We start from the raw sequence: 70,431 nt of genomic DNA, 5'->3' as shown, positions 1-70,431 counted from the left end.
TCTGTGCACACCTCCTTCTCTGTGCACACCTCCTTTCTCTGTGCACACCTCCTTTCTCTGTGCACACTTCCGTCCTCTGTGCACACCTCAGTCCTCTGTGCACATCTCCTTCTCTGTGCACACCTCCTTTCTCTGTGCACACTTCCGTCCTCTGTGCACATCTCTGTCCTCTTTGCACACCTCCTTTCTCTGTGCACACCTGTCCTCTGTGCACACCTCCTTCTCTGTGCACACCTCCTTTCTCTGTGCACACCTCCTTTATCTGTGCACACCTGTCCTCTGTGCATACCTCTGTCCTCTGGGCACACCTCCTTTCTCTGTGCACACCTCCTTTCTCTGCGCACACTTCCTTTCTCTGTGCACACTTCCTTTCTCTGTGCACACCTCCTTTCTCTGTGCACACCTCCGTCCTCTGTGCACACCTCCGTCCTCTGTGCACACCTCCTTTCTCTGTGCACATCTCTGTCCTCTGTGCACACCTCCTTTCTCTGTGCACACCTCCTTTCTCTGTGCACACCTCCTTTCTCTGTGCACACCTCCTTTCTCTGTGCACACCTCCTTTCTCTGCGCACACTTCCTTTCTCTGTGCACACTTCCTTTCTCTGTGCACACCTCCTTTCTCTGTGCACACTTCCTTTCTCTGTGCACACCTCCTTTCTCTGTGCACACTTCCTTTCTCTGTGCACACCTCCTTTCTCTGTGCACACCTCAGTCCTCTGTGCACACCTCCTTTCTCTGCACACACCTCCGTCCTCTGTGCACACCTCTGTCCTCTGGGCACACCTCCTTTCTCTGTGCACACCTCCTTTCTCTGTGCACATCTCTGTCCTCTGTGCACACCTCCTTTCTCTGTGCACACTTCCGTCCTCTGTGCACACCTCAGTCCTCTGTGCACACCTCCTTCTCTGTGCACACCTCCTTTCTCTGTGCACACCTCCTTTCTCTGTGCACACTTCCGTCCTCTGTGCACATCTCTGTCCTCTTTGCACACCTCCTTTCTCTGTGCACACCTGTCCTCTGTGCACACCTCCTTCTCTGTGCACACCTCCTTTCTCTGTGCACACCTCCTTTCTCTGTGCACACCTCCGTCCTCTGTGCACACCTCCATCCTCTGCACCCCTCCCTGAGCCGCAGCCATGCTGAGGTCACCAGGAGGGCACACAGGTGCTGGGCCTGCGACTCCGCCTCTGGCCGCTGTGGGCCGGGACATGGGGGGGGGGGATTGTGGGGGTCACTGCGCCCTGTTCTATAAAATAGAGGTGGTGAAATGTCCCTCATGGATGATTGCAAGCATTCAATGAGGATACAGTTAAATAGCCCAGCCCCATGCACATGATTCCGTGCCTGAGCATCCACCTATGAGCCAGGCGGTCAATGATGGATTCCCGGTAGGGGCACAGGCCCAGGCTGAGGGCTCAATCCCCAGTGCGGGGGGTGCAGGAGGCAGCCGATCAATGATTCCCCCTCATCATTGATGATTCCGCCTCTATCTCCCTCTCCCTTTGGGTCTGACATGAATAAAAGCACATTTAAAAGTAAATGAATAAATAAAAGTCACTCAGCCCAGGCCTGAGGCAGTGGAGTTGGCTCGTGTGCTGAGCAGCAGGTACCGCCCTCACCCCTCTCCCTCCCCGGGCGGATGTGTCTCCTCCTTCAGGAGGAAGATCTGCGGTCGTGTGTCTGAAACGTGGTCAGAGCGGGAACCACTGCCCGAGGTGAGCATGTGCTCCCCGCCGTGGCCGACCACAGGAGCAGGCCTGCCCTCCAGCGGTCTTGTCCGCCTCCCGCCGGCACTTGCTGTCCACTCACAGACCGTGTGCACCTCACTCCTCGTCTCTGTGGCTCGCTCTCTCCACTCCCCACCCCGACTGGCTCCGCGGGACTCCTGGGGTAGGGGCACAACTCCCTCGAACCACAGGAAAGTCCCCCCACGCAAGGAGCCCTGTGTCTGACAAGGAATCGAGACCTGACGACGCTCCATGTGTGAGAGCCCCGAGAGCATGTCCCCAGGTCCCAGTCCCCGCCTCACCTGCCCCAGGGAGCGACTCCCAGCCTCCCAGCGACCTGCCCCGCGGCCTCACAGTCTCTGAGGACTCCGTCTCAGCTCCGAACGGAGGGCCCACGTCTCGCCGAGTCATACTTCACCCTCCCGGCCTGACCAGGGGCCTGGCACGTGGTAAACAGGACCTCAAACTCGGCACGTCCCAGGCCCAGTAGACGTCTCACCCTCTGCACCCAGGCCCAATGGGAGACGGACGTCTCACCCTCCGACCCTCCGCACGGCCAGGCCCAGTGGGAGACGGACGTCTCACCCTCCGCACGGCCCAGGCCCAGTGGGAGAGGGACGTCTCACCCTCCGCACGGCCAGGCCCAATGGGAGACGGACGTCTCACCCTCCGCAGGGCCCAGGCCCAGTGGGAGACAGACGTGCTCACGTAGCCACATCGGGCCCCGGTGCCAGGGAAGAAGAGCGTTGTGTCCTGCAGCTCACGCCACTGGGAGGGGAACGGTGGTCTGGGTTACAGGTGGGCGGCTGATGTGCAGTTCTGTGCTGAGCAGACCACCCCCAGCACTGACTGTCTCCAGTGAGCACCGAACTTTACAGCCACAAGGACCGAGTCCCTTTCTGAGGAAGTAATCCCGTTAACACACAGGGCAAGGCCCTGTGCCCAGGCTGCCACCTGTAGGACCCAGGACCTTGACTCTCCCACAAACCTTTTTTAAAAATATATCTATTAGAGGCCAGGTGCACGGAATTCTTGCGCTGTGGGGGAGGTCCCCTCAGCCGGCCTACGCCCTCTGAGTCTGGGAGCCCTTGGGGATGTCCAAATGATGGCTTACGCCTGCTCCCCGTGGGCCTCAGCCAGCAGTTGGACAGGCTTAGCACTGCCATTGAGGCGGAAAGACTCCCACCACCGCTGGATTCACCAGCACTGAGCCCGGCTTCTGGCTGAGCAGCGCTCCCCTGTGGGAGTGCACTGACCACCAGGGGGCAGCTCCTGCATTGAGAGTCTGCCTCCTAGTGGTCAGTGCGTGTCAAGTGAAGAGTTGTTTGGTTGATTTGCATATTAGCCTTTTATTATATAAGATTGTTTTCAAAGAGAAAAGGAGAGGGAGAGAGAGAGATAGAAACATCAATGATGAGAGAGAATCATTGATCAGCTATCTCCTACATGCCCCACACTGGGAACTGAGCCTGCAACCCAGGCTTGTACCCTGACCGGAAATCAAACTTCGACCCCCTGGTTCAACCACTGAGCAATACCAGCCAGGCCCCACAAATATTTATCAACAAACTGTTCGGACTCCAAGAACATCTGTCCCATCAGTAGCCCCTGGTATAGCCACTCTCCTATTCAAGGGGCCAACCATTTCCTACTTACAAACGGGCTCGTGGCCTGTCCCCCGTCAGCCAGAGCCGTTCCCAGCGCACTCCCAGCCTCCTCGGTCCCCCCGGCCCCTCCTGCTCTCTGCGGGCCATTGAGCTCCCGCCAGCGTCCTCCGCTCCCGCTGCCCCCCAGGGACCCGCCTGAGCCGGCAGGTGCCTCTCCTGAAGGCGCGTGAGCTCCTCTCTGCTGCAGCTCTTCCACAAATGTCAGTGCAGAACGGGTTCCGGAGGAACCATGGCGGGGGCGAAAGGTAAACCCTAAGAAGGAAGGGCGGTGTGGAAGCTGAGAGTGTTTTCCGGGGGTTGGGGGAGGTCAGGAAGAAGCCAGGAAGATGGAGCAGGGAGCAAGAATAGGGCTGGGAACCTATTTGCCTCAAGCACCTGTCGCAAAAGAAGGCAGACGTCACGGAAAGGTAGATTTCCCATTAATAGTTCCTATTATTAGATAGACAAACAACATTTTCAATTATTAGGTGGATAAATATTCAGAAAATGTTTTTTAATAAATGGATTGGCATGAGCTATTGGAGGATCAGGAGCCTTCACGTGTGTAAGTGGTTCAGAAGAGACTGAATTAAAGCACGGCCCAGTGGCCCAGTGGGTGAGCGTCCACCTATGAGCCAGGAGGTCAGGGTTCGATTCCAGTCTGGGCACATGTGCGGTGTGGCTCGATCCCCAGTGTGGGGCATGCAGGAGGCAGCCAATCCATGATTCTCTCTCATTAGTGATGTTTCTATTCCCCTCTCCCTCTCCCTTCCCCTCTGAGATCAATTAATACGTGTGAAGAATAGACTGAATTGAAATTTCAAAGAAAGTCATACATTCGGTCTGATCCCCGCTCGCCTTCCTTCTGATTCTGCAGCGGAGATGTCGGTATAACAGAGAGCTGCGCCTGGGAGGCAGCGAGCGCCGGCTGGCTGGCTGGCTGGTGGGTAGGAAGTTGCTATTTGTCCCATGTTTACTTTGTCCTTTTGTTTAGAACGCAGCCAAGCACGTCGGTCTCACCTCTGGGTTCCAGGAGGCGCGTGTGAGCAGGCCCATAGCCACCGCTGTGCTCCTTCCAGGGGCCAGACCCTCTGCCCTCAGCAGGTCAGGCGTGGTATATGTTACCTATCGCACATGGTATTCTATGTGTAGAAAACATCCCCCACATACAAGCGCATGCATGTGTGACACAGCAATACAGGCCAGCCTGCCGCGCCTGTGAAGTCCGAGAACCTGAGGCACGGCGGGCGGCCCTGGGCACACAGCCCATGTCTGTGGCGGTCCCTCCTGGAAGCAGCGCCCACGCCTGTGTCTTATCGGCAGCATTGCATTCCTGGCGCAGGACACCGCTCCTCGCCCAATCCCTCCTCCCGGTCGCCATGCCATTTGCCTTCTGCAATAAGCTTTATGGCGGGAGTGGAGCGGCCCCCCAGGGAGGAGAGCGAAACGCCCATTTCAAAGCGCAGGTCTGGGCCCCAGCTTTCCCGGGCCACGGCCGAGCCCGCCCTGCTCAATGCACAGCCTCCCTGTTACCCTGTTCTCATTTTTATTTATTTTTAATACACTTTTATTGATTTCAGAGAGGAAGGGAGGGGAAGAGAAACATCCATGATGAGAATCATGGATGGGCTGCCTCCTGCATGCCCCACACTGGGGATCGAGACACAACTTGGGCCTGTGCCCCAACCGGGAATCGAACCCTGAGCTCCTGGTTCACAGGTGATGCTCAATCCCTGAGCCACACCAACCAGGCTACAACAGAGACGGAGAGCTGAGCCCGCCCCCAGCACCACAGGAGGCCGCGGACCACAGGGAGGCCATGCAAGAAAGCTGCTGGGATCCCCCATGAGCACCTGAGAAGCGGCGTCTCGGTGGGTCTAAGGCAGCCTCAGGGCAGGGCTCCGGAAGCCTGCGTGGGACTAGCCCACGGAAAACAGGATGACCACAGGAGTAAGCCACTGCCTGGACCACGGCGGGGCAGGGCTGTGGCCACCCTGGCCGGGCGGGTCCCTGGCTCAGGAGGCCCAGGAGAGGTGCGCCCAGGAGTTCAGGCTGCAACGCCCCGCTCGGAGCCCAAGGTGGCCCCTCAGAAGAACGGGGCTCGGGGTGGTCTGTGGTGTCAGTTCTAGAAGGGCTGCTGCTTTTGCTGCTGACCCCAAGGAACGGGGAGATTGGGAGGTGACCGGGCACTTGGCCCCAGCCCGCTGATGCGAATTCACTGGCCAGTGGCCATGTGGCTCTGCATGCCTGCCCTCTAATCATTCAAATAAGGAAGGGAAATGGACTCAAACCACTGGTTCATCGGTAAGATAAAGCAAAAAGTAGAGAAAGAATTAAACCTAGCACTTACCTGATTGAGGGAATGCCACTCCCCTTAGTTGGGGTAGGTGACACTTATTCCCAAACATAATTTATCACGTCATAACTTAGCAACCGATAATTTAAAGAGATTCTGAATGTAAATGAAACAAGTGAAAATGCAAAGGAAAGGTTGCTAAAAATTCACTGTTTTTCCTTTTTAACATGTTCAACTCTTTTTTCAAGCACATAGCAAAGTTAGTTTGGCAATTGGTAATTTTTTTAAAATATATTTTTATTTGTTTCAGAGAGGAAAGGAGAGAGAGAGGGGTGGGGATAGAAACATCAGTGATGAGAGAGAATCATGGATCAGCTGCCTCCTACACGCCCCCTACTGGGGATGGAGCCCACAACCTAGGCCTGTGCCCTGACCAGGAATCGAACTGTGACCTCCTGGTTCATAGGTTGATGTTCAACCACTGAGCCACGTTGTCCTGACTGGTAAAGTATTTTGATAAAAATGATGATTGTAGAGATCCACAAATGAACAGGAAACAATAAGCAAACACACATTCTAGTAGAAATAGCACTTTTTGAAGTTGAGCTATATAACAAAAACGTTATCTGTTCTTAACACTCAAACACATAAAGGGATGTTTCTGCTCATGTCGCCTGTTACAGGCTGGTCTATGTATGATTAGCAACATTTTGAATTGAAGATAGATTTGTGTGTATTGACACTACTTTGCATGTATGTGGTACAGGAAATATCAAATTAATGAAACAAATTAGTTTCCATTCATATCAACAAAATCGATGCACGTGTGCCATATTCTACCTGGTTCCAGTGGTTTGTTCAGGGAGAGGCTTCTTTCCCCCTATTTCTGCTGGAGGGAAGGAGCGCCTAGCCACAGGGCCACGCCCACTCGCCAAGGGGTGCTCAAGTCTGAATTTCTCCCCTTCATTCCCCACACACACTCGGGCCATTTTTTATCAAATATTACTTTACATAAACTAGGCTATCCACTTCTACTCCATGCCAATATCAGGCTTTGTTAATCACTATAGCTCTTGGTTTATATTACTAGAATAATTCTTAATTTTTTTTTAAACTTCACCCAAGGATATTTTTTCATTGATTTTTAGAGAGTGTGAGGGAGGGAGAGATACAGAGAAACATCGATGTGAGAGGGACCTGCAGCCCAGGTATGCCCCCTTGACTGGAACTGAACCTGGGACCCTTCAGTCTGTGGGTAGTCGTTCTATCCACTGAGCCAGGGTGAATCATATATATATATATATATATATATATATATATATATATATATATATATATATATATATATATAGTTTCCACTGCAGACGGGGGCAGCCCTCCTGTCAGGTGTCTCTGGCTGGACTGCAGAGAAAGCTGGTCTGGGCACAGACACCCCGATGCAGAGATCAGAGACAACACAGGAGGGGCGCCCGCCGACGGGTGGCATTGCTGCCTGTCCCAGAGTCTCTGCTCTGCGTTTGATCGGTGTCTGTGCAGTGGAGGCCACATGTGCTTCGCGTGTCTGTGTGTGGAAAATCCTTGCAGTGTCAATGGCAACGTGTGTCTGCACCAACGTGTGTCTCCGTGATCGACAGCCGCAGCGCGTCCGCAAAAGCCCGAGGGTTTTCCAGGATGCGTGGGGCATCACGTCGGTGCATCTTGTTGATAAAAAACAGTCATTTTACTCAAAAATAAACACATGCTCAAGTAAAGGTCAACTTGATTTTATTGCCGGATCCAAACGCCTGGTCAGAATTGCAGATCAATGATAAAACAACAGCTTGATTTCAGAAGGAATGAATTGAGCGTGAAGACTAGAAAGACCAGTGGTATGCCCGGCTGGCATGGCTCAGAGGTTGAGCTTAGACCTATGAACCAGGAGGTAAAAGTCAGATTTCCAGTCAGGGCACAGGCCCAGATTTTGGGCTCCATCCCCAGTGTGGGGCATGCAGGAGGCAGCCGACCAGTGATTCTCTCTCATCATTGATGTTTCTATCTATCTATCATCTGTCTATCTATCTATCTATCTATCTATCTATCTATCATCTATCTATCTATTTATCTATCTATCTATATCGTCCTTCCTCTTTGAAATCAATAAAATATATATTAATAAAAAGCCCAGTTGGTATGACAGGTTTCTGTCCCACCCTCGGAGGTGGACTGGGAGGTTAAAAGCAGTTGGTTCTTGTTCTGTTTCCGAGGGAGGAAGTATATTTCTCACAGGATATACAGTTCGCTTCCTGCTGGAACAGATGAAGTGGGCCCCACGGCACAGCGTCTCTAAGTCACACAGATCTGTGACCCCCTCCTGTCAGAAAGTAATCCCCTCCTCCCAGCGAGACGCCCCAATCCCTGCTCACGGGGCACAGACACCAGGAAGTCACGGGTGTGGGACTGGTTAAGCCCCATGAAGTGCTCCGGTTTAGTTGTCTGAGGTGGCATTAAAGAGAACACAGCGTGAAGAGCAGAGAACAACTGAAATCATAGTCTGCCCCCTGATAAGAAATGGCCAATTTTAAAGAAAAGAACGAGCATTTTTAAAGAGAATTGCTTACATTTTGCTTAAAGTTAACATATCTGTCCCTTAAACAAGCACATTGACCTGTTTTCAATGGAACCAAGAAAGATCCTATCCTATCCTAATTAGCAAATAGGAAATATGCTAATTGACCATCACACCCTCATAAAGATGGTGGTACCCACAGCCAATAAGGAGAGAGTATGCTAATTAACTGTCACACCCTCAAAGAAGGCAGCACCCACAGCCAGAAGGGCAGCACCTAGTCCCCCAGTCCTCTTAGCCCCCCAGCTGCCCAGGGCCAGCCCAAGGTGCAGGCAAGCCTCAGATGGCAACTGCACTGCGGGCAGTGGCAGCAGCAGAGGTGTGATTGGGGCCTTGTCTTCCCCTGATCGATGAGTCACCTCCCACCCCTGAGGGTTCCTGGACTGTGAGGGGGGAAGGCTGGACTGAGAGAACCCCCTCCCGTGCATGAATTTTCATGCACTGGAAATAACTGTATGGATTTATGGGAAATAACTGTATGGATTTATGGGAAATAACTATGGATTTATGGGAAATAACTATGGATTTATGGGAAATAACTATGGATTTAGATTGGAAGTGTTGTCTGCTCAGCGTGAGCAAGGGCACCAGGAGACCCGTGCCCGCCCAGCGAGGTTCCTCCAGTTTCCACTTGTCCACGGGGTCTGTTCTCTGCTCAGTCACTAGAACTCAAAATGCCCGGCTACTAGGAGGGAGGCTATTTGGGCAACTGAGAGCTAAAATCCCTCAGATTCCAGAGCAGACAGGCACCAACCAGGCTGGCTTTGAACCTGAAAACCCCACAGAAAGGAAGCAAAAGCGAGAAGGAGGGCGGGAGGCCACCCTGACCCCTCCAGACGGTCCCCAGGCTTGCCAGGCGCCATTATTACAGGTTTCTCCAATTCTGCTTTTAAACTCAGAAGCTGTCCTGAGCTTATTGTCTGCAGAAAAGAGTTAGACTGAAGTCATCTTGGGAAGTGCTACATCGTCCAGTTCATGGAGGGTCACACTCCCATTAGCAGCCCCTCAGCCTCAGGTACGCACCCTGCTCGAAGCATTTAGTTAATCGGTTTTCACAATGTGATCGGGTAGTTTCCTTAGTTTGCAGTCGGGAAAGCTGAGACTCGCGATGCTGGTGACCGAGTATTAACACTAAGGAGCCTCGGAAGCGACTGTGCCCCCTGCAGGGTGATACCGGGGTGCCTCCTGGCGATGGCAGGCGGTGGGCTGGGAGTCTCAGGGCTCATCGGGCTCCAATGATGCTGCGGCAATCCTGGAACCGGGGTCGCTCCGTGGCTCCACTCAGTGTCTGACAGACTCGCCTCACACGTGTTACTTGGAAGGTCTTGCAAGGTTCATGCTTTGTGTCCAGCGCAGTCCTCTGCAGACTGAAACAGGACAGGGCCCATGGGCGGGGCCGTGGGCGGGGCTCAGGTTGTTTGTGAATATCATTGGCTAGAAATCACCCCCACTTGCTGTGACTCCAGGGTCCTTGGGGAGATAAACCTGTGCCCATGGGACCTCAGCCCTCAGCAGGTGAAGTGACACTGCAGACACCGTCTCGGGTTGGCTTCAGCCTCCGTGGGCGGGGCCTGCAGGGCAGTGACCCCCTCAAGAAAGGCCCTCCACAGCCATGCGAGGCCCTCTCTACCTCCACCTCCACCTCCACCTCCACCACCTCCACCTCCCACCTCCACCTCCACCTCCACCACCACCTCCCATCTCCACCACCACCACCTCCACCTCCACCTCCATCTCTACCTCCACCACCTCCACCACCACCTCCCATCTCTACCACCACCACCTCCACCTCCACCACCACCTCCCATCTCTACCACCACCACCTCCACCTCCACCACCACCTCCCATCTCTACCACCACCACCTCCACCTCCACCACCACCTCCCATCTCCACCACCACCACCTCCACCTCCACCTCCATCTCTACCTCCACCACCTCCACCACCACCTCCCATCTCCACCACCACCACCTCCACCTCCACCTCCATCTCTATCTCCACCACCTCCACCACCACCTCCCATCTCTACCACCACCACCTCCACCTCCACCACCACCTCCCATCTCTACCACCACCACCTCCACCTCCACCTCCATCTCTACCTCCACCACCACTACCTCTACCTCCACCTTCACCTCCACCTCCACCTCCACCTCCACCTCCACCTTCATCTCTACCTCCACCACCTCCACCTCCATCTCCACCTGAAACTGCCATCTCCACCTACACCACCTCAACCACCACCACCTCCACCTCCATCTCCACCTCCACCTCCACCACCACCACCTCCACCTCCACCACCTCCTATCTCCACCACCACTATCTCCACCTCCACCTCCATCTCTACCTCCACCACCTCCACCTCCAGCTCCACCACCACCTCCACCTCCACCTCCACCTCCATCTCTACCTCCACCACCTCCACCTCCACCACCTTCACCACTACCTCCACCACCACCTCCATCTCCACCTTCCATCTCCACCACCACCACCTCCACCTCCACCTCCATCTCTACCTCCACCACCTCCATCTCTACCTCCACTTTCACCTCCACCACCTCCACCTCCACCTCCACCTCCATCTCTACCTCCACCACCTCCACCTCCACCACCTCCACCACCACCACCTCCACCTCCACCTCCACCACCACCACCTCCACCTCCATCTCTACCTCCACCTGCAACTGCCATCTCCACCTCCATCTCCACCTCCACCTCCACCACCTCCACCTCCACCTCCACCTGCCATTTCTACCTACACCTGCCATCTCCACCTGCACCTGCCATTTCCACCTCCATTTCCAACTCCACCTCCATCTCCACCTCCACCTCCACCACCTCCACCTCCACCTGCCATTTCTACCTACACCTACCATCTCCACCTGCACCTTCCATTTCCACCTCCATCTCCATCTCCACCTCCACGTATAACTCCACCTCCACCACCTCCACCTCCACCTGCCATTTCTACCTACACCTACCATCTCAGCCTGCACCTTCCATTTCCACCTCCATCTCCATCTCCATCTCCACCTCCACGTATAACTCCACCTCCACATATACCTCCACCTCCACCTGCCATCTCCACCTCCACCTCCACCTCAATCTCCACCCAGGGCTGCTCACCGGAGCTTCCTGGTGAGCCAGGCAGTGCCAGAGCCAGGTGGATGGGGCCGGGGTTCTCAGCAGACACGCCCGCAGGGTGCAGTTCCTCCCAGCGCCTCGGGGTTCCACTGCTGACCCTCTCACTGCCTTTGCAGGGGGGAAAGAGCCGGGGCTTGAGCGAGTGAATGCCAGTGACTTCCGAAGGGGCAGTGCACACAGGCCTCCTCCCTCACAGGCCTCCCTCCCTCACAGGCCTCCTCCCTCACAGAGCACTGGTTGGAGATCTTGGTGATGTCAGCTTCGTGCACGAACATACCCCAGCACCTGACCAGCTGCAAAAGAGCTCAGGTCCAACCCGGCTGCTGGAGGGGTCCCCCCAGCACCTTGCAAGCCTTGCCTCGGGCCCTCTCTGAGGCCTGAATCCCTGGGGGCAGACATGCAGGCACCGGAAAAGACTCGAGAATGTCCTCACACCTTGGAATGACCTTCAGAGTCTGGTGGCTGCCGCGTGAGGCCGTTCATTTTAAAGCAGTGATTCTGTTTTAAAGGAGGGCATAAAGGGCAGAGAGAGGGCACGGAAGGGCGTTAAGGGCAGAGAGGGTATGGGAGAGTGTAAAGGGCAGAGAGAGGGCACAAGAGGGCATAAAGGACAGAGCCGATGGCATGGGGGGGGGGCGTAAAGAGCAGAGAGAGGGCACAGGAGGGCGTAGAGGGCAGAGAGAGGGCACAGGAGGGCGTAAAGGGCATAGAGAGGGCACGGGAGGGCGTAAAGGGCAGAGAGAGGGCATGGGAGGGCGTAGAGGGCAGAGAGAGGGCACGGGAGAGTGTAAAGAGCAGAGAGAGGGCACGGGAGGGTGTAAAGGGCAGAGAGAGGGCACGGGAGAGTGTAAAGGGCAGAGAGAGGGCATGGGAGGGCGTAGAGGGCAGAGAGAGGGCACGGGAGGGCGTAAAGGGCAGAGAGAGGGCACGGGAGGGTGTAAAGGGCAGAGAGAGGGCACGGGAGGGTGTAAAGGGCAGAGAGAGGGCACGGGAGGGCGTAGAGGGCAGAGAGAGGGCACAGGAGGGTGTAAAGGGCAGAGAGAGGGCTCGGGAGGGCATAGAGGGCAGAGAGAGGGCACGGGAGGGTGTAAAGGGCAGAGAGAGGGCACGGGAGGGCATAGAGGGCAGAGAGAGGGCACGGGAGGGTGTAAAGGACAGAGAGAGGGCACGGGAGGGCGTAGAGGGCAGAGAGAGGGCACGGGAGGGCGTAGAGGGCAGAGAGAGGGCACGGGAGGGTGTAAAGGGCAGAGAGAGGGCACGGGAGGGTGTAAAGGGCAGAGAGAGGGCACGGGAGGGTGTAAAGAGCAGAGAGAGGGCACGGGAGGGCGTAAAGGGCACAGAGAGGGCACGGGAGGGTTTAAAGGGCAGAGAGAGGGCACGGGAGGGTGTAAAGGGCAGAGAGAGGGCACGGGAGGGTTAAAGGGCAGAGAGAGGGCACGGGAGGGCGTAGAGGGCAGAGAGAGGGCACGGGAGGGCGTAGAGGGCAGAGCCGAGCCCTGGCGTCTGACTGGTGCCCAGTAGCATCTCAGGAGATGAGGTGGTTACACATCACAGCCTCCTCCCCACCAGCACCGCCAGGTCGGCGTGGGCGAAGCTGCCACAGCAGAAGCGGGGTTGGGGGGGGGGAGAGGAAGGAGACAGCCCCCAGAGCCCAGTGCTGCCCGGGGGCCTTAGTCAGGAGCCGCCCTCCCGGGGGCAGGGGGAGCGTGGCTCAGGCCCTCACACACAGGAATGGTTCGAGAAAAGAAAGAGTGAGGAGCAGGTGACAAGTGACGGGCTAGAGCTCACCGCCCCCTCGGGAGGGGTCAGGAGGGGCATCAGCCACCACGGAGAGCTCACCCGGAGAAGAAGGGTCAGAAAAAGTTAAACCGAGGCACGCGGTGGAGGCCAGTGACCCGGGAGCCACGCTTCTGCCCAACACACCAGCTCATGGCGACCCTAAAGCACTGGCACGTCCTCAGACAGAAGCTGCCCAAGGCCCCTTTGGCGAGGAAGTGACATCAGAAGGAAATGGAGGCCTCAGCCAGGGCACCGAAGAGGGAAAGCCAAGTCCCTTCCTCACCTCGTGAGGGGGGAGCCAGCGCTGCGACCCCGTGACCCCGAGGCCTTGGACACTGGCCACAGCCACGGCCCTCCTCCTGCCTGACCAGCCACGGCCACAGCCCTCCTGCTGCCTGACCGGCCACGGCCACAGCCACGGCCCTCCTCATGCCTGACCAGCCACAGCCACAGCCACGGCCACGGCCCTCCTCCTGCCTGACCAGCCACAGCCCTCCTCCTGACTGACAGCCATGGTGCAGTGTGGCTTTCTGGGTAGATCATACCAACGTTCCACAAGCACACACACAAGCATGCTCCTGAAAGCATTTTCATAACGGTGAGTGGGAAAGACACAACACAGTGCACACACGTCATCAGACACACGCAGTGGCTCAGGCAGCCCTGACGGATTCGGTGGGGCCAGCGCTGGGGCCACAGCCTCAGCCATGTGCAGAGCGAGTGCAGAGCGTGTGCAGAGCGTATGCACTGCATGCTGGTGGGAAAGTGAGACAGACAGGATATTATGTGCGCGCACTGCTGTGAGCTACATGGATGAGGAAGGGGCGGACCCTTCAATATGAGGAGAACACGTGTTCTGACCCTACGGCCTTGTTCTGGCAGCTCTGGGGTTTGGTTCTGTTGTCTTCTTTCTCCGGCTGCTGGCTGTTCGTCCCGGCCTCCCCCCCGGCCCCTGCCTCACTCACGCTGAGGGGCGCACCCACTGCCAAGGGCGCACCCACCGCCGAGGGCGCCCACAGCTTCAGAGGACAAACTGCCGGTGTGGCTCAGTGGATGGAGCGTTGGCCTGCGGACTGAAGGGCCCGGGTTTGAGTCTGGGTCAGGGCACGATCCCAGTGTGAGGCGTGCAGGAGGCAGCCGATCAATGACGCCCTCTCATCACCGATGTTTCCATCTCTCTCCCTCTCCCTCTCCCTTCCTCGCTGACATCAATTCAAACATATTTTTTAAAAGAGACATGAACTCCCCACCTCCCAGCAAAGGGAGAGGCCCGAGAACCACAGAGGATGAGAAGCAGAGAGAAGGGAAGCAGGACAGAGGAGCCGGAGAGCTGACACGTGGGGGGGGGGCGACATGACCTCCCAGCCCCCCCCCCCCCCTGCAGGGACCCGAGGCCCCAGGTCTCCCCTCTGCCTCAGGGGAGCTCTCCCATCGCTCCCACGGGACAGAGGGCAAAGCCCTGAGAATTCTGGAGGCGCCAGCACCGCGGGTAAAGCCACGTTACTCACATTGTAATCTCCGCGCTGCCACCTCCCGGGGTGGGTCCTCCCCCCAGGCCTGGCTGAGAGCCGCCGCCCCCTCCTCACAGTGTGTGACACCAGCACGAGGGAAATGCCTTTGGATGGATTAATAAAACGACAGCTGGTCCTGAAATGCTGACTACATGTCTCAAATAGGTTATTGCTCATTCATGCTAATCTGACATAGAAAACAGCGCTGGCTGGTGTGGCTCTGTGGACAGAGTGCTGCCCTCGGATTGAAGGGTCCTGGGTTCGAGTCCAGTCCAGGGCACACGCCTCGGTGGCAGGCTCCATCCCGGCCCAGGCCACGTGTGGGAGGCAACCAATCCGTGTCTCTCACGTGGATGCCTCTCCTACTCCGTCTCTCAGTAAATACATACATACATACATACATACATCCTTAAAATTATGATTAAAAAATGAAAACACATTTCCCGAGAAACCAAAGTCACCCACACCCTTTCCCGCCCCCTCAGGCCCGGTGAGTCCTCAGCCCAGGGCAGCCTCCCCTGGCTCAGGCCAGACCCCAGAGCTGCAGGTGCGGCTGGAGAGTGCAGTTTGGACCTAACTGCCTGAAGCAATGAAGCCGACTGGACAACCAGCACAGCTCCCTCCCTCTGGCCATACGTGAGCACGACGGCATGTTCTCCTACTCCGGCAGGACCCTACAAGGTCCTAAAACTCACAGAAGGCTGGGATTCGGAGGGAGCTTTGAGTTTATCTGAGCCAATATTTCTTTTTAATTTAAACTCTTTATTCTTTAAAGTATTCCCTATGTCTCCTTTTCCCCCACTGGCCTCTCCCCAGCCACTCCCAGCCCCAGCTCAGGCCCTCACCCCTGCTGTGTCCATGGGTGTGCTCAGATGCATGCACCCAAGCCCGTTGGTGGATCCCTTACACCTCCCGCCCCCACCCACCCCTCCCCCTGCCTTCCAGCCGATGTCTGATAGTCTGTTCGGAGCTTCTGTGACTCTGGATCTGTTTCTGTTCATTAGATTCCACAAATGAGTGAGACCACCTGATATTTATCTTTCTCCAACTGGTTTATTTCGCTTCGCATGATGCTCTCCAGATCCATCTGTGCTGTTGGTAGGGCCGATATTTTGTTAAAATGTATTTTTTTTTTTTGTCGATTTCATGAAGGAAGGGAGAGGGAGAAATAGAAACATCAATGATGAGAGAGAGTGGCTCTTTAATCGGCTGCCTCCTGCACACCCCACACTGGGGATCAAGCCCAAAACTCAGGCCTGTGCCTGGCCAGGAATCAGACCATGATCTCCTGATTCATAGGCTGATGCTCAACCACTGAGTCCCACCAGTCGGTCTAAGTGAATATCTTTATTCTGAAGATAAGGTTGAGGTTCAATGTACTAAACGGCGTACCCCGATTTCTGTTAGACTTACATCTGTGCACAGGCTCTGACGTCTCCAGCACCTGTTTCTGCTACGGACTCAGCTCTCAGCGGGCTTGTGCACTAAAGTGTAGATAATCTTGTCCCTCCCAGCTTAGCAAAAAACAAGACTGTTAGTTGACAAATAACGTAAGATGGAAACCAGCTGGAGAACATCTGCCACCCCAATTATGTCTTTAGCCCGTCCCCACCCCCCACCCCCCGACAGATCGTGATGGCACTGAAATACAATGGCTGAGGGAGCCTGAGCCCATGGCGGGCCACCCGCTGGGGGAGGGTGCCCAGGCCTGGAGCAGACCGCGCCCCGGACATCACGGCAGAGAGCACAGCCGAGGAACAAACCCTGTCCCTTTCATTCTCCACACTTCTCTCACCGTCTATGGTAATAAAAGTGTAAGGTGCTAATTGGACCGGACAACCTTCCAGACGAAGCCGGGTCTGGAGGGAAGCCCGGGTCCCCAGAGCCTGCCGGGGCCAAAGGGAAGGCTGGCCCCGGGTGCCAGAGGGAAGCTGGTGCCGGCAGCGGGGGAAGGAAGGCCTGCTCTTGCACAAATTTCATGCATCGGGCCTCTAGTTCGATATAATAAAAGGCTAATATGCAAATTGTGCCCTTGACTGGAAGTCTGACCATGAGCAGGATTGGCTGGCCAACAGCCCACGGCCCCTCCCCCTGGCTGGCCTGACCTGATTGGCCCCGAGTGACCCCACCTGTACACAAATTCATGCCCCAGGCCTCCAGTAAAATACAAACATCTGCAGTAAGAGTTGCTTTTTCCCCTTTCTGCCTTCCCCCTTGTTCTCAACCAGTCTTAAAGTGTTTTATGTTCTGAAGAAAAGCAGTTTACTAAGTTTCTTCATTTTGTCCTAATCTCTAATTTATCTCAGCCTGACTTGATTGCCTGCAGTAGTGGCTTCCTCACACTTTGGAAAAAGGAGACAAGCAAACCTCTATGTCACCACCAGATGGCACCAAAGACTCACTCATAGCTCCAGCTGCCCAGCCTCAGCCTCAGCCTCAGCCACCAGGCTCTGGGGGAAAGTGCTTGTTCCGATTCTCAGCGCAGCCAGGAAGCCATCACCTCAGTGGCGTGTTCCTTGCAGAATCAAACCCTCGGTGCTTAAGTGATGTGTAACCATAGGCAACGACACCTTTAAAATATGTACAAATCACTCAAGGTCATACTCATGCCCTTGCCACCTGCACGCCCCCTACTGGGGACTGAGCACACAACCCCCCGGGCATGTGCCCTGCCTGGGAACCATGGAACTGTGACCTCCTGGTGCATGGGGCAATGCTCAACCACTGAGCCACACAGGTCGGGCAGGATGGGATAAACACATCCTATATAATAAAAGCCCAATATGCTAAGTGTCCAGTTGGCCATTCAACCAATCAAAGCATAATATGCTAATGACATGCTAAGTTTGCTCAACAACTCGCTATGATGTACACTGACCACCAGGGGGCAGATGCTCTGACCCATAGGTTAGCTTGTTGCTGGGGTTCAGCCCATCGGGACTGAGAGAGATGGGCTGGACACGCCCTGGAGCCCTCCCACATCCCTCCCTGACCCCGATCATGCACCAGTGGGGTCCCTCAGCCTGGCTTTCACCCTCTTGCAATCTGGGCTGAGGGACCCCCTACTCAAGTGCAAAAATTCTGTGCACCGGGGCCTGTAGTCAACAATAAAACCAGATTTTTGTTTTAATCCTACCCAAGGGTATCTCCCATGGATCTTAGAGAAAGGGACATGTCAGTTGTGTACCCAGCAGGGCTGTTCCCAGCACCGTGAGGCCCGCGGGAACCAAGCATTGCCAATACCACCTCGGACGTCCACGCTGGCTCGGTGCCCTCTGCCCCCGGGGGCAGGGCTGTTCCCCACCGGCTGGGCTGTGGTCCACCCCAGCCCGTCTCTGAACGACCTGAGGGCTCACTCCAATGTCGGCGTGTCGTGTGCCTACAGCTAAACCCACACCCGGTTCTGGCGTTTTCCACCGGCCCCAGCACAGCCAGCGGGACGGGTGCTCGCTGTGTGGGGACCCGGGTTTGGGGTGTCCACGGCTCCTTCTCCCTCACATGGTGTGAAGACATCGTCCGTCAGCCGGTGAGGTCTCTTCTGCCCGGCCCCGCAGGCCCCTTCCTGCACTCAGCCCCCCGCCTCCTGCTGTGCTGACAGCCGAGTCTCCCTCTGCGCTAACCTGGATGTCCCCTGTGCGGCTGCCGTACTCACACGTGATCAGCTGTGTCTTCATTCACAGCATCAGCCCTGTCTGTCCTCTCGTCAACCCGGGGCCTGTCCTCAGCATGCCCACCTGCCCTGCCCTCAGCACACCCACCTGCCCTGCCCTCAGCACGCCCACCTGCCCTGCCCTCAGCACGCCCACCTGCCCTGCCCTGCCCTCAGCACGCCCACCTGCCCTGCCCTCAGCACACCCACCTGCCCTGCCCTCAGCACGCCCACCTGCCCTGCCCTCAGCACGCCCACCTGCCCTGCCCTCAGCACCGCCCACCTGCCCTGCCCTGCCCTCAGCACGCCCACCTGCCCTGCCCTGCCCTCAGCACGCCCACCTGCCCTACCCTCAGCATGCCCACCTGCCCTGCCCTCAGCACACCCACCTGCCCTGCCCTCAGCATGCCCACCTGCCCTGCCCTCAGCATGCCCACCTGCCCTGCCCTGCCCTTAGCATGCCCACCTGCCCTGCCCTGCCCTTAGCATGCCCACCTGCCCTACCCTCAGCACGCCCACCTGCCCTGCCCTTAGCACGCCCACCTGCCCTGCCCTCAGCATGCCCACCTGCCCTGCCCTCAGCACCACCCACCTGCCCTGCCCTCAGCACACCCACCTGCCCTGCCCTCAGCACGCCCACCTGCCCTGCCCTGCCCTCAGCACCACCCACCTGCCCTGCCCTCAGCATGCCCACCTGCCCTGCCCTCAGCACACCCACCTGCCCTGCCCTCAGCATGCCCACCTGCCCTGCCCTCAGCACACCCACCTGCCCTGCCCTCAGCATGCCCACCTGCCCTGCCCTCAGCATGCCCACCTGCCCTGCCCTGCCCTTAGCATGCCCACCTGCCCTACCCTCAGCACGCCCACCTGCCCTGCCCTTAGCACGCCCACCTGCCCTGCCCTCAGCATGCCCACCTGCCCTGCCCTCAGCACCGCCCACCTGCCCTGCCCTGCCCTCAGCATGCCCACCTGCCCTGCCCTCAGCACGCCCACCTGCCCTGCCCTGCCCTCAGCATGCCCACCTGCCCTGCCCTCAGCACGCCCACCTGCCCTGCCCTGCCCTCAGCACGCCCACCTGCCTTGCCCTCAGCACCGCCTGCATAACACACAGCCTGAGGAGAGGGACGGCCTCAGGATGGGGGTTTCTGTGCTGCGGGCAGTGCTGTGTGGGGGGCGGGGGCGGGGGTGGGGGTGGAGGAGGTGGGTGGAGAGGCACACCTACTTCCTGGGGGGGGGGGATGCCCAGGGAGCAGCCAGGGGCGGGGGAAGGGGATGTGGCAGGCGGACAGCTGCCCTCTGAGCACAGGGCTGAGGGGACCGTCTCCTGCACCATTTCGCTGTTACAGGAGCAGAAGCAGAGGGTGCAGGGGGCTCAGGGAGGCGAGGTTCAGACACAGGCACCCGCTGACCAGCGGCCGTGAGCACAGGCCCCAGGTCACAGCCAGGCTCCAGCTCCTGCCGGTGACCACGGACGTCAAGCACGTCAATCCCAAAGGCTGCACAGGCCACATACACGGGGCATGCGGCCCACGCCACACGTTTGACGTGCTCAGCGTACATCGTGGCTCCTCCACGGAGAAACCCAGCATCTGGCAAGTTTCTGGCAGGCCCAGGCCAGCCTGCTGTCCGGTGGACACGCCCAGCAGCCCGGCCCAGCAGCCTGTGGCCCAGAGGATAATCCCTCTTCAGTTCCCTCCAGATGTGGGTGTCAAACAAGGCACCCGCTGCTCATACACGCGAGGCCCACAGCACCCCCTCCTCCGGTGACCCCAGGCCGCTCTCTGCCCCGGAGTCTGACTAGCGGTCAGACCGGCCTGGGGCCACTCGCGCGGCAGGGGCCCGGGCAGGCAGGACTGTGGGGTCTGAGCACAGCACGGCCTCGGCAGGAGCAGACGAAGGGCCGGGGTGCCCGCCTGCCCCCCACCGCGCCACCCTGCCTGGGCAGAGGGGCAGGCAGGTGTCTCCCCACACTGGTCTGGAGGTCCAGCACCGAGGGGCCGGCCTGTGGACAGGGAGTCGTGTGTCCCCACCTGGCGGAGGTGCCAGCATGGGGGATGTGCAGAGCCGATTCCCGGGTTACACCCAGGCTGAGCCAATGAGCACGAGACTGTCCCGGAGCACGGTCCCCGAGGCCGGGCATCTGAGGACCCCATCCTGAGGCCGTCCCTCTCCGCCAGAGCCGCTAGCTTCCCTCACTCAGGCAGAACCTGCGGCCCGGCCGCCAGCGTGCTCAGGGATGACCTCCACCTGAGCCAGGAGGTCCGGGTTCCATTCCCGTCAGGGCACAGGCCCAGATGGCGGGCTCCATCCCGAGTGGGGCATGCAGGAGGCAGGATCCATGATTCCCTCTCACCCTTGATGTTTCTCTCTCTCTCCCTTCCCCTCTGAAATCAAGAAAACATATTTAAAAAACTCCACTGTGGTCCCCGGCGTGGCCCCCAGGCCGGACTCCCGCCGCCCTCCCTGAGCAGGGAGCCGAGTCTCGCTCTGGGCGGCAGCGTGTTGGCGTTGTGGTCCCGTGTGGCGTGACCATGACCAGCCGTGGGGTATCCGCCCAGGCGCCTTTTAAACACAAATGAGTGGAAACCTTCTTGAAAACGCCGTTTATTAGAGAATCTAGTGCACGTGTGGGACATGAAGCCCACCTCTTCATCAGTCCCGGCTCGCATCAGCCGCCAGGAAACAGCCACACGTGACAGTTCTGGGTCTGGACGAGGTCCGGATCCGTGGCGGGACCTCAGGGCAGCAGGTCCCCGTGGTGGTAAACATTCCCACGCGTGACCAACACACCGCTTCCCACGCGTGCGCACACACAAACCTCGGGGCCCGTCTCAGACACACGCTGGTCACACATGTATGTGGCGAAATAAAACCTGAATAGAAATTGTTGTAAAACGGAACCTGAATAAAATGTATCCCGACGCCTGTCTCCTGGTAAGTCGCGTTTATTGTTAGCTCTGTCACAGCGCGGTCCGGCTCCGTCCGTCCGGGGCGCTCGCTGACGCTCTCCGGTCCCCGCAGTGCGGCCTCAGCCCCGCGCACTCGGGCCCCGGGGCCGTGGCGGGGCCGTGGCGGGGCCGTGGCGGGGCCGTGGCGGGGCCGTGGCTGCGGCGGCCGCGTGGGGGAGGCAGCGCGTGGTCCTGCGTGCAGCGGCGGCTCCCGGCGGTGAGGCCGTCATGGCGCCTGCGGAGGACGCGGTCAGGCTGTCCCCGTCCTCCCGCGTCCGTGAGCGTCATCGTGGCCCCGCCGTCAGACACGGCGCCAAAGCGCCCAGAAAGGGAGCCACACGCAGTGCAAACGCGACGTAAACAGACGACTGAAGCAGCGGGAGTGGCCGGGGCGTCACCGCTCCGGGTGAGGATGTCGCCGTCGCTGTCCCTGCGCGCCGGCCGCAGTGGCCAGAGCCCGGGGCGTGGCAGGGGGGGGCGGCGGGGGCAGGAGGGGCAGGAACTTGTTCCAAACGTGGCTTCTAAGGAGCCTGAGTCTGTCCCCTCACCGCCACGTGGCGTCTGCGTGAACGGGGCAGACGGAGCGAGGACAGAGGGACCACGCACCTGGCCCCTCCGTGGCAGCCTGTGGCCGGGCAGCGAGGGCGACGAGGGCGGTCAGTGACCGTTCTGGAGTCACAGCTGAAGGCGGCTTCGGCGGCAGTGGCCAGGCGCCAGGCTGCCGCCCGCCCCGACCACTCCGCTGACCGCTCCGCTGACCGCTCCGCTGACCGCTCTGGCTGCCACCGCAGCAGCCCCAGCCGCTCCCCGCAGAGGACGGAGCGTGACGGCCATCCACATGCTCCCTGAACGGCACGCTTTCCCCAGAGCGTCCACAGCCCGGGGAAAAGGAAGACAAAAAAAACAAAAAAACCTAAAGTAAGCACGAAACACGGAGTGCAAACCAGGCGCTCTCCCCTCCCCTCCGCCTCCTCCTCGGGGGCGAGGGAGGCTGCTGCGTGTCCTGAGTTTGGCTTTCGGCTCCGGAGGGAAACGGTGCTGGGGCCCTTCATCTCACTCCGGATGCCGCGCCCTGAACACATGCCCGCGCCGGCCACACCCCTCGGGGAGCACACGCTCACACGCAGGCACACGGCTCAGGGGAGCACACGTGTCAGGGCTCGGAACTGCACTGGCCTCCGATCACTCAGGCCCGAGCAGTCTGGGCGGCGGCATGGGCATCGGAATAAAATAGGTTTCGCTCGAGGTGGGTGCTCCCACGGCCGCCCGGCACGCAGGTCACGTTAGTGGATCAGAGACAGGTTAGAACTGCTCGCTGACGGCTCTCGGGTTAGACTACGGGCAGCAGTGACACGGGCGACGGGGGGGCCATGGGCCACGGGGGGACACGGGCCATGTGGGTCATGGGCCACGGGCCACGGGGGCACGGGCCATGGGGGACACGGGCCACGGGGCCACGGGGCCACGGCTGCGGTCACTTGGACTTCTTGTCCTGCGGGACGTGGCCGTTCCTCTTGCACCTGCCGTTGAGGACGCCATTGGCGTGGTGTCCGTCCGCGGCGCCGGGCCCGCGCCAGGCCCAGCAGCGGCGGGCCCGCCTGCAGGCGAGGGGCACGGCCCAGGTCAGCAGGGCGGCCAGCAGGGCGGCGGCCAGCAGCAGCACGGCGACCACGTCCAGCAGGAAGTACTGCCAGAAGGACAGCTGGTAGACGGCGGCCTGCAGGTGGCGGGCGCCGCGGTGGCGCAGGACGTACTCTATCCAGTACACGGAGCGCTCCACGGGGTGGCCGGGCTGGTCCCGGTGGATCTCCGACAGCTGCCGGGCCCGCCTGCGGAAGCTGCGGGAGAACGGGGTCACGGGTCCGCCCTGGCCGCCGTGACCGAGCGGGAGGGCAGCCGCGGGCACCCCGGTCCGGCCGCTCCGGGCACCTCCTCAGGCCACAGCCCGTGCCAGAGCAGCGAGGAGCACGGAGGCCGGGCCTGGCTGTGCTCACAGCGGCTCTGGCGCACACCGAGCACCCACCCCCCCCGCAGGCCCTCCTCTTGGTAAGGGGCCCTCGTGACCCCCACGGGCCCCGGGACAGAAGCGCCCCCGGTGGAGCCGGTGCCACAGGCTGTGCCGCGAGGACTCCCTCCCGGCTCCCCCACCGCCTGCTTCACATAGTGAACCTCCGGGTGCAGAGGGGCCCCCACACAGAGCGGCTCAGGACCCCACCGCGGCCTCCGTCACAGGGTGAGGAAGTGGGCGCCTCCTGGGCACCATGGCCGCCCCTTTAACTGGAGCCCCGAGCTCACGGTGCCGCTGACGCCAGCCAGCTCTTCCGCAGGCCGCGGGGCAGTCCCTCCCGGCCACGGCCAGTGGCCAGCAGACACGGGCGCCCGGCCACGCCTCCTGCACAGGAGCCTGGGGCACTGCTCCCCGCCCTCACACTGTGCGGCAGGAGCTCGCTCACCGCACAAACGCTCTGCCGGCCGGCAGCCGGCATGCTGGAGCCGCCTGGTTTTCGCAGAGCAGCCGCCTGGCTGGCGGGCTCCGTGGCTGAGCTCTGACCCACGCCCAGGAGGTCACAGTTCCGTGCCCGGGGTGAGGACTCAATCCCCAGTGCAGGCAGGTGGAGGCAGCGGCCGTGGCTGCCGACCCAGGATTCCCTCTCATCATGGATGTTTCTCTCTCCCCTCTCCCTTCCTCTCTGAGATCAGTAACAATACGTGTTGTTGTTTTTAACAGGGGGGCTGCTGTGATCCCCTCTGAGGCCGCGGAGCTGAAGCCCTGGGGAGAGCGGCCGGCCAGCGCACAGCGGCGGCTCAGCGACAAGATGGGCTCTGGCAGCCCGGGCTGCGTGGGCGTCCCTGAGGCCCCACGGCCCCTGCGCGGCCCCCGGAGTGTGGGCACCAGGGCTGTTCTCCCTCCGGCTCAGGAGGCCCTGCGGGAGGCGACCCGCCGGTGCCACGGGAGGCCACGCCCACAGGAGGCCTCGCTTAGTGAGGCCGCGCCTGAGGCCACGCCCACGGGAGGCCGTGCCCACGGAGGCCGCGCCCACACTGAGGCCACGCCCACGGGAGGCCGTGCCCACGGAGGCCGTGCCCACACTGAGGCCACGCCCACAGGAGACCACGCCCACAGGAGACCGCGCCCACGGGAGGCCGTGCCCACGGAGGCCGTGCCCACACTGAGGCCACGCCCATGTAGGCCGCGCCCACGGAGGCCGCGCCCACACGGAGGCCACGCCCACGGAGGCCGCGACCGGAGGCCGTGGGCCCGCTGCGCTCACCTGGGCTCGGCGATGACCCGCACCAGCGCGGCGTGCAGCTCGGCCTCGGTCAGCGTCTTCCACTCCAGCAGGAGCCCCATGCCCTTGGCCTGCACACGCGTCATGGTGTCGTAGTGGTCGCCGAAGAGCGGGATGCCCACCACGGGGACGCCGTGGTACATGGTCTCGAAGATGCTGTTGAGGCCGCCGTGGCTGAGGAAGGCCCGGGCGTGGGGGTGCCCTGGGAGCAGAGAGCGCGGCCGGTCACCCACGCCGGGCACTCGGGCCTCCAGCCTGTGCCCTGTGCGCACCCCGCCGCCGGTCCCCTGGCCTCCAGCCCGGAGGCCTCTGCCCGCACGGCAGCCACGGCGGCTGCCTCCACCTTAGGCCACGTCACCACGAGCCACACGCTGCCGGGGTGGCTGGGTTACAGCCCGTCAGGTACAAAAGCCTGTTTGGAGCAGCGAGGCTGCAGCTCTGAGAGGTGTACCCCACGCTCTCCCAAACACAGACACCCGCCCCGCCACCCACGGAATCCCACCGCGTGGGAGCTGGAAACGGCAGCCTGAGCTCCTGAGGGCAGATGCGGCCCTCTGCGCCGGCGCTGCCCACTGAGCCATCCCGTCCGTGAGAACTGCTGCGGGGACGGGGACTGGGGCTGGGGCCCCGTGAGCCAGGACACCGACCCACCTGCACACCCTGCACAGGCCACGTGGGCAGCCCCTCCCCCACAGGCCACGTGGGCAGCCCCTCCCCCACAGGCCACGTGGGCAGCCCCTCCCCCACAGGCCACGTCAGCACCCCTCCCTGACACCAGGCCATTTGGACAACTCCACTCCCACTCCCTTGGCCACGACCAGGCCACGTGGGCATCCGCACTCACCATTCAGGGTCACTCAGGGACAGACAGATGGGACACTGGTGACAGGGCCGCCATGGGGATAAGAGCGGGAACTGACCAAAGTGAACGGGGTGCTGCAAACCCAGCGCCACGTGGACAGGGCAGAAAAGACGTGCCCTTGTCTTCTGAAAACAGCAGGCACAGGGGCCCGTGGCCTGGGACTCGGGGGCCCTCCCGCGCAGCCCCAGCACCCGGCGGGCGGTCCCACGGGGCCTGTCCCTCGACCACAGGACCCCCTCTCCCTGAAGGGAGCAGGCGGGGCTGGGTGCACGCCTCGCCCCCTCTGACCGCAGCCGGGAACGGCGTTCACAGCGCCTGGTGATTAGGGGGCGTTTATGCGGATGATCCAAATAAAGTCAGGATAAGCGGCTATGTCCTCGGCCTCTGCTTGTCTTTGGTTTTCAGCTAATGAATAATTCTGTGTCTCTGTAATAAACTGTGACCCAATCTACATTTCCACTGTGTTAATTACGGCTTCAGGCAATTAGTCTAATGAGGTGTAACTTCACGCCTGCTGACCTGTAGTCACGTGGAGTATGTGCCTGTTTAAGTGTATTTTCCAGAAAATCAACATCATGACCGATCAGGACTCCACACAGGCCAGTGACCAGCCTCCGCACGGCCTCCCGGCAGAGGGGAGCGCAGGTGCCAGATGATGTCACTGCTGCCTCCTGGGGCAGCCCCAGGTGCACACTGGTGCCGAAGCCTGGGTCAAGGTCACACGGCTCGTTAGTGTCGGAGGGCCTGGGTCAAGGCCGTAGATATCAGCAACAGCAGGGTCTGAGCCTGGGTCAAGGCCGTGTGCGCACAGCAGGGTCTGAGCCTGGGTCAAGGCCGTGTGCGCACAGCAGGGTCTGAGCCTGGGTCAAAGCCGTGTGCACACAGCAGGGTCTGAGCCTGGCCGAGGCTGGTGTGCACAGTAGGGTCTGAGCCTGGGCGAGGGGCACAGCAGGGTCTGAGCCTGGCCGAGGCCGGTGTGCACAGTAGGGTCTTGAGCCTGGCGAGGCCGGTGTGCACAGCAGGGTCTGAGCCTGGCCGAGCGTCCGCGGGGCACAGGCTGGTGTGCACAGCAGGGTCTGAGCCTGGCCGAGGCCGTGTGCACACAGCAGGGTCTGAGCCTGGCCGAGGCCGGTGTGCACAGTAGGGTCTGAGCCTGGCCGAGGCCCGTGTGCACAGCAGGGTCTGAGCCTGGCCGAGGTCGGTGTGCACAGCAGGGTCTGAGCCTGGCCGAGGTCGGTGTGCACAGTAGGGTCTGAGCCTGGCTGAGGCCGGTGTGCACAGCAGGGTCTGAGCCTGGCCGAGGTCAGGGGGCACAGCGCCCGGGCGGGGACTCACCCAGCAGGTCATTCTGTGGCAGCCACTCCAGGAGCTTGGTGTTGTTGCCCAGGTTCCTGGGTCTGGCTCCGGAAAACCTGCAGGGCAGCAGACAGGCCCTCAGACACCCCCCACGGCCCCGGCGACGGCGCCGCGCTAACCCGGAGGGGCCATGTCGCTGTAGAGCCATCTTCCTCAGCAGCATCGATCGATCGGCTCCTCCTCACGTTCTCACCGGCAGGGGGGGTCCCGGCTTACACCGAGGCCTGGCCGCCGCTTCTCGCCGTGCGCGGAGCGGCAGGAGCGCCCGCAGGAGCCGGTGGTGGAGCCCAGCCCCCGGACCAGAGATGGACCCGGGGGCCAGCTCCGCCCCGGACCTGGGCTGGGAGGCAACAGGATGTGCTGTCCCCCCTCCCCCGGGACAGGGTTCGGGGCGGCTATTGGGCTGGCCTGCCTTGGTCTCTGCAAGGAGAACGTGGATGGTTTACTGGATGTGAAGTGTCCCACACCAAGCGGAGGGCACTTTCCGAGGAGCGAACAGGAAACCCCGCGGATGGGTCTGGGGGCCGGCCCGCCATTTCCTGCCAGCTGGGAGCTGGTAGAGGGCACGCTGCGCCCTCTGAGCCAGCTGTCATGGCGCCAGGTCACCACTGGGTCCCAGGGCCCATGGGGGGCAGGGGGAGGGGGCACTGCCCAGCTAACACCTGCCCAGGGTGGCGGCTCCAGGGCAGGTGGGGCAGCACCTGCAGGGGGCGGGGTGCCTCTGGGCTTCATCACACATCAGGGCCTCGCACGCCGCTGTGCCGTCCGGCCTGGCCTCAGGGGAATGCTCTACCCACTCACCACCTCCCACGGCCCCTTCCAGCCCTGCCTGCGGCACAGAAAGGACAGTGAGGACAGTGGGTGAGGGGCCACCCCCCCCCCTGCATCCCCACTGGACCTCCCAGCAGAAGGCCAGCAGAGCCCGCCCCCGGCCCCGGCCCGCGCAGAGTGGAGAGGGGAGAAGGGGTGTCGCCGCGCCGTACCTCCAAATCACCTTCTGGGGCAGCCGCGCCAGCGCCCCGGCCAGCTTGTGGGCGATGTCCTCCGACAGGTACTTCACGCCGGCGCCGAAGGACACGAGGACGAAGCCGTGCTGGCCGGCGCCGTCCACCCAGCTCTGCAGGTCCTGGAAGAGCCGTGCGCGAGTGTGGCCGGCCAGCTCCTCGTCCGCCCGCCCGCCCGCCCGCCCGCCCGCCGACGGAAGGGCCTGGCTCAGGCCCGGTGGGACCCGCTCAGAGCACCCGGGCCTCCGCACCCCTTTCTCCCTCGGGGGCGCTGACTGCACCTCAGAGGCGTCGGGGCCAGAGGAGGCCCCCAGGAGGCCACCTTCCCAGGATGACGTCCCACTCGCAGCAGGACCGTGGCCGGAGCCTCCTTCCGCGGAGAGGAAGGAGGACGGGGTGTGGGTGCTCTGCACAGGTACTTTACACACACACCCACACCCGCACTGGTCTCACATGCACACACCCACACACACACTGATCACAGACACACACTGATCTCACCCACACACTGATCACAGACACTGATCTCACACACTTTACACACACACCCACACCCGCACACTGGTCTCACACACACACACACTGATCACAGACACACACTGATCACACACACACACACACACACTGATCACACACACCACTGATCTCACCCATACACTGATCACAGACACTGATCTCACACACTTTACACACACACCCACACCCGCACAATGGTCTCACAAACACACAGTGATCATAGACACACACTGATCTCACACACACACACACACACACACACACTGATCACACACACACACTGATCACATACACACACACTGATCTCACCCACACACTGATCACACACACACACACACACACTGGTCTCACACACATACACACACACACACACACAATGATCACAGACACTGATCTCACACACTTTACACACACACCCACACCCGCACACTGGTCTCACACACACACTGATCACAGACACACACTGATCACACACACACACACACACACACTGATCTCACACACAGAGACACATTGATCACACACACACACACACACACACACACACACACTGATCTCACACACACAGACACATTGATCACACACACACACACACACACACACAGCATGTGCACACAGCGTCAGCACTCACAGCGTCAGCACGCCCACTGCCCTGTCCCAGAAGGCTCGCCGTTTCTAAGTGCTTTCCCCGGGGCTGGCAGTGGCCTGCGGGGCGGCCGGCCCCGGCGAGGGCGGCGGTGGGATCAGCTCTCAGGGACCGTCCCACAGGGCCTCTGGAGAGGCTGCGTCTCCCTTTCCACGAGGCCTGGCATCTTGGCTCTCCATTTGGCTGTCTCTTCGCGGGGCAGTGACTGGAAAGGGAAGCGGAATCCGAAACCCCGGCCGGAAGGGAGCTCTGTTTCAAGGCTCCTAAGACCTCCAGGAACCACAGGGCCGACAGCACACGGCCGTGACCGCAGGCAGAGGCACCCGGAGAGCAGTGTGGGGAGTAGCCCCCCGGCGGGAGAAGCTGACAATCCCACCAGAAGAAAAAAACAAACGCCAAAAGGTGGAAAGATGGGCTCAGATCCGCCTTCTGCTGCAGGAAAGCTGCTGTCCAGGGAATGAGGGTCCGAGCTGGTGGGCAGCGTGAGCTGGGGGGGCGGGGTGCGGCGGTGAGGCAGCCACGCTTGCTGCTCGCCATGGATCCGTCGCCGACCATTCCCGGTTCTGCTGAGAACAGGCCGGCGGATGGGACCCAAGGCCCAGCGCTCCGGCATATCAGGTCCACCCAGGACTCAGCAAACACCACCCAGCACCGACCTCCGACTCCCCGGCCCCAGGCGGACAGGAGAGCCAATGAATGAACTCGGCTCTCAGAGAGAAGACCCCTCTGGCATGGCCTCAGCGCCCGGGACTGACCTCCTGTCGGTCTGACCCCTGTGCCGCTCATTCCCCACAGCCCTGCCACCCCGTCCTCCTCCATCCTCACTCACACGCCCTCCCATCCTCCTCCATCCTCACTCACACACTCTCCGTCCTCCTCCATCCTCACTCACACACTCTCCGCCCTCCATCCTCACTCACACACTCTCCGTCTCTCCATTCCTCACTCACAGCCCTCGTCCGCCTCCATCCTCCAATCAACGCCCTCCTCCTCCTCCATCCTGCACTCATCACGCCCTCGCTCCTCCACCATCGACACGCACACTCCATCCTCCTCCATCCTCACTCTCACACAACTCGCTGCTCCTCCATCCTCACTCACAGGCCCTCCTGTCCTCCTCCATCCTCACTCACATGCCCTCCTCCTCCTCCATCCTCACTCACACGCCCTCTGTCCTCCTCCATCCTCACTCACACACTCTCCATCCTCCTCCATCCTCACTCACACGCCCTCCTCCTCCTCCATCCTCACTCACACGCCCTCTGTCCTCCTCCATCCTCACTCATGCACCTCTGTCCTCCTCCATCACTCACTCACTGCCCCTCCGTCCTCCTCCTCCATCCTCACTCACACGCCCTCCTCCCTCCTCCATCCTCACTCACTCGCCCTCTGTCCTCCTCCATCCTCACTCACACGCCCTCCTCCTCCTCCATCCTCACTCACACGCCCTCCATCCTCCATCCTCACTCACTCGCCCTCCGTCCTCCTCCATCCTCACTCACTCGCCCTCCCCTCCCGCCTCCCTCCTCATCCTCACCACGCCCTCCATCCTCCCTCCTCACTCCCTCGCCCTCCGTCCTCCTCCTCCATCCTCACTCACACGCCCTCCGTCCTCCTCCATCCTCACTCACACGCCCTCCTCCTCCTCCATCCTCACTCACACACTCTCCGCCCTCCATCCTCACTCACACGCCCTCCTCCTCCTCCATCCTCACTCACACGCCCTCAGTCCTCCATCCTCACTCACATGCCCTCTGTCCTCCATCCTCACTCACACGCCCTCCTCCTCCTCCATCCTCACTCACACGCCCTCCTCCTCCTCCATCCTCACTCACACGCCCTCCGTCCTCCATCCTCACTCACTCGCCCTCCGTCCTCCTCCTCCATCCTCACTCACACGCCCTCCATCCTCCATCCTCACTCACACTCCCTCCTCCTCCTCCATCCTCACTCACAGGCCCTCCTCCTCCTCCATCCTCACTCACACGCCCTCCTCCTCCTCCATCCTCACTCACACACTCTCCGCCCTCCATCCTCACTCACACACTCTCCGTCCTCCTCCATCCTCACTCACACGCCCTCCTCCTCCTCCATCCTCACTCACACACTCTCCGCCCTCCATCCTCACTCACACACTCTCCGTCCTCCTCCATCCTCCCTCACACGCCCTCCTCCTCCTCCATCCTCACTCACACACTCTCCGCCCTCCATCCTCACTCACACACTCTCCGTCCTCCTCCATCCTCACTCACACGCCCTCCATCCTCCATCCTCACTCACACGCCCTCCGCCTCCTCCATCCTCACTCACACACTCTCCGCCCTCCATCCTCACTCACACGCCCTCCTCCTCCTCCATCCTCACTCACACGCCCTCCTCCTCCTCCATCCTCACTCACACACACTCTGTCCTCCTCCATCCTCACTCACATGCCCTCCGTCCTCCATCCTCACTCACACGCCCTCCTCCTCCTCCATCCTCACTCACACGCCCTCTTCCTCCTCCATCCTCACTCACATGCTCTCCGTCCTCCATCCTCACTCACACACCCTCCTCCTCCTCCATCCTCACTCACACGCCCTCCTCCCTCCTCCATCCTCACTCACTCGCCCTCTGTCCTCCTCCATCCTCACTCACATGCCCTCCTCCTCCTCCATCCTCACTCACACGCCCTCCTCCTCCTCCATCCTCACTCACATGCCCTCCTCCTCCTCCATCCTCACTCACACGCCCTCCTCCTCCTCCATCCTCACTCACACGCCCTCCATCCTCCATCCTCACTCACTCGCCCTCCGTCCTCCTCCATCCTCACTCACTCGCCCTCCGTCCTCCTCCTCCATCCTCCATCCTCACTCACACGCCCTCCTCCTCCTCCTCCATCCTCACTCACACACTCTCCGCCCTCCATCCTCACTCACACACTCTCCGTCCTCCTCCATCCTCACTCACACGCCCTCCTCCTCCTCCATCCTCACTCACATGCCCTCCGCCCTCCATCCTCACTCACACGCCCTCCTCCTCCTCCATCCTCACTCACACGCCCTCAGTCCTCCATCCTCACTCACATGCCCTCCGTCCTCCATCCTCACTCACACGCCCTCCTCCTCCTCCATCCTCACTCACACGCCCTCCTCCTCCTCCATCCTCACGCACACGCCCTCCCGTCCTCCCAATCCCTCACTCACTCGCCCTCCGTCCTTCCTCCCCATCCTCACCTCACACGCCTCCATCCTCCCATCCTCACTCACACTCCCTCCTCCTCTCCATCCTCAATCACAGGCTCCCTCCTCCTCCCCATCCTCACTCACACGCCCTCCTCCTCCTCCATCCTCACTCACACACTCTCCGCCCTCCATCCTCACTCACACACTCTCCGTCCTCCTCCATCCTCACTCACACACTCTCCGTCCTCCTCCATCCTCACTCACACACTCTCCGCCCTCCATCCTCACTCACACACTCTCCGTCCTCCTCCATCCTCACTCACACGCCCTCCTCCTCCTCCATCCTCACTCACACACTCTCCGCCCTCCATCCTCACTCACACACTCTCCGTCCTCCTCCATCCTCACTCACACGCCCTCCTCCTCCTCCATCCTCACTCACATGCCCTCCTCCTCCTCCATCCTCACTCACACGCCCTCCTCCTCCTCCATCCTCACCACGCCCCTCCTCCTCCTCCATCCTCATTCACACGCCCTCCTCCTCCTCCATCCTCACTCACACGCCCTCCTCCTCCTCCATCCTCACTCACACGCCCTCCTCCTCCTCCATCCTCACTCACAGGCCCTCCTCCTCCTCCATCCTCACTCACATGCCCTCCTCCTCCTCCATCCTCACTCACACGCCCTCCTCCTCCATCCTCACTCACACGCCCTCCTCCTCCTCCATCCTCACTCACAGGCCCTCCTCCTCCTCCATCCTCACTCACACGGCCTCCATCCTCCATCCTCACTCACACGCCCTCCTCCTCCTCCATCCTCACTCACATGCCCTCCTCCTCCTCCATCCTCACTCACATGCCCTCCGCCCTCCTCCATCCTCACTCACACGCCCTCCTCCTCCTCCATCCTCACTCACACGCCCTCCTCCTCCTCCATCCTCACTCACACGCCCTCCTCCTCCTCCATCCTCACTCACACGCCCTCCTCCTCCTCCATCCTCGCTCACACGCCCGCCGGGACCTCCGCTCCCCACCCTGCGGCCCGCCCCGGGACACGCCTCAGGCCGCCAGCCCTGTGACCGGCTGGTGAGACGGGCCCTCCTGCCTAAGCTCCCAATGGCCGCCCGTACAAACACCACCCGCACATTCCTTACCGGCCTCCCACTCACTGGGAAAAGGAGAGGGGCTTCTCGGAGCAGCTGAGCTAAGGGCGTGTCCTGGGCGTTTTAAGGAACGCCAGTCCAGCTGCGAGCCTCGGGCCTCCTGGAGGCAGCGCCTCTGTCCCAGCACACGGCGGACTTCCTGTGACCCCTGAAGCCACGCCACGGCGCGGCTGAGGTCGGAGACAGCGGCTCGGGTCCGAGCCCCCGCGGGACACGCGCTGGTGTCTGTCCACAGCTCTAACGAGAAGCGGCCGAGGCAGGCGCTGGGCCCGGGGCCCCCAAAGGCGCCGGCAGCCTTGGCTAACCCGCTCCTCCAGCAGCACAGGGCCACTGTGCAATCTCCGAGCCACACCGCTGATGCCAGCGCCGCCCCCCTCCTCCACAGCCTCGGGCACGGAGCCCCTGCCGGCCCGGCCGCCGGCATTCCAGGCAGGAAGGGCTGCTTGTGAGTCCCACCCACACCCCGCACAGGCCCGCAGGCCCACAGAGACCTCCCGACCCAGAGCACACCCCCCGAAGCTCTCAGTGTCCCCACAGGCCCCGTCCGCTCAGCCCTCCACGGGTCCGCGGGGCGGACCTGTGAGACCCGCAGCTGCAGGGGCGCGGAGCACGGCGGGGACATGACGCCTCCCGCGTAAGTGCACCAGGCAGGTGGGAGCCCGGCTGGCGTGGCTGGTGGCCGAGCGTCAACCTATGAGCCAGGAGGCCACGGTTCCATTCCCCATCAGGGCACAGGCCTGCGTTTGGGCTCGATCCCGTGGGGGGCCTGCAGGAGGCAGCTGATCCATGATTTGCTCTCATCATTGTTTCTGTGTCTTTCGCCCTCTCCCCTCCTCTCTGAAACTAATAATAAAAATATATTTTAAAATAATAGAAAAACAACAAATAAAAAGACAAAAGGCACGTGGCAGAGGCCTGGAGGATCTGGCATCTCCCAAAGGCCTCGGCTCCCCGGAGCCCCGCCAGGCCCAGCCTCCCACGTCCCAGGACCTCGTGGGCGTCACTCTGTCCCAGGGGGCTCGTCCTCGATCCCGTCCCAGGCGCTGCTGACGACAGACCCGGAGGCGTGTGGCCTCTGAGCGGGTCCGGCGAGCGGACAAAAGGAACCTGCGTCCACAGAACCCGCCTTCGAGCTGGACGGTCAGAACCTGCCCCAGAGCTGAGGCGGGCGATGGAGAGAAACGGCCAGAGAGAGAGGCGTCGGGCGGAGGGGGCAGGCTGGCGGCAAAGGGGCGAGAAGAGGCGCCGGCATTCCCATGGCTCACGCCGCCGGCCCTGGAGACTGAGTGTGGCCCAAGAACACCGGGGTGCCCCCCCCGGGGTGCCCCCCCCCCCAGCGAGCACAAGGTGCAGGGCCATCCCTCGGGAACAGCGGCGAGGGGCCTGCTGGCGAGGCCTCGGCCCCTGCAGCTCCGACAGCCTCACCCCCGGGCCGGGGGCCACAGGGAGTGGCGCTGGCGGTCGGTGAACGTGGCGAGGCCACGCTGGACCCTCCTGGGCTGAGTGGCCGGTGGGAAGGTCCCGGCGTCAGAGACAGAAGAGGAGGCGGCGGGAGAGCCCTGGGCGGCTGTCCCTCTGCCCACAGAGAAAACCGCCAGGATCGAGTGAGGAGCATGGCCAGGGGCGGGCAGGGCCAGGCCAGCGGGAAAGCAGAAAGAGACCGAGTCCGCCTGGCGCCTTCACCTGCCAGGTGCTTCCACAAGCTGAGTCCTCAACGCCACGGAAGCCACGCACCAGGTCACGTGCCACAGCAAGACCGGCCCTGGAGGGGCCTCCTCCGGGGCACAGGCCCTTCCGCAGTGCCACCCACAGCCATGGCGCCCTGAGCCGCTCACCCCAGGGAGCCCTCACCGGGACAGGGTGGGCCCCGGGCAGCCAGCGCCCAGCCAACCCTCAGCGCCCCCCCCCCCCCGCCCGCGCGCAGCCTGAGTCACCCGCGGGGGGCCCTGCAGCCCTGACAGCCGGTCACCCGGCTCAGCCAGAGACCCTGGGGCCAGTCCTGAGCGGTAACACCCAAGTGACCGTCCCCGCCGTCTGAGTCAGTGGCTCTGACTCTCCCTCCGTGACACCCGTGCCCCTCAGAGCAGAGCCCGAGGCAGGACAGACCCCGTGGGCCCAGGGAGTCACGCAGTGGCTCGTGGTTCTCGTTCCTCCTCACCTGACAATAATTTTCCACTGATTCCGGGGAGAGTATAAGGGAGGTGGGAGGGGGAGAGAAAGAGGGAGAAAGAGAAACATAAGATGTGAGAGAGAGAGACATCAATTGGTTGCCTCCCCACACGTGCCCCAACTAGGGCGGGGAACCTGCAACCCAGGTACCTGCAGGGGATCAAACCCTAGACACCAACGCTCTAACCACTGAGCAACCGGCCCAGGCACAACACGGCTTTTTAAATAAATACATGTTTCTCCTGTACCTACAGAAAACGAACAGCAAACGTAAATCAGTTGCTCACAACCTCAGGAAGCCACGGGAGAGGTGACATCGGAGGGGACGTGACGTCTCGTTGGCTGAGCTGCGGCCAGGTTGCCGCCGGCCGCCCTGAAGGCGATGAGCTGGTCTCACTGTGCGGCTCAGCGAGTGGAACTCACGAGAGGAATTCAGGAAGCAGCGCACCCACAGCCTCGCAGGCCGCTCAAAAAGCAAAAAACAAGCTTACAGAGAACCTCGTACAGAAAAAGTACAGAAAAGACACACTGATCAGGTGCTAAGGAAACAAATGACGACAGGACGTTCTCTCCCCTCTCCCCGTGGCCCCGCTGCTCGCCCCGTCCTGTGTTCCCGCCACCACCCCGCAGTGGGAGCCCAGCACACGGGGGCCCGCAGCTCAGGCACAAATGCAGAAACGTCCCCGGGGCCGATGGCGGTGAGGAGCGGTCTCCCGCCAGCCGCACGCGCGCCGGGCTCAGCGAGGGCGTCAGCGCGCCTTCCTCCGGCCGCAGCGGCGGCTCTAACTGAGACACGACGGAGCGTGTGGGCAGCTCCGGGCCCGTCTGCCCCTCCTCTCCCTCAGGGAGGCCTGTCTTCCCTCCGGTGGGAACGCCTGGTGTCTCAGAATGTCTGACCTGCACCTCGCCACGGCCCAGCCCCTGTGTAGTGACTGTTCTGCGGTCATGCCGTGCACACGGGTGGATGGGGATTGGTCGCTTTTGTCTGTCCATTTGCAGAGGAAGAGAAGACTCTCTCAGTAAAGGGAGAAATTGCACTCTATAATTCCTTCGGGTTTAAATGCATGTGTTTTATGGTCTCTAATCGAATAAACCCACGCAGGCAAGGCCGTTCCATTGCTGGTTAAAAAATAAGTTAATAAAGTTAATCGCAAGCTAAACCCCGTCCATCCCATCAATACGCTCAGCAGAAACGCCTGATGACATCTGACCCCCCATCATGAAGCTCAGCCAGCCAGGAAGAGCCCAGCTCCTGGACGCAGTGAGTTCACCGGTGACACCGGCGGCTGACCCAGTGCCGAGTGGGAGGAGCAGGTTTCCCACCCCAATCCGGACGGCAGGACGCCCGTCACCACGGCGCTCAGCACCGCACGGTCTCAGTGCAACAGCAAGAGGAGGAGAGAACCCTGAACCACTGCGAAGAGAGAGACCGAGAAACGATCGTCTCTGAGGAAGTGGGAAAGAATCGGCAGAAACCTCCCGCACGAAGCAGCGACAGTGGCAGGTCACAGGCCGTGAGGGCCAATGACAGGGCGGCCCCTGCCCGGGACCAGCTGTGGACAGCGGGGCCTGACCGTGAACACAGCCCCGCTGAGCTGGCATCTCCAAACGTGCGATGCTCAGGCAGCACCTAGCAAACACACGGGCCCTGACCCTGAAGCCGGGAGAGGCGAGTGCAGGAGAAAGCCCACAGCCGGGACAGGCGGAGGCAACACTGCCAAGGCCAGTGCCTCCCCTCCACCTCCACCTTCAGGCTCACACCTGGCACCAAACCCAGCGAGCACACTGTGACCCCACAAACAGAGCCACGGCCATCTCCCTCCTGCCGAACAGAGCGGAGGGCTGGCCAGCCCATGCTGCCTGACGCTAGAGGAAATGGACGGGGCACTGATGTGAGAACAGACCACAGAACAGTGGATGGACAGAGCGCAGAAACAGGCCCATAGCCACAGCCAACCCACCTCTGACACAGGAGCCAAGACCGAGCGCTCACCAGCAGTGCTGGAGCCACTGGCCATCCACGTGCAAAACATGAGGCTGGACAGACCTCACAGCCTTCAACAATATGAAGTCAAAACGGATCACAAGCTGAAATATAAAATGCAAAACCATAAAACCGCCAGAAGAGCACGACTACACCTGCACACAGCGCCTGCACGTGGGCGGCCCCTGCATGTGGGCGGCCCCTGCACACAGCACCGTGTCCCAGCGTAGGCGGGACCTGCAATGGCACCTGACCCAGCATGGGTGGCGCCTGTGCATGGAGGCACACAGCAAACAGTGGTCACTAAGGGAAGGAACCAGCACATGGTACAGGCCATGACCAAAGTGATGAAGGAGCTTTGGAGCCTGAACCCAAATCCAGACCACATCATCACGGATGGGTCACGTGATGGGTGGATCACATGACTGGTGGATCACATGATGGGTGGACCCAGGGCAGGAATTCCTTGTGAAAGACCCCAGCCGCCTTCCTGGTCACAGCGCAAAGCAGAGACGGCCTCAGGCCGCGCACTAAGTGCCCTCTCACATAAAGCTGTCCTCCTTGTCCGTCCTGTCCTCACACGGTCACTCCGCATGGAGCCAGGACATGTGTGTGCCGTGAGATGCAGTCAGAGGGAGTCAGCGCCGGGGGCGGCCTCACGGGGTCCACGGTGAGTCAAGGGCACGAGCTGGCCTGACACCCGGGCATGTGCTGTGGCTTCTCGGATGCCTTTCCACTCGCTCCTTCTCTCTGGCCGTGGTCCAGAGGGAGAGGCCAGGGAGAGCCGTGGTCCTGCGTTCCCGGGAGGAACGGCCGAAACCCCGAGCTCCACCAACACAACCCGGCAACCAGCCCCGAGTCCTTCTCACGTTCTGTCTCACGTGGCATGACCGACCTGCAGCTCTCCACTGCGTCCAGTCCCCCAGGACTTTACAACACGCTCCACACGCTTTACAACACGCTCCAGACGCACGTGTCCACACGCTTTACAACACGCTCCAGATGCACGTGTCCACACGCTTTACAACACGCTCCAGACGCACAGGTGTCCACACACTTTACAACACGCTGCAGACGTACAGGTGTCCACACGCTTTACAACACGCTGCAGATGTACAGGTGTCCACACGCTTTACAACACGCTCCAGATGCACAGGTGTCCACACGCTTTACAACACGCTCCAGACGCACAGGTGTCCACATGCTTTACAACATGCTCCAGACGCACAGGTGTCCACATGCTTTACAACACGCTCCAGACGCACAGGTGTCCACATGTTTTACAGTATGCTCTAGAGCACAGGAGTCCACATGCTTTACAACACGCTCCAGACGCACAGGTGTCCACATGCTTTACAACATGCTCCAGACGCACAGGTGTCCACACGCTTTACAACATGCTCCAGACGCACAGGTGTCCACGTTTTACAGTATGCTCTAGAGCACAGGAGTCCACATGCTTTACAACACGCTCCAGACGCACAGGTGTCCACAAGCTTTACAACATGCCCCAGACCAGTGGTTGGCAAACTCATTGGTCAACAGAGCAGCAAACCGTAGCTCACGAGCTGCAGTTTGCCGGCCACTGCTCCAGAAGCACAGGTGTGATTGCAATCCGCCTTCCCAGAGCCTCTGATGCCAAACACCCTTCTCCCCGCACGGGCACGCAGTGGCCTGAGACGGGCACCGGCCGGCAGGGGCACCGGTCTCGGCGTGGGGCTGGCGTGCCTCCAGCCGCTGCGGTGGGATGTCGGCTTCATACCGGGGAGATGGGTGAGCAGGTCCCCGAGGCTGGCCCAGTGTCACCCTCACCTCAGACCTCGCGGGCGCTCACCCTGAGGGAGGACGGTTTCCGGCAGGCCTGCCATGTGACACGTGACGTGCAGGCGGTGCCTCCTGCTCCCAGCGTCTCCGGCTGCGGGTGCCGCTGCCTCCACTGGAGCGCAGGGAAGGCACCCAGTGCGGCTGCCCGAGTGGGGCCAGGCCGACCCCTCGCCTCGGCCACGGCCTCGGTGCCGGCTGGGAGCAGTCACACGCCACGTGTCCCGCCTTCCCGAGAAGGGCGGCTTCAGGCACGGCTACTCGTGTGCGCGGGCGGCGGGGCCGGGCTGTGCCCGCAGCCTGGCGCTGCCCCTCTGCCCTTCACTGAGCAGACGGCCCGGTATTGATTCTCTGACCCGTGTCTCCTGCCTCGGCCTCCAGTTTCAGCATAAAATATTCAGCACCGGGAAGCAGCCGGCGCTGTCAGCACCGCACTGCGGCCGCGGCGCTCTGCTGAGGCCCCGGCTCTGGGAGAGGAAGGAGGGGCCCCGAGGCAGGGCGGCGGGGCCAGGCAGGGGCGGGGGCTCTGGATTCGGGGGTCCGTTTGGGGCTGACGGGGAGCAGAAGGAGGGGAAGGAGAGGTCGCAGAGGCCATGCATGCACGGCACTGAGAGTCACTGCAGATTAAAGGACAGCGCTTCGCAGAGACCGCCCACCCACCCTCGCACAGCTGCCCCGAGCCCTGCCTGTGCAGCCCTGCCTGTCCCTCACACAGAGCACGCTGTGTCCGGCCTCATTGCTGAGTCCGGGCACGAGGAGGCGCGGGCACAGCTGTGGCCCCAGCTGGCAGCGACCACAGACCTGCTCTGAGAGCCGGGGCTCGGGCCCGCCGGCTGAGAGGGCAGAGTTATCCACGTGGATGGCCGTTTCCATCCACATCATAACCAAGCCGGCCTCAGCCGTGTCACCGCGGACGTCGGCAGACAGGCTACACTCTGCGTCAGGCGTGACTGCAGGCGGCCGCGTCCGTCCGGAGGCAAAGGTGTGTGTGATCAGCACGCGAGTCGCTGCCCGGAACATCCACGTTCCACACGGCTGTCTGCACACGGCTGCCCTTTCCGTGGGAGCCCGTGAGTCCTGTGTAAGGTTTCCTCACGGGACAAGGCACTGAGACTTAAACAGCCGTCAGCTGCAAAACAGAAGCGAAGAGAGCGAGTGCACTGAGGAGGAGCGTGAGGGAGAGCAGGTGAGCCGCTGGCGCCTCGCCTCCCGTCATCGGTGCCCCAACACCCCACCCCCGGCCCAGGAATGTGTGCTGGGAACTGCGCCAGGTTCGGGCACCGCAGCTTCTGGCAGAGTGGAAAATTCCCGACTTCCTACTGCTCTCTCTACTGTCCAACTCAGCGTGAACGTCCCCAAAATGAAACCGAATCTGTAAAGCCTTTAATGTTTGCCTTTAGCAAAAACATATTTTATAAAATCTATTTAAAAACCCCATAGAACCAAAAGGGGAAGCCACAACTTTAAGGTGATGAAACCAAACTGTGCATCTGGCTTGTGTGCTTTGTGATTCTCTGTAAGATTCCAAGCCGAGAGGAAAACATTCCCCCCCAGAAGTGGCAATTCAATTATATTCTCTGAAAACGGCATTTTCCGTACCGTGCCAAACCAAACCACACGCTTTTTAGGAATCAAATACGGCGTGAACAGCCTTCTGATGACTGTGCAGGCTGCTGGAGTCCAAGCTCGCTGTCTGGAGGGACCCGCCAGAGCGTGGGTCTGGAGCCCAGGGAGCGGGGACGGGCGGAACCCAGACCCCCAGACGAGAGTGAAGGACACGAGAGCACACTCCACGGCAGGGCATGTGCGGGCGCAGCCAGCGAAGAACCACACAACCCCCGGAGGAAGTAACCACAGCGAAGAACCACACAACCCCCCGGAGGAAGTAACGGCGAGCGTGGAGGAGCTGACACAGCACACAGCCTGGGATTGAAGACGCTGAGAAGCCGACATTCCAACCAACGAGCTCCCAGGCGGGTGCTGAGCAGCTGCACCCCTGGGGGAGCATGGCCTCCCACCGCGTGTCCGGAGACAGCCCACAGGGGCTGCGCTGGGACCGGCGTCTCCGTGGACACGCCCTGCATCACGGGGAAGCCACAGCATCGCCACAGCGAGGGACACAACATCCCCCGTGCCCCTGGTTTCACACTTCTCACACCTGATCTGCTCACAGCAGGCGAGTCCAAGACACCGGCCACTCAGCGTCCCTCCAGCCATCCTGGCGAAGGACAGAATGACAGACGGGCTTCTGACCCCTTCTGACCCCGCCTCGGTCTCTTACCTCTGCCCACTCATCTGTCTGCCCTATGACCCAATTCCGCATCTCCAGAGCTGGAGAAGGCCCTGAGCTGCTGACCTCTGGTGCAGGGAGGACAACCCGAAGCCTGCTGACCTCGGGTGCAGGCAGGAAAACACCCTGAGCTGCTGACCTCGGGGTGCAGGCAGGAAAACACCCTGAGCTGCTGACCTCGGGGTGCAGGCAGGAAAACACCCTGAGCTGCTGACCTCGGGTGCAGGCAGGAAAACACCCTGAGCTGCTGACCTCGGGTGCAGGCAGGAAAACACCCGAGCATGCTGAGCTCGGGTGCAGGCAGGAAAACACCCTGAGCTGCTGACCTCGGGTGCAGGCAGGAAAACACCCGAGCATGCTGAGCTCGGGTGCAGGCAGGAAAACACCCTGAGCCTGCTGAGCTCGGGTGCAGGCAGGAAAACACCCTGAGCTGCTGACCTCGGGTGCAGGCAGGAAAACACCCGAGCCTGCTACCTCGGGGTGCAGGCAGGAAAACACCCGAGCCTGCTACCTCGGGGTGCAGGCAGGAAAACACCCTGAGCTGCTGACCTCGGGTGCAGGCAGGAAAACACCCTGAGCCTGCTGAGCTCGGGTGCAGGCAGGAAAACACCCGAGCATGCTGAGCTCAGGGTGCAGGCAGGAAAACACCCTGAGCCTGCTACCTCGGGGTGCAGGCAGGAAAACACCCGAGCATGCTGAGCTCGGTGCAGGCAGGAAAACACCCTGAGCTGCTGAGCTCGGGTGCAGGCAGGAAAACACCCTGAGCCTGCTGACCTCGGGTGCAGGCAGGAAAACACCCGAGCATGCTGAGCTCGGTGCAGGCAGGAAAACACCCGAGCATGCTGAGCTCGGTGCAGGCAGGAAAACACCCGAGCTCACAGGAAAACACCCGAGCATGCTGAGCTCGGTGCAGGCAGGAAAACACCCGAGCATGCTGACCTCGGGTGCAGGCAGGAAAACACCCGAGCATGCTGAGCTCGGCACAGCACACCAGGGCCAGTGCAGCCAGTCTCCTCGCAGCCACGGCAGCCACAGCCCCGTTCTGGCAGGAGAGACCAGGTCAGCTCCCCCGGAGGGAAGCGGTCGGGACCTTGTCTCGTTGTCAGTGGCGTGGCAGCTGCTCTCATTCGCTGCGGGGACGGCCCTGGGCGGCTGCTGGGCTGCGGCTGGGACGCATCCGACACGCGGACAGACAGGGGACGCTGTGACACCAACAGGGCTGTGCCTGCCGAGGACCTCGCTTTCGGCAGCGATTCCACTTGACGTCGGTCACTTAATACGAACCACGTACCGGGAGCTGCCGTGGCCCGGGACTGGGATAGACAGGGACACCACCCGGGCACAGAGCGAGGCGCCCGCCGGCTGGTTCAGCAGCGCCTCCAGACACCCCACCATTCAGGGTCTCAGCCAGCGGTAACCCACCCAGGAATCGGCAGCAGGAGCCCCTTCATTCTGGGTAAAGCCACAATGCCTTCACGCTGCTCACCTGCCTGTGAAGCAGGACAGCAGCGAGGACACCGACTAGGACTCATGTCCTCACGCCGACTGCTGCCCCCACACACCGGCCAGGCGGGACAGAGCCTGCACCGGCACTGGCCCTGACCAGGAGTCCAACCCACAACCATTCACTGCAGGCCAGCAGTCTAACCACTGAACAACACCGGCCTGAGCCTTTGTTCACAATTAATACCGAAGGGACAGATGGGGACCTGTTCACAGAGGGGACAGGGTTCATTAAAGCAAAACCACTCCCACTCACTAGTCATCTCCCCACATCTCCCAATCACTAGTCATCTCGCCAATCTCCTCTCACTAGTCATCTCCCCAATCTCCTCTCACTAGTCCTCTCCCCACATCTCCCACTCACTAGTCATCTCCCCAATCTCCACTCACTAGTCATCTCCTCGCATCTCCACTCACTAGTCATCTCCCCAATCTCCTCTCACTAGTCATCTCCCCAATCTCCACTCACTAGTCATCTCCTCGCATCTCCACTCACTAGTCATCTCCCCAATCTCCACTCACTAGTCATCTCCCCAATCTCCTCTCACTAGTCCTCTCCCTGCATCTCCTCTCACCAGTCATCTCCCCAATCTCCTCTCACTAGTCATCTCCCCAATCTCCTCTCACTAGTCCTCTCCCTGCATCTCCTCTCACTAGTCATCTCCCCAATCTCCACTCACTAGTCATCTCCCTGCATCTCCTCTCACTAGTCATCTCCCCAATCTCCACTCACTAGTCCTCTCCCCGCATCTCCACTCACTAGTCATCTCCCACTCACTAGCCGTGTCCCCACATCTCCCACTCGGCAGCTTCCCCCCACATTCTGCTCTCTCCACAGCGATGTCTGCGTCAGGAACTCCACCAGCTCGTGTCCTGCCCACGTGGCCGAGTGGCCCGGGCATCGCAGCCGTGCTCCGGGCCCCGACCCTCCCGTCAGGGGGACAGGTGTGCCGTCCTCCGCCCTCACCAGTGTTGCTGCTCAAACAGCCACCCGTCTACACAGACCGAGCGGGACCCTCCGGACGGGAGAACTGGCGGGCGGCCTTACCTGGGGCAGTGGGCCGGCCGGCCTGGTGAGGATGCCGCCCACGTAGACCACGTTGGGCAGCGTTGGCCGCGGGAACTCGAGCGCCACGTCGGTGCACAGCATCCACAGGCTGGAGCCCTGCACCAGGTCGTACAGGGAGCGGCCGCGCAGCAGCCCGTGCTTGCGCAGCACCCGCTCGTACTTGGGCAGCACCAGCAGGTGCACGCCCAGCCGCGACACCAGGTACATGCCCGCGTTCCGCATCCGCTGCAGCAGGCCCATGCGGTCCGTGAGCAGCGAGTTGAACTCGGGCACGTAGGCCAGGGGCGCGGGGGCGCCCACCTCGGCCGGGAACCAGAGGCCGGTGGAGAAGACGGCGTAGCGCACGCCCAGCAGGTGCGCGATGGCGAAGCCGCACATGTCGTTGGGGTCGACCAGCAGCAGGTCGAAGCGCTCGCGCCGCAGCGCCCGCAGCAGCGCGCCGTTGCCCAGCATCAGGTCGCAGTTCTGCGTGTAGCGGTCCAGGATGTCGAAGAGCTCCACGGCCGTGAGCCGCCCCGCGAAGATGTTGCGCATCTTGGCCTGCAGGAAGGCGTCGGAGGCGGAGCTATTGAAGACGCCCGGGTAGCGCTGCAGCCGGTAGTGGGGCGAGGGCGCCAGGTCGCGGCCCTCGGACAGCAGGAACACCGTGCGGTGGCCCCGCGCGTGCAGGCCGGCGGCCAGCGCCTTGAAGATGTACATGTGGCTCTCGAACATGATGGGAGGCACCACGACAATCTTGGCGGCATCGGCGGCCCCGAGGGCGCCCCACAGGAGCACCAGGTACGGCAGGCAGGACGTCATGGCTGCAAAGACAGAGCCTGCTGAGCACAGCCTCACCGCGCCGGCCCGGCTCCTGCCCAGGCCCCGCCTCTCTGACCACCTGTGCCTCCTCCACAGGCCCCGCCTCTCTGACCACCTGTGCCTCCTGCCCAGGCCCCGCCTCTCTGACCACCTGTGCCTCCTGCCCAGGCCCCGCCTCTCTCACCACCTGTGCCTCCTGCACAGGCCCCGCCTCTCTCACCACCTGTGCCTCCTGCACAGGCCCCGCCTCTCTCACCACCTGTGCCTCCTGCACAGGCCCCGCCTCTCTCACCACCTGTGCCTCCTGCACAGGCCCCGCCTCTCTCACCACCTGTGCCTCCTGCACAGGCCCCGCCTCTCTCACCACCTGTGCCTCCTGCACAGGCCCCGCCTCTCTCACCACCTGTGCCTCCTGCACAGGCCCCGCCTCTCTCACCACCTGTGCCTCCTGCACAGGCCCCGCCTCTCTCACCACCTGTGCCTCCTGCACAGGCCCCGCCTCTCTCACCACCTGTGCCTCCTGCCCAGGCCCCGCCTCTCTCACCACCTGTGCCTCCTGCCCAGGCCCCGCCTCTCTCACCACCTGTGCCTCCTGCCCAGGCCCCGCCTCTCTCACCACCTGTGCCTCCTGCACAGGCCCCGCCTCTCTCACCACCTGTGCCTCCTGCACAGGCCCCGCCTCTCTCACCACCTGTGCCTCCTGCACAGGCCCCGCCTCTCTCACCACCTGTGCCTCCTGCACAGGCCCCGCCTCTCTCACCACCTGTGCCTCCTGCACAGGCCCCGCCTCTCTGACTACCTGTGCCTCCTGCACAGGCCCCGCCTCTCTGACCACCTGTGCCTCCTGCACAGGCCCCGCCTCTCTCACCACCTGTGCCTCCTGCACAGGCCCCGCCTCTCTGACCACAGTGAGGGGCCCGCTGTGACCCTGAGACCTCCTGAGTGACATGGCCCTGGGAGCTCTGTCGTCTTTTCATTTAACCCTTCCAGCTCCGCAGCCACAGCATCCCCAGCTACAACCTGGCAAACACCGCTTCACCGACGGCTTCAGGCCGAGTCTGACCGGGACCATCTCCCCACAGTGCCTTCTGCCTTGGCCCGGACACCCCACACCCCGAGACGCCCTCAGGATTATCTGGGCAGGACGGGGGGGTGGGGGAGGTCGGGGATTGCCCAGTCTGTCCGGGCCCTGCAGGGCGGCCGGGAGGACGCCTGTCCCACACGCGCTGTGGGTGCCCCAGCTCGGGGCTGGCCACCCTCCTGCCCTCCATGGGGACAGACAAGGCACAGCACTGAATCATCCGCTGGCACCATGACAAGGGACGAACTGCCTCCCCCCATGCTACCCGCCTTCACGGGAGCTAACACAGCACAAGCCATCGGCACCCAAACAGACAAGAGGTTCCGGCAAGAACTTGGCAGAAAACCGGGCACTTTCACAGACGCGCCCCCGGGCCCGGCCCTCCCATCAGGGCACAGGTGTGCCCGGTCCTACAGCAGACACTGCCGCCACCCACAGGAACCTGTTCTCCCTCTGATCGCCCAGGAACCCATCTGTGCCAAACCCACCACCCACAACGCAGTTCTGACGACCATACCTTCTCAACATCCAAACACTGCAAGCAACCTACAAAAAAGAGAAGAGAGGTCACTAGCAGGCAACGGGGAGGCTAAACGTTCCATTTCCAGCGCTCCCCTCCCCTCCAATGGCTGGCACCCTGGCATCCAGCGTGAGCGGACGCAGAGCGTGGGCTTGGGCGGTGAGGGCCACGGACACAGGCTGTGGACACGATGCTGAAACACATTTTTGCAGAAATCTCGCTCCGGGAATTCAGAACGTGTGGACTTGGGGTCCCTAATGTTTTCTTCCCTGGAAGTGGCCAGACAAGAGCCGGCCCCCGAGGCTGCCTGGGACCGCGGCTCGGCCGAGGCTCGACGTGGCTCGGGACGTGGCCCGGGGCGTGGCCTGACACCGTGGCACCTCCCTCCCTCACGGCCCGGGACGTCGGAACCCCTTCACTGCCACGGACAGGTCCTCGCCGCCTCTGTTTGCGTAAAGCCCACCCCGTCCAGGCACCTGCTTTTCAAACTGTCACTCGCTGTGTCCAAACAGCTGGGAACAAACCACTTCTCATCGCGGAGGCCGTGGCCGGGCCGTCCGGAAGAGGCTCCGTGAACCTCATCTATCCCGTCTCTTCTATTTCACACCGTCTTTCTGTCGTGGCTACGAGGTAAAGCCAGCCCCACAGCGTGGCCGTGGTTGGAGCTGGTTCTGAGAGGGAGGAGGACAGACGGACGGGAGTGGCCATGACCTCACAGTCCCGGAGGAGGCTGCTGCACCCACATGGCCTGAGGACTGAAGTTTCCATCGTATGTCACGCAGCCACCGTGGCCGGCGCTGCTGCCCTGGAATGACGTTTAAAAGGGCGCGGAGCCCGGCGGGCAGGGTTCCGTGGCTGAGTCATCCTGCGAACCAGGAGGTCACAGCTCAGTCCTGGTCAGGGTTCACCCCAGGGTGCAGGCTCGATCCTCAGTGCGGGGCGTGCGGGAGGCAGCCGATCCCCGATTCCCTCTCACCACGGATGTTTCTGCCTCTCTATCTCCCACCTCTCTGAAATCAACGTTTCTTTTTTAAAAGGCACTGTGGCCCATCTAGAGAGCGGAGCATTACTCAGAGCTGAACAGAAATGAGCTGTGAAGCCGCGGAGACGTGGAGGGACTTCACCGGACATTCCCAATGACAGGTGCCAGCACCGCGCATCCCAATCTGGACGGGGGCAAGTACAAAGCTCGTGTCACCATCTCTCCGAAAGCACCGTGAGGGCCCCCCACAGGTGCCGCGCGCTCTGGGCCCCCGAGGGGCAGCCTCCCTGTGCCCTCAGGGCCTCCCAACACAGAAGCTCCGTGCGTGCTGTTCCCCCTGCCAGCCACGCTCGTCCTCGCCCCGCGGCTGCACTCAGACCCTGCCCCAGGACGGCACTACAGCCTCCAGCGCGGCCCTCCCGGGCCCTCAGCAGGACAGTGCGACTCACTGACGAGATCTATTTTCCCCAAGTTCCCTGTGGCAGTTCATTTCCACCCGCCAGAGCGCCCCCGAGGGTGTGGCCTTCCACCAGGAGTGCAGGGCGGAGGGCGGGGCTGAGGACGGACGCACCCGGGACCGCACCCCCAGGCGACCAGGCGCAGTTTCTCTCATGGAATTGGCCAGGAGGGGGCTTTCATGACAACACGCATCCTCGCAAGGGCACGGCGGGCACGTAAGCCCTGGGAACGGTGAGGTGGCAGGAATGTTCTGAAAAGCGAGCAGCAGGTCGCTGTATGCCGACGAAGGGACTCAGCCAGAGTCGCCGCCTGTGTGCGTGGGGATGTCCTGCCTCCGGGCCCAGCAGCGGAGAGCCAGCCACCGCAGGAGAAGACCACGCAAACCCCAGTGAATGTCACGTTCGCCCCATCCAGCAGAGCAAAACTCGAGGGTGCCTTTCTCTCAGAGGTGCTCGCAGCGAGTACCGAGGGACACTGAGACCCAAGAACCTCATAAGGCGGGGCTGATGGGAAGCCAAGGCTGTAGGCTCCACCCTGAAACTCCACCCCTTCCAAGCTGAGCACAGAGCTTTTGCAATTTTTCAAGTCTAGTCGAATAAGGCTGTCTCCTGGCATGGATACAGCTGATCCTCACAGCCAATTGGCCTGGACGTCAACTCCTCCCACTGATACCAACAACAATCAAGACTTAACTATAACAAGGCTGTACACACACTCCACAAAGGGGTGCACCAAGAGTGTCCATCCCAGGTAACTGGGGAGGCCGAGCCACTGGCCCATATAGGACACTTAGCACACAAAGCCACCCTACCAACTCAGGGAAGCAGCGAAAATAAAAAAACGAGGAAACAGATCTTAAACGAAAGAAATGGAGGAGAACAAAGGACTGGATATAGAGTTCAAAACCATGGTTATAAGGTTTTTCAATAATTTCTAGAAAAGACAGATAAATTTAGCAGACCCTAAAGCACATGTGTCAAACACAAGGCCCGCGGGCCAAATCCGTCCCGCCAGGCCTTGCAATGTGGCCCGCACCGCGCTGTCATCACTGCACTCCGCTGCGTTTCCATCACAATGACAGTTTATGACTGTTCAGTAAACCATTCGGCCCGCGATTTAGGCTGGATTTTAGATTTTGGCCCCTTCTCTGATTGAGTTCGACACCCCTACCCTAAAGGATATGAGAGAATATAGAAAAGGACCAACTAGAAATTAAACATACACTGACTGAAATAAAAAATATTATACAGACACCCAACAGCAAACTAGAGGAATGCAAGAATCAAGTCAAATATTTAAAATACAAAGAAGCAAAAATTACTCAACCAGAAAAGCTAAAAGAAAAACGAATCCAAAAATTTGAAGATAGTGTAAGAAGCCTCTGGGACAACTTCAAGCGTACCAACATCAGAATTATGTGGGTGCCAGAAGAAGAGAGAGAACAAGATATGAAAACCTAGTTGAAGAAATAATGACTGGAAACTCCCCCCACCTGGTGAAAGAAATAGACATACAAATCCAGGAAGCGCACAGAGCCCCAAACAAAAGGAATCCAAAGAGGACCACACCAAGACACATCATAATTAAAATTCCAAGAGCAAAAGACAAAGAGAGGATATTAAAAGCAGCAAAAGAAAAACAGTTAATTACCTACAAGGGAACACCCATACGATTGTCAGCTGATTTGTCAACAGAAACTAGCAGGCCAGACAGGAGTGGCAAGAAATAGTAAAGTGATGAATAGCAAGAACCTACAACCAAGAGTACTCTACCCAGCCAAGCTGACATTTAGAATTGAAAGTCAGCTAAAGAGCTTCACAAATAAGAAAAAGCTAAAGGAGTTCATCAATACCAAACCAATATTATATGAAATGCTGAAGGGTATTCTTTAAGAAGAGGAGGAAGAAGTAAAAGGTAAAGATAAAAATTATGAACAACAAATACATTTCTATTAACAAATGAATCAAAATATCAAATGAATTAAAAATCTGATGAACAGAATAAACTGGTGAATATAATAAAATCAGGGGCATAGAAAGGGAGTGGACTGACAACTCTCAGGGGGAAAGGGATATGGGGGTGCGGGAAGAGACTGGACAAAAATCGCACACCTGTGGATGAGGACAGTGGGGGGAGGGGGTAAGGGAAGAGGGTGGGATGGGAACCAGGTGGAGGGGAGCTATGGGGGGACAAAGAGGAACAACTGTAATAATCTGAACAATAAAGATTTACTGAATTAAAAACAAACAGTGTTTGCAGGAAATGATGATAAACCTATGAGAACACAGGATGATCAGATGACAACTAAGACATGAAGCCATGTGAGGTGACCGGCAGGGGTGGCAGGTTTCCTTTTCCCACCGATGTCCTTCCACAGCCCTGAGGTTTCCCACCAAAACCAATCCCACCACACCCGGCTTCCACATGACCACACCTCCCCTCAGCGTGCACCCCAGCGCAGGCCCGGAGCAGAGGGCCGGGGGCTGGGCTCGGGGACAGCTGGGAGGGCTGCCTGGTGCCGGGACCGGGACCCCCCGCCAGGCCACCTCCACTGCCAGCCTGTCTTCTTCCTCTTTAACCAACGAGCTGGGATCCCGCAGCCCTCCCCGGAGGCGTAGGGGCAGGGCAGGAAGGAGGCTGGTCCGGGGCATCTCGCCTTCCCTGCCCCCACACCAGCGGGTGCAGGCCAGGTGGCAGGGAGGAGCCGGGCTCTGCGAGCCGCACGCGGAGGCACCAGGCGCGGCGCAGGCCCCCCGCCCCTCCCGGCCGAGCTCTGGCACGGGCGGCCACACCCCTGCGTGCTGGTCAGTGGCCAGGACGGAAGCCCAGGAGGCGTGGGAGTCCCCCTGGGAGGTCCGCACTCCGCTGGCAAGGCGAGGAGGACGGGTAATGATTAACGCCCACAGGAGCGGACAAAGACAGCGCCCCGGTCCCCGGCCCCGGCAGGGTGACGCAGCCACCCACCGGAGACCGCCGCTCTGCCCCCTCCACCCTCCGTGCCCAGAGGAGGGCAGGCCGCCGGCTCGACCCACAGCCAGGCCCGGGTCCCGCTCAGAGCCCCGCTGCAGACTGAACCGGCATCCCTCACCAGCCGCTGAGCGCAGGGACCTCTGAGCCCACGGAAAAGGGGCCCCGTGCGGGGAGCGCGTGGGGAGCTAGATCATCTGGAACATTCCAGCGGGAGGCACAGGTGAGGAAGGTGCTCAGACCCCGCCTCGCCGCTGGCCCCTCACCACGCGGTGCCTCTGAACACCCAGACCCGGGGTGCTGGGCGGCAGCCGTGGCCTCGCACAGACACGCCCCCGGGACACGCTGGACACGGCAGAGAGCAGGCCCCTTCCAAAGCTGCCGCCAGGAGATGCAGGCACAGCTGCCGTCACTCTGCCTTTCCAGACGCGGGGTTTGTACCAGAGTCAGGGGAACAGACCATGGAGGTGTCCCACGGCCCTCCAGCCTGACCCTGACCTGTCCCTCCCGAGCACGGGGCTCACACACAGCACAGCTCCACCCCGCAGCCCCGGAGCAGGGCTCCGGACCGGCTGCCGCCCCGGTGCCGCCCCCAATGCCACCGGGGGCCGCCTGGGGCCGCCGAGCCAGCGAACCGACGTCGTCCAGCCCAGACAACCTGCAGGCCGCGGTGCAGGTGCCGAGGCCGGAGACACACACAGGCCGGCTGCCGGCACGCTGGCCGGGGCCTCCACGTCCTCGGGGAGAGAAGGTGAAAGCAAGAAGAGAGAGAGGTCACAGTTCGGTTCCCGGTCCAGGCACCTGCCTGCATCGCAGGCTTGATCCCGGGGGGGGAGGGGGGAGGGGGGAGGGTGCAGGAGGCAGCCGGTCCTTGATTCTTTGTCATCACTGATGTTCCTATTTCTCTCTCCCTCTCTGAAATCAATAAAAATTGATTGAAATCTAGCCAGACAAGTGCTGACGAGGAAGCACTTGGAATCTAAACTCCAGCAGGCGCCAGACACAGAGCTTCTCACGGCCAAGGTGAGGCGGCCTCAGAGTCCGTCCTGCAGACCCGGCGGGGCCGGGAGCCGGGAGCCGCATCGCTAATGTGTTCCCACAGGAGGCCTGTCCGCCGGCCGGGGACCCGCTGAGAATCGCCAACAGCAATAAGGCATCTCATTCACACAGGGCAATTCTACTTTTGGATAAAGAAAACAGTGGTGATCAAACTCTCTCCATCTTTATGATGTGCCCAGTTTTACATAGATTTGGGATGCAGACACAGATCCACGGCTGGAACAAGGTGTGGGCTTGTGTCCGCCCATGGCCCACCAGCTGGTACCACGTCCCTCCAGCTTCTGCCTCACGTGACCGGCTGACCTTCGTGAACAATGGGAGAGTCTTTGCCTGGACTCTGATCTCATCCTTTCAGAAATGAGAAGTTTCATGAACCACACACTGGGTTTCTGCAAGTCTCTAAGTTCTGACAGGTGTGTGCTTTCTTTAAAAAATAATGTTTAAGCCGGCCGACATGGCTCAGTGGATAGAGCGTTGGCCTACTGTCAGAAGGGTCCCAAGTTCGATGCTGGTCAAGGTCAGGTACCTCGGTTGTAGATCCCCTGGCCCTGGTCGGGGTGCATGCAGGAGGCAACCAATCGACGTCTCTCTCTCATATCGATGTTTCTCTTTGTCTCTTCCTCTCCTTTCTGCTGCTCTCCCTAAAAGTTAATGGAAAAATATTCTCAGGTGAGGATTAACAAAAAAAATAAATAAATAAAATTAAAAAAATGGTGCTTGGACCCGGCTGGTTCGATTCCCAGTCAGGGCACAGGCCTGGGATGCAGGCTCCATCCTGTGTGGGGCATGCAGGAGGCAGCCGATCCACGATTCTCTCTCATCGTGGATGTTTCTCGCTCTCCCTCTCCCTTCCTCTCTGAATTGATAAAAACCTACCGTATTTTCCGGCTTATAAGACGACTTTTGAAACGAAAAAAAGTCAACCGAAAATTGGGGGCAAAAGACCAAAATTGCACAAAAATTACCTGCAGATCTTGACGGCAAAGTAAGTCTCTTCTTTGAAGTGGTGGGTAGTCTTATACAGCGAATATAGGCCTAAACCTATGTTTTAACGGTAAAATTAGGGGGTCGTCTTATACGCCGGAAAAACATGATGTTTTAGAGTTTTGTCAGGGTCCGTCCTCTCCTTTGCTGGGACTCTGGCGGGTGGGGGACTCGGGGAGTCCTCCTCTCCCCCCGAGGAAATCCACACGGAGGAGGACCCGGCCTTTCCGGGCACATTGCCGAGGACGGTGCCAGGACGCGCGGCCACCCGCCCTCCTGCTAATGGACAGCAGCCCCGCACCAGACACAGCTCTACCATCACCTCCAGCCCCGCCAGTGAGAGTCACAAAGCCACGCGCGTGACCAGCACGCCCGGCGGAGAAACAACAGCAAAACCGCACCTGTTTCCCTACCCGAGCCCGCAAAGCCCTGGACGGAACAGGACACACATCCCGCGTCCTCTCACACAGGCCGCCTAGCCGCCAGCGGGAGGTTCCGGCGGGGCACCGGGGAAGGCTGCAAGACCCCATTGCCGGGGAGGAGTGGGCCAGGCTGAGCCGGGTTGGAGCCGGGCCCACGGAGGCCCCACGCAGGACCAGCGGCCCCAGGCACCAGGCTGCACCCACGGCTGCGGGCGGAGCGGCCAGGGTCTGGAGTCCCGCAAATGTAACGTAAACAAACACACTGAGATGCGGGCACTGAATGCATTTGTTGCGGAAGGATAACAAGATGTTTGTGTGTGTGTTTTAACTTAGAAAATAAACCGAGTCCCAGTTCCCAAACCAACCGTAACTGAGCTTACGCCCTCTCATCTGGGACCAGGCCGGCGTGCTGGGGTGAGGGGAGCACCGTCCGAACCATGCGCCCCACCCCCCACCCCCAGGGCAGAGGGGACCAGCACGCAGGCTCCCGTGGGTCCGCACCAGCGCCCCCGGCTGCGGCCCCCGCTGTGCGGCCCACGCTGAGAGCAGGTGGGACCACAGGCCCACACGGCAGCCGGAGAAGGCCCTGCAGACGCTGCGCTGGATTGGGAAAGAGCCTGTGTTTAGGCTCCAAGGCTGGGTTCTGTCCTGAAACCAGTGACTGCGCTGTCGTTGAGGCATCAATGAGGTTCCAGGTGACAACACGGACCAGGCAGCCGCGTGTGTGGTTCAATCCCCGCCCCATGCCCTTCACCTCTGGGCACAGCCGTGCGAACAGAGGCTGGCGGGGATGGAGCTGAGAAGCAGGGCCCAGGGACAGGCAGGCCAGCCTGAACGCCTGAGCAGACCCCGTGCTCGGAAAGGGCGGCCCCCCAATGTATCATCGCTGGGGCGTCCTCTGAGTCTCCCCCAAAGGCAGGAATGCCCCTCCAGAGAGCAGGCGGGTGCGGGAGAAAAGGGAGGGCAGAGGTCCTTAATCCTGTATATTCTACGTGGCTTCAAAATCTGAACAGAAAGTGGCCTGGCTCAGTGGGTAGAGCAATGGTCTACTGACTGAAGGGTCCCAGGTTCGATTCCAGTCAAGGGCACATGCCTGGGTTGCAGGCTTGATTCCCATTGTGGGGTGTGCAGGAGGCAGCTGATCAGTGATTCTCTCTCGTCATTGATGTTTTTATCTCTCTCTCTCTCCCTTCCTCTCTGAAATCAATAAAAATATATATTTTTAAAAACCACATTTGAGGCGGATGCTGGCTGAGAGGGTAAATGATCAAACAACACGCCACCTCTCGAGCTTGGGAATTACTGAAAACTGGCCAACAGCCGTCATCACTTCTCAGTAACAGTCTAATGAGCCCGTTTATCTCCTTATTTTTCCCCAAGAAGCAATTTGGGACGTGTGTTCTCATTCCTAGTCCTACTGCCCTGCCGGAAGGAGACGGAAGTGACACAGGAGCCAGAACCAAAGCAGGACAGGGCCAAAGGGGGAGGGCTCTCCGCCGCTGGGGGCAGGGCCACCTCAGACGGTCCCGAGTCCGACCGCCTCCCTCTGCTCCCAGCAGCAGGCAGACTTACGTGCGGGGCAAGCCGAAGAGAAACCTCACCAACCAATATGGCTTCTAATAACGAGCCTGGAGCCTGCCACGTGGGCCTGCAGGCTGCGGGCGTAGGCTGTGACCGTAGGCTGTGACCGAGGACCCGAGGCCTCACCCCCAGAACATTCCGTTTAAAACCAAAGGAAACGTCTCAGGTTTAACGATGCAGTTTTAGGAAAATCAACAGGCAAGTGTGGCCAGGCTGCTTCCTGACTCACTGCCTCGGACACTCAGCCTGAGCCCACCCCACGCCCAGGAGCTCACACTCTCTGCTGAGGGAGGTTGGCCCATAGCATCGCCCACAGAGACAGAAATGAGAGAACCATCAGAGTCCCCGGTGACAGCGCGGGGGACAAGCACTGACCGGCCCTCCACTGGGGCCCCCGGCAGAGGCCTCCAGGGCTGGGCGGGACCTGCGGGGAAGAAATGATGGAGGGAAGTCAGCCCAGCAGACGGAAGGAGCCCTGGGGGCCAGGGTTTCCCAGGTGGACTGTGGCACAGCCAGGCATCACTCAAGAGGCAAATGGCTGGGCAGTGAGGAGGACAGAGGACAGAGAGCGGAGGGTCCGAGGCCAAGGACACAGGCGAACAGCAGGTGGTTGGGAAGTTCCAGCGTGTGGGGTCTTCATGGCGGGGACGTGGTGCCCTGGGGTCAGGCAGAGGGCCTGGCCCGCTCCAAACACCAGTCAGTCCCCTGAAGGTGATGCCACGGGAGGGAGAGGGGGAGAAGGGGGAGGACGAGGCTGGAACCAGAGGCTCCGAGAGGGTGTGGAGAAGGCAGAGTGACTGTCACCTCGCCGCCACAGGACGAGAATGAGGAGAGAAGAGCAGGTTTGGGGACAGAGACGCCAGGAAAGGCCGCGAGGCCCAGCCAGAGGGCCCGTGAGGAGGGTGCAGAGGGTGACGGGAGGAAGGTGAGCACTGGGGAGGGAGACCACTCGTCATACCACAGGCCCATACAACGGAGGATGTGACCAGCAAACACACGTGCACCCAGTGCAGGAGCGCCGTGGGCGTGGAAAGCCCCGGAGGCATCGGAGAGAGGCGGACAGCCTGCCGTCCCAGCAGGGCCCGGCGCCCGCTGACCCACTGCGCAGACCTCCCAGCCAAAACCAGCAGGAGACGCCGTCCCAACAGCTCCCCGACCGGAGGGACCAAATCTTCACAACATCCCACCCAAATGCTTCTCCAGTGCACCTCCCAGACAGACCACATGCGGGCACACACGCCCAGAGGCTGAAATCACATCATGCTTCCTCTCAGACCAACTGGCATGAAGAGAGAAGTCCGCTACAATGAAAAGGCTCAGAGCAACTAAAACCCAGAGGGCCGAGGTTTTAGCAGGTGGCAGGCGCCGGCCCAGGCAGGCGTGAGCATGGATCTGGACTGTCCTCTGTCCCTGTCACATGTGTGCACGGTGACCCCGCCCCCCATAGCACTCGGCCAGATGGAGAAGGTGCCAATGAGAGATGGGCTTGAGGGCGACTTGCCTGCTATTCAGGGACACGGGGGTTTCCATGGCAATGAGAGAGGTCCCTGGCCGCAGCCCAGTGTCCCGTGGCCCCCAAAATGGGTGCTGAGGGCCCCACCCCCCGAAGCCCACACCGTCCCCCACTCTCAGGTGAGCCCGTGAAGGGGTATGTGCAGAACCAGGAGTCCATGGAGCCACCATAAGTCCATCAGTCTCCCTCACAGCTGCCCGCCCGCCCAGCTTACCCATGAGTCCCAGGCTCCCCTGGGAATGAACAGGCAAACCTGTCTGACCAGCTCTGGCCCCAGCCCAGTTCCCGAGCCGCAGAGCAGCTGAGCTTGGCTCAAGGCAAACCAGGAAGCCAGGGAAAGACCCGGGGCCTGGGCACTGCCCAAGTCCAGGGCAGGAGGGCACGGGCCCTGCAGCGAGAAAACACCTCCTGTCCAGCTTCCCTCCTGAAGGCCAGACAGCACACAGGGTGGGACATCGCTGAGCCTTTGTCTCGAGTGATGAACAAGGTTCAGAGACTCGGGCAGAGCAGAGGTGACCACGCTCGCCATGGGTGCAGCTGCCCACGTGAGCTGGCGGTGGCTGAGTGTGCGTTTGCTTCCCTCCATGAGGAAAGCCTGAATTTGCAAATGAGGTTAATCAAAGCAGGATGTCCTGCTCACATAAAGGTCCTGTGCTGAGCAGGGAGGATCCAAGATGGCTGCTCCGGTAGATACCTAACCGAGCAGCACACAACAATTTCAATGGAATACAACTAAAATGTAGAGTGGACATTGCCCAGAGCTACAGGTAGTCGACTGAAAATTCTACAACAAGAAGGAAAGAGAAAACCAGAAGGAAAATCAGAGGAGCTGAAAAAAAGCCTAAGGTACAGAGACATGCTGTGTGCCCACACGCACGCGCGCGAGGAGAGGTCGCAGCCGGAGAGGAGGAGAGGGCTGGGTGCTGCCTGGTGTTCCCTAGCAGGAAGGAAATAGAACCCCCAGCCTGGGCTGAAACCCCGGACCGGCAGCGCTGAGCCCCAGTTATGGGCCAGACCCTGGGGACCCAGGCTCCGGCAGGGGGAGACGGGGCTGTGAGGCGGAATCCCAGGGGAGCGGCGAAAAGCAGGGCCCCCGGAGTCGCGCGCACATTGCGCGCAGAGGACTGAATGTTGACTCTGATGCTGGATTACCCTAGCGGGAAGAAACAAAGCCTCCAGCGGCGCTGAGCCTCAGTCTGGACTGCTCTGAACCCCAGTTCTAGGCCAATCCCTGGGGACCCAGGCTCAGGCAGGGGCAGAAAGGGCTGTGAGGCAGACAGAATCCCAGGGGAGCGGCAAAAGCTGAGCCTCCAGAGTCGCGCACACTGCGCGCAGAGGACAGTCTGTTGACTCTGATCCTAGACTCCCCTAGTGGGAGGGAGAAAGAAGGCTCCAGACTGGAGGAACGCGACGGGGAGCAGGAGCCCCTGCCGGACGCTGGCCAGCTGGGCGCCAGCAAGGAGCCGGGCGACGAGGCCCCCAGGGGGGGGGGTGCCCCTGAGCCTTCGACCGCTGAGCGCGGGCAACAGAGCCAAGGCCGGAGGCTGCTTCCTGGGTGGCGCCGACCCCGGCAACAGGCTGAAGCAGCGCAGGAGCCCGCGGAGAACAAAGGGGTGCCACAGGCCAACCTGCTGAGCTCCCAGGACAAGGAGGAAGAAACCAAAGAAGTTCTCAATGTGAAGAAATCAAGTGAGAGCAAAAGATAGTAAAATTACTTAAGAAAGAATACAAAGAAGATCTTGAAAAATCAAAGACTAAGTCAGAACTCAACTCACCAGCCAACATTGCAACATAAATGCGTTTTTAAAACAAAAGAAAAAAAAAAGGACAGAATGTTGGAACAGCGGCAGCCAGGCCTAGAGTGCCCAGGCACAAGGCAGTGGCAGCCGGGCCCGGAGCAGCAACGCCAGGCCCCAGAGCAGCAGCAGCCAGAACCAGAGCAGCAGCAGCCAGGCCTGGAGCAGCCAGACCTGGGACAGTGGCAGCCAGGCCTGAGGCGGAGGCAGCCAAGCCCAGGGTGCCCAGTCCAGGAACACTCAGACCCGGAGTGGCCGGGCCTGGAGAAGCCAGGCCCAGAGCAGCCGGGTTGGGAGCAGCCAGGCCGAGAACAGCAGTAGCCAAGCCCAGAGCATCCAGGCCGAGAGCGGCCAGACTCGGAGCAGCCGGGCCCGGGGCAGCCGGGCCCAGAACAGCCGGGTCTGGTGCGGCCAGGCCCGAAGCAGCAGCTACCAGGCTGGGAGCAGCCAGGCCCGGAGCAGCGGCTGCCAGGCTGGGAGCGGCCAGGCCCGAAGCAGCCGGGTCGGGTGCAGCCAGGCCCGGAGCAGCGGCTGCCAGGCTAGGAGTGGCCAGGCCTGGAGCAGCCGGGTCTTGTGCGGCCAGGCCTGGAGCAGCGGTTGCCAGGCTGGGAGCGGCCAGGCCCGGAGCAGCGGCTGCCAGGCTGGGAGCAGCCAAGCCCGGAGCAGCCGGGTCGGGTGCAGCCAGGCCCGGAGCAGCGGCTGCCAGGCTAGGAGTGGCCAGGCCCGGAGCAGCCGGGTCTTGTGCGGCCAGGCCTGGAGCAGCGGTTGCCAGGCTGGGAGCGGCCAGGCCCGGAGCAGCAGCTGCCAGGCTGGGAGCGGCCAGGCCCGGAGCAGCGGCTGCCAGGCTGGGAGCGGCCAGGCCCGGAGCGGCCGGGCCCGGAGCAGCCGGGCCCAGAGCAGCCGGGTTGGGTGCGGCCAGGCCCGGATCAACAGCAGCCAAGTCCAGAGCAACTAGATTGGGAGCGGCAGTGACCAGACCTGGAGCAGCTGGTTGTGGAACGAACCAGAGCAACAGAGGCCAGGCCCAGTGCAGCCAGGCCCAGAACAGCTCACTCCTTGCCTGCCCCTGCCCCACGGCTGCCTCTCAGACATGGCTGGAAACTTTTGCAGGAACTTGAGGGTCTGCTGAATCAAGTGATGAAGGCTTAGATCTGGATGTATTGAGTTAGTATAGCGCTGGGGTGTTGATCTGTGAATGCCGTGGGTGGAGCCTGGATGAGGCTGGTTGACCTATTTGGAAATGTCTTTTGTGTGAAGTGTATCCTTGGGCATGTGGAGATATTATTGATATGATAAAATGCTAAGTAACTGATTTACTATCTGAAAAGGGATTTACTATTGGGGAAAGAGAGGGAGGAAGAAACTGAACATAAACTGTGCACCTATGGATGAGGACAATGGGGGATGGGGAGGGGGCAGAAGGTGGGGTGGGAACCTGGTGGACGGGGGAAGAAATGAGGAACCTTTGTAATAATATGAACAGTAAAGATTGATTTAAAAAAAAAAAAGGTCCTGTGCTGTAAGCAGCCAAGCCTCTGGTCCGTGTGAAATACGGTGTCTATACAATCTCTGTGCACACTTCTGTCAAATGCTTCCAATGCACAGAAAGCTAAAGGCTAGCGTGACCGACTCTGCGCCCCACACCCCCTGCTGACTTCATTTCTCCCTTTCTTCTTCGGGCTGTTTTGCAGATATAAAATTTTTAAATAGGATTTCATTGCTATACCTTAATTTTTATGCAGTTTTCTAGGGATGAACAGCCAAGAGTAAGCAGCATATTTGAACACTTGATTCTACTTCATTTTCTTTTTCAATTGATGGGAACATGTTATGTAAAAGAAAACATCCCACGTGGAGGAAGACCAGCCCCTCGGCTATTATTTATAAAAGCAAGGACAGCCGTGTGATGGCTGAGCAGTTATGGCTCCGTGTCTTGACAATATCTCAACCATGACGTTTCTTCAGAACAGAATGGAAAAGTGATTTTACATGCACTTTGTATTAACCCTCTTCCTGAATCAGGCAGGCGTTCCCAGGTCAGTCACAATGCACAACTCCAGAAAGTTCTGTCACCTACGCCGAGGGGGGACCCGGTCACACATCCCAGATAAACCCAATGCAGGGACTCCGCAGACACACGGCACAGAGCCGGGAGGAACCAGGCTCGGGACCACCCTGACGGACAGGCTTCCCAGCCAATCCATGTGCTACCCGCTTGCCCATGTTTGCAGCCACGGGAACAAGGCAGCAGGGCGGAGAGGATCGGTGCCCCCTCACCCAACGCCCAGAGGCTGGGGCTGGTCTGCGCTCCTGGGTGCTGGCCTAGGCGAGGCCCTCGGGTGGCCCTCATGGCCATGTGGATGCGCCCGGGCCTCTGGTCCCTGGAGGGAGCGCGGCGTAAGCGGTGCGCAGTCTGCGCCTCAGCTGGTGGGCCAGCCTGCATCTGTCGGCGCCACCAGAGCCTCCCCACGGACTGCGGGCTCTGCCGAGGGGGACCGCCCTCCTGGCACAAGAGCACCGAAGGCACGCCGAGCAGAACGTCCCACCAGAGAATTCTGGGAAGAGCAGCACCGAAGGTGAAACAAGCACACAGGAGGACCTCAGCTCGCCGTAAAGAAAGGAGCATTTGCCCCGGCCGGACTTGATTTCTGCCAAGAGCACGTACTTTGGTTGCAGGCTCCACCCCCCGTCCGGGTCGGGGCTGGTACCGGAGGCAACCAATCCATGTGTCTCTCTGACATCGATGTTTCTCTCTGTCTCTGCCCCTCCTTCCACTCTCTCTAAAAATCAATGGAAAAATATCCTCGGGTGAAGATTAACAAAAAACCTTCTCTCATAAAGAGGAAATATGCTAATTGACTCTCATGCCCTCACAAAGATGGCAGTGCCCACAGCCAATAAGGAGGGAATATGCTAATTGACTGCCATGCCCTCAAAGATGGCAGTGCCCACAGCCAATAAGGAGGGAATATGCTAATTGACTGCCATGCCCTCAAAGATGGCAGGGCCCACTGCCACAAGATGGTGGCGCCCAGAACCCTCAGCCCCGCCGGGACAGCAGACATGCAGCCCCGCTGGGCCCACCCCCAGGCAGGTCCAGCCGCTCCGCATGCCTGCCTCCGGAGTCCCCCAGTCCCTCAGCCCCCCAGCTGCCCAGGGCCAGCCCGAGGTACAGAAAAGCTTCGGGTGGTGGCTGCCCAGTGGCTCAGGGCGGCCCGAGGCTCAGGTAAGCAGGGCCGGCCGAGGCTTGCGCTGCCGGCAGCGGCAGCAGCAGAGGAGTGATGGGGGCATCGCCTTCCCCTGATCTCCAGGTCACCTCCCGCCCCTGAGGGCTCCCGGACTAATAGGGAGCAGGCTGGGCTGAGGGACCCCCTTCCAGTGCATGAGTTTTCATGCACTGAGCCTCTGATAATAATAATAATAAAAATATGGAACATTTAACCTCATTTTACTAAAAAAAAACATTTACCGGGTTTCCTAAAGTCTATGTTCTAAGAGCTATGGGAACAAATGATGGTAGTTAAGGAAGCAGACAAACTAATCTCGACTAAAATAAATAATACATACTATTATAACCAATTAATCACCAATAACCCTAGCTGCCAACTCGTAAACAACATGCACTGTGCTCTCACACCAGTTCACGTACATAAACTTTTTCTCAAATACCCACTAACCAAAGAGTGAAAAGGTTATCTGCAGGTTAAAACATAACCACCTTATGGATCCTTATCTCTAACGTAGGGGTGTCGAACTCAATCAGAGAAGGGGCCAAAATCTAAAATCCAGCCTAAATCGCGGGCCGAATGGTTTACTGAACAGTCATAAACTGTCATTGTGATGGAAACGCAGCGGAGTGCAGTGATGACAGCGCGGTGCGGGCCACATTGCAAGGCCTGGCGGGACGGATTTGGCCCGCGGGCCTTGTGTTTGACACATGTGCTCTAACGCACAGCACTCTCTGCCACAGAGAGGACCAGGGAAGGGAGGGTCCAGGCTGTGGGCATCGCCAGGCGGCTCGGCAGGAAGGCCCGCCTCAGCCTCCGTCACGGGGCTGGCTCTGCAGACCCCACAGGACCATGAAGTGCCTGGAATCACCAAATACTGAGTCACATTCAGTCCAGTTTTATATGTCTTGTTTTTTGTGTTCTCACATTACTTTTAAGTGAATAAACTCTGCCCTTAGAGCATCTAAAAGCCTGAGCTCCCGCCATCGAGAGCATTGGAAAGATGGTAAAGATGTCCCTGATTTGGCCAGCCAGCAGATGCTTTTCCAAACTACCATGTGCCCAATCCTCAGCCTGTGGAAGGGGCCCCTTCCCCTCCTCAGAGCCCACCCCCACGGCTCTCTGCCCCTCCAGCACCTCAATTGTCCTATTCTCCAGCTTCTTCCCCCAAAGCTATACCTTTGATCCCGTTTTCATCCTAAATGCACCATCCTCTCTCCTCCCTGGGCCCTGAGAGCAAGCATGGCTGGAAGCAGCCCGTGGACACCGGCACCGGCACTGCACCTCCGCCTCAGCCCAGGGCCTCCCGGCATGCAGCCGGCAGCCCACGGCCTTGCCAGGGCCCGCACACGGCCGCTTTGATCCTCGGGAGCAGATGAGGGAAGGAACCAAGTCCTGAGTACAAGGTCCCAGCGCTCCTCAGGGGCCGAGGGGCAGCCTGAGACCTCGCCCTGTCCTTGACCCCTGGCTCCTGGAGTCTACCCCCTTCAGGTGCTACGGGTCACTGGCTCACTCTCCCTGCCTCTGGCTCTGGGCCTTCACCACTCAACTCCCCAGCTCACACTGGGGCCCCCAGCCTCTCTCCCCCTCACGCTTGGGACCTGCCCAGGACAGGTGACCTCCCTTTCACAACCACTGTGCGCTGGAAACTGCTCAGGCCCTCCATCTGTGAGTCAGCTCATGGATTCTCATGCACCGGACCTCTAGTAATAACACAGCCCCCACAGCCCCCCACAGGCCCCCCCAGGCCCCCACCGCCCCCCACAACCCCCCACAACCCCACACAGCCCAGCCCCCACAGCCCCCCACCGCCCCCCACAACCCCCCACAACCCCACACAGCCCAGCCCCCACAGCCCCCCACAGCCCCCCACAACCCCCCACAACCCCACACAGCCCAGCCCCCACAGCCCCCCACAGCCCCCACACAGCCCCCCACTGCCCCCCACAACCCCCCACAACCCCCCACAGCCCAGCCCCCACAGCCCCCCACCGCCCCCACACAACCCCCCACAACCCCCACAACCCCCCACAACCCCACACAGCCCAGCCCCCACAGCCCCCCACAGCCCCCACACAGCCCCCCAAAGCCCCCCACAGGCCTCCCTGGCCCCCCCACAGCCTCCCCCAGCCCTGACAGGCCCCCCCAGCCCCCCACAGCCCCCACAGCCCCCACAATCCCCCACAGCCCCCACAGCCCCACAGCCCCCACAGCCCCCACAGCCCCACAGCCCCCCACAGCCCCACAAGCCCCCACAGCCCCCACAGCCCCCACAACCCCCCACAGCCCCCACAGCCCCCACAGCCCCACAGCCCCCACAGCCCCCCCACAGCCCCCACAGCCCCCACAGCCCCCACAGCCCCACAGCCCCCACAGCCCCCACAGCCCCCACAGCCCCACACAGCCCCCCACAGGCCTCCCAGGCCCCCCCACGGCCTCCCCCAGCCCCCACAGGCCCCCACAGCCCCCACAGCCCCCACAGCCCCACAGCCCCCACATCTCCCACAGCCCCCCCCACAGCCCCCACAGCCCCACAGTCCCCACAGCCCCCACAGCCCCCACAGCCCCACAGCCCCCACATCTCCCCCAGCCCCCACAATCCCCCACAGCCCCCACAGCCCCACAGCCCCCCACAGCCTCCAGAGCCCCCACAGCCCCACAGCCCCCCACAGCCCCCACAGCCCCACAGCCCCCCACAGCCTCCAGAGCCCCCACAGCCCCACAGCCCCCACAGCCCCCACAGCCCCACAGCCCCACAGCCCCACAGCCCCACAGCCCCACAGCCCCCCACAGCCCCCACAGCCCCACAGCCCCACAGCCCCCACTTAGCCAGGCCACAGGCTAAGGAAACACTTTGGGCGGCCGAGTCTCAGAAAAGCAGCGATTTTGGAGAATCTGCACTGCCTGAAAGTCAGACCCCCGCCTAGAGGGCTCAGACACAACATGTCCTATAAAACCGCAGGCTCACACCGCTGAAACCAGGCCACGCTCCAGCCCGGCCACCCCGCTCGCCCGGCCAGAGGGGAAGCCCGAGGCCCAGCTGCCCAGGGGAGACCCAGGGCTCCCAGGGGAGGCGGGACGCCCGGAGCAGGCCGGGCGCAACCTGGCGCCGGGAAAGTGATAGCCTGACAGGGAGGACCCGGACACACAAGAGGAGCGGGCCGCCTCCGTTCTAGAGTTTCAGGCCGCGACAAAGCCTCCTCCGGGAGCCTGCCACAGGCGGCTGGGAGCCATGCACAGGCGGCCGGGAGCCATGCACAGGCGGCCGGGAGCCATGCACAGGCGGCCCGGGAGCCATGCACAGGCGGCCCGGGAGCCATGCACAGGACGGCCAGGAGCCATGCACAGGCGGCCGGGAGCCATGCACAGGCGGCCGGGAGCCATGCACAGGATGGCCGGGAGCCATGCACAGGCGGCCAGGAGCCCTCCGAGCCTGAGCGCCGGGCCACGCAGGGGGCTGAACAGCCATTTCTTCTTAAGTTCCAGTGATTATCGGGGTGAGGGGTCAGCTATTTAGAAAATGTGCTCATTAAATACAACAGCCAGCCGTGTGGAATGGTGCGGTGCTTTATGAACTGTAAACAGTCCCACGTTCGTTCCCTCCCCGCGGGAATCCCAAGCAGAGCGGAGCCGCTGTGAGCGGTACCAAGCACCTCAGGGACCAGAACCACAGGGCGGAGAACAGAGGGAAAGTCCCCCACACCCCCACACCCCCACACCCCCGGTCATCTGTGTTCACACACCGGCTGGCCACGGGTGTGGACGAGGAACCCCTGATGCTTTAAGTAACTTAAAGTCCACATGAGCCATCGAACGCTACACACAAAACAAAGACTTAAAAAATGCTTTTGTTGTAAGTACCTTGACCCTCGCTGCTTCCCCATTCTAACACGTGCTGTAATGCAGCTGAGGTGTAAGGGTTTGACTCTGCAGTCCTGTCACCCGGAGAGGAGAGCCAGTGTCTCACCAGCTGCGCCCCAGCTCCCGGCACCTGCCCCCGGCCGCCTGGGGCTCCCAGGGCCCCATGGAGGCACCGCCGTCCCCTGCCTGCCCCAGGGCCTGCAGCTGGAGAGTACCCCGGATCCTCAGACAGCTCCAGAGGGCGCTCAGCCCGCCCGCGGGACAGCACCGGCGATGCCCATGGGCTGCGTTCCCAGCCTGGGCTCCGCCTGGTGCGGCTCCCGGCACCCTGAGATCTCCGGGGAGCAGGGGCCGCCCGCGCGGGGGGTTCCAGGGAGGCAGTGCCTGCACCCAGCTCCCCGGGGGCCAGCACCCAGCTCCCCGGGGGCCAGGCGGACCGCGCCGGCGGCTCCGGGGGGACTGGGGGGGGACTGGGGAGGGGGACAGAGCCGGCGGCTCCTGGGGGACTGGGGGACGGGGGACGGGGGGGGGGGGGGGGGGGGGACAGAGCCGGAGGCTCCGGGGCCCCTCGGGGAGCTCACCGCGTGGGGCCGCCTTCCTGCCGCTCGGGGGCGGCACCCGGAGCCGCTGGGGTCACTCACCTGCGCGCTGGGCCTGTCCTCACCGGCCGCTCAGAACCGAACCCCGCGCCCTCCGGCCCCGCCGGTCTGGTCCTCAGTGCGGACCCGCCTCGGTGCGGCGCGGAGACGGACCGCAGCCTCCGGAGGCGCCGCGGCAGAACGGGCCCCGGGGCCGCCGAGCTCCGCGCCCGGTCCGTCCACACCTGCCGGCCCCGCGCTCACCGGGACCCACGGGCCGGCGAGCAGCGCCCCTGGCCCCGCGGGAGGCGCCGGGAGGTGCGGGTCCCCGGCCGCCGCTCACCTCGCTCCGCTCCGGGCTCCAGGCTCCGCGCTCCCGGCTCCGGGCTCCGCGCTCCGGGCTCCCGGCCGGCAGGTGTCGCCGCGGCCGGGCGGGCGGGGCGAACCGGCTTCGGTCGACGGCGCGGCCCCTCCGCCCCCGCCCGCAGCCCGGGCCTCGCTCCGGCGGATCGGGCTCCGGGGCCCCGGCCCGCGGCCCCGGCCACGTGCCCGGCCCCCGCCCGCCCGCGGCCCCGGGAAGTTCACGGCCCGCGGGGAGGGGGCGCGGGGGGCGCCGGGCGAGGCCGGGGTCCCGGGGAGTGAGGGGGCCGCCCGGGCCGCGCGGACCCACCTGGAGCGCGGAGTCCCGCCGCCACCGTCCGCCGGCTCCGCTCCTCCCGCTCCTCCCGGGGCCGCTCCTCCCGGCTCCGCTCCGCCCGCTCCTCTCTGCTCCGCCGGCTCCGCTCCTCCCGCTCCTCCCGGGGCCGCTCCTCCCGGCTCCGCTCCGCCCGCTCCTCTCTGCTCCGCCGGCTCCGCTCCTCCCGGGGCCGCTCCTCCCGGGGCCGCTCCTCCCGGGGCCGCTCCTCTCCGCTCCGCCGGCCCGCGCTCCTGGCGCCCGGCCCGCTGCGCACGCGCCGCCGCAGCCCCGCGCCGGGCGGGCGGACAGACGGAAGGACAGGGGGGACCCCGCGGCCCGGACACGCTCCGCCCGCACCGCCGCGGAGGGCGCGGGCCGCTCACCGCCACCGGAGGGGGACGGGCCCGGAGGGCAGGCTCCCGGGTGCGCGGGGGGAAGAGGATGGGACCCTGAGACACGCGCTGCCGCTGGCGCCTGACCCGCCCGTCCTTGGCATTGGCTGTGGACGTGCCTGTGAAAAGCCTAAAGCAACAAACAAACGTTAAAGGCGCAGAGGGAACAGAAGCACTCACTCCAAATGCTCAGTCCCCTCAAGGGCCGCATCAGCCCTGGTCCCTGCCATGCAGCTCTTGTTTGATGATGGAACGCAAACTCTGGGTAAAGGCGAGGAGAGCAGAGGGGAAGGGGGAACTAAGCAAGAACTTTAACTCATGGAAGTCTAAAACTTGTGTTACGTTCCCCCGCATAATAAAATAACTTTAATTATGCTTTTAACGACCATGATTACATGGTGGGAGGTACCATTAACGTGAACGAAGAAGGGGGGTTCTGTGGGCAGTAGCCCCCCGGGGTGATCTGACCACGAATCCCTGCCCGGGTGGGTCCTGGGGGGCAGCCGAGCCCAGGCCACAGCGCCCTCAGGACGGGCTCTGAGCCCTTGGCATGCAGGCAGCACACCTGGCACCCCAGAAATCACACCCTGGCAGCAGGAATCCCCCTCAGGAGGGCACATGCTCTTGTTAACCATCCCTTAACCCAATCCCGGCCCAGCATCCTCCCCTTCCTGCCCTCTCCCCACTGCTCCTGACTTCAAACGCACAAAACTGCCTTCTCCGGAGCACCCGAGACCTCCCTCCCTGGCATATGTCCTCGGTTTGCCTTAAACTCACAAAAATTCTCTCCAGGTTTGGACCTTTCTTACGTCGACATTAGGTTATTCTGTGTCCCTTATTCTAAAGCAACATTTTTTATGATGAGAAAGTGTCATCAGTGAAACTTCGCTTCTGAATCTAATTAAAAAGATTTAATGATTTGGTACCCAATACATTAAATCTTTTAAAATGATTTCCAACCCTAGCCGGTTTGGCTCAGTGGATGGAGTGTCAGCTGAGGACCAAAGGGTCCTGGGTTCGATTCCAGTCAAGAACATGTTCCTGGATGGTAGGTTTCTCCCCAGCCCAGGCCCTGGTCAGGGCCCCTGTAGGAGGCCACCAATCGATGGGTCTCTCTCACATCCATGTTTCTCAGTCTCCCTCTCTCTCCCCCTCCCTCTGAAAATCAGTGGGAAAATGCCCTCAGGTGAGGACTAAGAAGAAAAGCTTGATGGTTAGAGGTGGTTGCAAAACACGTGGAACTAGCTCGTCGGTGCCAGGGCCCTGGGCCTTTCCCGCCGGAACCTGCGGGGCCCGTTTCCATGCGCCTGGTGGAGCCTCCAGCAGACACCACAGACAGCAAAGGCGGGTGAGGCGCAGGCTGACCTGAGGCCAGAGCCCGGGCTGGTCCTCACAGCCCCCTTTCCTCCGCTTCCCGGTGTTACTCCCACAGATGTCCACACGCATGTCCTGAGTGTAGACGTGGGTCAGAGCAAGGGGGGGAGTGCCCAGTGGCGCCTCCTGGGGCACCTCCTCACCTTGTCTGTCTGACCTGCACCCTCAAACCTGGTGAAGAGGCCAGCCCAGCGAGGCCGGCCCACCGCAGCCCTGGGGCTTCCATAGAGGCCCTCGGTCGCTGTATGATGTAAATGAAAACCAGACCAGCAAACAGCGGCCATGCTCATGTCCGCGTGTGTGCGGAGTCCCCTCGTTTGCTAAATCACTTCTCACAACAGCTTCTCGATGAGAACACGTTCCCATTGCCAGGAGGGGACTTCCCCAGCAAAGTAGCCGGAGACCCGCGTGTTCAAGCAGAGGGAGGGGGTCGGGAGCAAAGCAGCCAGCCCACCCGTCCCAGCTGTCCTCCACCAGGCCCCCAGTGCTTCTCTCTCTCTTCACACATGCCGACACATGTGTACACATGTATGGGTGTGCACATAAGCATATACATATTCGCATGTGCGTCATGCATGTATGCCCACATACACACATGCACAGACACGTGTGCACACATATATGCATATATTGTAAATATTTCTCTATTTTCTGCATACAACGCAGCTAGAGAGCAGTCCAGTTCCTGAGGAGGGGCAGCTGGAGATGGAGAAAATGAAAGAAAGAGACAGACACAGAGACGGAAGGAAAAAGCTGGGGCTGCGTGGGACAGCTATCCTCTGATGGAGAGACAGTGACTCAGAGCCAATGCAGCACGTTTATTTTATACAGCAAAATACCAGGAAGATGCCAAACCGGTGTGGCTCAGTGGATAGAGCGTTGGCCTGTGGGGGGTGTGCAGGAGGCAGCTTCTCTATAATAGATATTTCTAACTCTCTATCCCTCTCCTTTCATCTCTGTAAAAAATCAATAAAATATATTTTTTTAAAATACCAGGAAGTTTTACAAAAGCCCAAGACAAAGAAGATTCTTGTGGCTTCTTTGTAATCATCACTTCTGGGTGACCCCAGATAATAGTGTTTGTTCCTGGTGCTTGGCTGGATTTAGATAATGAAACACCCCCTGGGGCCTGAGCTGAAGGTCAGGCTGACAACACCCCTGCCTCTGGCAAGGTATGTTTCCTGGGCATGGCTCTGCCAGTGCTGCTAGATTCAGATGGAAATCAGCTAAATCAGCTCAGGGGCCTCTCCCGGGCGCTCTCTACATATGCACATGCACACACACATGCACACTTGCACACACACATAGAGGCGTGCACACGCCCTGTCACTCTGTCCCCGTGAGCACATTAGCTCGGCCTCCAGTGTGCTCTCTGCTGGCTGCTGCCTGGGCTCCCAGCTCTGGGTCCTTGTCCCCTGTCCTGGGCACTGGCCTCGTGGGTCTTCCCCACGCTGCAGGAGGGCCCAGGGAGCTCCCTTTCCCTGAGCAATGCTGCACTTCAGGGTCATTTGGCCTCGGGCGGTATCTCCTGCGTGGACCCTGAACTGTGCTGGGCCGTGCAAACACCTGTGAAGGGGCCGGCAGAACCCTCCAGCAGCCACCATGAGCCAGCATGAAATGTCACCAACTTGTCAACATTTCCCAAATTACAATAGGACAGCAGCCAAGAAATAAATGATCAAAACACAAATTAAGGCTCTAGCCAGTTTGGCTCAGTGGACAGAGCATCGATCGGCCTGCAGACTGAACACATGTCTGGGTTGCAGGCTCAATCCCCAGTATCGGGCATGAAGGAAGCAGCCAATCAATGATTCCCTCTCATCATTGATATTTCTCTCTGTCCCTCTCCCTTCCTCTCTGAAATCAATAAAAATATTTTTTTGAAAAACTAAGTTTAAAGCTTAGAAATTGTCAGATGTAAGTCTACGATGGATCGTGTGGTCACATGGACCTCAGTGAACATGTCACTTCTAGATGACTGTCAGCGCAACTCCGGGCCCTATCCAGCGCCCTGGGTA

At 60.9% G+C, this 70,431-nt stretch overlaps 1 protein-coding gene across 2 annotated transcripts; it reads right to left on the bottom strand.

The window, feature by feature from the left end:
- Positions 1-22,308: 22,308 nt before the first annotated feature.
- UGT8 (UDP glycosyltransferase 8) lies at positions 22,309-46,628 on the bottom strand. 2 transcript variants are annotated; one of them, XM_036450414.2, is made up of 7 exons: positions 46,540-46,628; positions 44,120-44,943; positions 27,796-27,938; positions 26,792-26,868; positions 24,577-24,796; positions 22,735-23,142; positions 22,309-22,670 (listed from the first exon to the last, which is right to left on the bottom strand). In XM_036450414.2, exons 2-6 carry the CDS (start codon positions 44,939-44,941, stop codon positions 22,779-22,781), a joined length of 1,626 nt encoding a protein of 541 aa, XP_036306307.1. In that variant the 5' UTR covers positions 44,942-44,943; positions 46,540-46,628; the 3' UTR covers positions 22,309-22,670; positions 22,735-22,778. The 2 variants fall into 2 exon arrangements, with proteins under 2 accessions (XP_036306307.1, XP_045441999.1); XM_045586043.1 differs by having other exon boundaries at positions 22,309-22,697; positions 22,779-23,142.
- Positions 46,629-70,431: the final 23,803 nt, after the last annotated feature.

Source organism: Pipistrellus kuhlii, unplaced genomic scaffold (genome assembly GCF_014108245.1).
Source record: "Pipistrellus kuhlii isolate mPipKuh1 unplaced genomic scaffold, mPipKuh1.p scaffold_m20_p_21, whole genome shotgun sequence".
Classification (NCBI taxonomy): Eukaryota; Metazoa; Chordata; class Mammalia; order Chiroptera; family Vespertilionidae; genus Pipistrellus; species Pipistrellus kuhlii.
The sequence above is the reverse complement of the archived record's forward strand: the minus strand, read 5'-3'. Positions and strand labels throughout refer to the sequence as shown.

Bases quoted from the DNA above. Each gene is read 5' to 3' on its own strand.
- UGT8 (XM_036450414.2), bottom strand. From the start codon at position 44,941: ATGACGTCCTGCCTGCCGTACCTGGTGCTCCTGTGGGGCGCCCTCGGG. The intron at 26,869-27,795 runs GTACGGCGCGGC...GCTGCCCTGCAG, and splicing joins CCCCAGAAGGTGATTTGGAG to GTTTTCCGGAGCCAGACCCA. The intron at 23,143-24,576 runs GTGAGCGCAGCG...GTTCTCCCGCAG, and splicing joins CGGGTCATCGCCGAGCCCAG to CTTCCGCAGGCGGGCCCGGC.